This window comes from Ochotona curzoniae, unplaced genomic scaffold (assembly GCF_017591425.1).
Source record: "Ochotona curzoniae isolate NIBS_2020 unplaced genomic scaffold, NIBS_Ocur_1.0 contig_2457, whole genome shotgun sequence".
Taxonomy (NCBI): domain Eukaryota; kingdom Metazoa; phylum Chordata; class Mammalia; order Lagomorpha; family Ochotonidae; genus Ochotona; species Ochotona curzoniae.
The window spans coordinates 11,081-71,578 of record NW_024465464.1 but is presented as its reverse complement, the minus strand read 5'-3'; the positions used below and the strand labels follow the sequence as shown (position 1 = coordinate 71,578).

Here is a 60,498-nt window from a genome sequence, read left to right as displayed (position 1 = left end):
GGGTCCCAAGACCTTGGCTGGTCCTCTATTGCCTTCCAAGGCCATAAGTAGGGAGCTGGAAGGGAAGTGGAGCAGCTGGGATACAAACTGGGATCCTGATGTGTATAAGGCAAGGACTCTAGCCACTAGGTTACCGCACTGGGCCCCAATCACATGTACTTAAATTTCTTTTTTTCTTTTTAGTGTTGTTCACAAAGTTGAGAGTGATACATGCTCACATGGGTCTCTGATTAGGGCGGGGAGGGTCAGGTTTGAAGGAAGATAGGTGAGACAAATATTCCAGTTTTTTTTTTTTTTTTCTGTTGCGTTCATAGAGGAAGAAGGAGAGGGGGCTGCTTGCTGTTAAACTACACCCACACTTGGGGATGGGAGATAGTCATTTGATGAGACATTTGATGATGCCTTAGAGGTCCTGATGTGGGGCGGAAGGTGTTGCTAGAGTGGTTTTGACAGTTCTAAGAAGTTGGTGTGAGATAATCTTTCCCAGGTCTACTGGTTGACAGAGTCCACCTTAGTACGTCCACAGACCCAGGAACATGCTGCAAAGCTTGGCCAGGAGAATAGTCCAACCCACTCTTCTCTCCATCTCTGACAAGCTAGTTGACCTTCCCTGCTGGCTCACATGAGCTGTCATGTTCCCTGTATGCATCTGGACATGCTGGCCACTGCACAGGCATCAGCAGCGGAGGAGGCGCAGCCCTGATACATGCGCTTCAAGGCTGGACTGCACATCTTGCAGTTTTCCCTATGGATGGGGTGTGATTCCAGGAGTCCAGCTGCGGTATCCTCCAAGGAATCCTGCCTGGGGTGACCTCGGCCTTGACTAGCGTGTGCCAGCCAGTGCAGGGTCAGGTGTGGTCTGTCTGCACGTACTGGTGGAGGCAGCTACATGGTCAGTTCCAGCCCAGCCTGACGTCCCACGCAAACTGACAGATGCTGCAGCCCACCACAGACCTGGTCCTCAGGTATACTAGGTGGTGTCATGGCCTAGTCGGAGTGACCCCCAACAACTCCCACCAGGCCTGTGTCCGCCTCCGCTGTAGCTTAGTTCAGCCTAGCCATCTGGCTAGGACATGCCCATTGATCCTTGCAGCTTAGCTCAGCCGCAACTGCCTCCAGGCCTGGCCCTCAAGTATGATGACAAATGCCTCCTCTTTGTCCAGGCTAGCTCACCCCAAGCCCTGGTTCTCAGGCTCACCAGTGACACTGTTCCCCTGTCAGGCATGCTCCCAGCCCTGGATCTTGCCCTTGCCAGGTGCTGTACTGAAGGCTCGTATGACTTGTACCCAGTCCTGGTACTTGCCAGTTGGTGTAGTAGCCCTCCCTGCCTTCTGCCCTCCCCCGCCAGCCCTCATGTGAATTGGCAGGTATTGAGGTCCATACCCTGTCACATGCCCTTATGCCGTAAGTGCTGTGGACTGGCCTTTTCTGGCCTGCCCCCAAACTTGGCTCACATACATAAAAACGGATGCTGCAGCTCAGCCTGGTCTAACCTGCTTCCAGTCCTAACTCTTGCACTCATCAGCTGGAGTAATAGCCTAGCAGGGGAGTTCCCAAAGTCTCACTACCATGCCCATTTTCAGCAACAGATCTCATGTTTGCCAGTGGGTACTGCTGCCCAGACGAACATGACCATCCCCAGTCCTGGCTTTCACGGATAGGCACTAAGCCTAGCCCAGGCTGGCCCACCTGCCCCCCCACCGCCCAGACCTGGCTCTCATGTGACTCAGTGGCTTGTTGCACAACCATTCTGACTCTCCAAAGGTTCCAGCAGGTACTGGGGCTTATCCCAGTCTGACCTGGGGTTTATTCCAGTCTGACCTGACCCACATGCATGTAGATGGGTGCTGCAGCCTTGCCTAGCCTGGTCCACTCTCAGTCCTGACTCACAGTCGAACTCGCCAGTGGGAAAGTCCCTGGAGTTCTCCTGTCAGTCCTGTTCCCAGCCCCAGGTCCTGTGCATGCTGGCAGGTGCTTCACTCCAGCCTGGCATGGCCCACTTGTGGTGTCTTGGCTCTCGCTGGTGGGTGTTGCAGCTAGCCCAGTTGGGCATGGTCCACACCCTGTCCTGGCTATTATGCATGCCGTTATTGCTGCAGCCTGGCACACCCTGACCTGTCTCCAGACCTGTCCCACACAAATACTGACAAGTGTCGCTGCCTTGCCTGGTCTGACCCACCCCAGCCCTGGCTTTTGTGCTCCCCAGAGGAAGCTGCAGCCAAGTAGGGGAGTTCCCCAGGCTCTCAGCCCCGGATCTCATGCCTGCTGGTGGGTACCATGACCCTGCTTGGTTGGCATGGTCTACCTTCAGACCCAGCCTTTGCATGTGCCAGTGGGTACTCTACCCTGGACCTATCTAGCCTACCCCCGGCACCAGCTCCCACGAGTGTCTGGTGGGTTCCTGTCAGGTGAGTTCTGTGGTCAAGCCTGGCTCAACCCTCCACCCATCCCAGCTCCTGAGGAAACTGTTGGATGTTGCGATCCCACAGAGGTGAACCCAGAATTGCTTTATAGAATCTGCCCCAGATTCAGTTCCCTTGCTCTGATACCCATGGTTGGGTACTGCGACCTAGCCTAGCCAGTCGTGCCCCGAGCCCAGCTTGTACGAGTGCCAATGAGTGTCAGCTAATACTATGTATCCCAGTCCTGTAACTCAGCCTGGCATGGTCCCAGTTGTCCCCTTCTAAACCACTCCATTTTAGCTCCCTCATCTACCGGTGAGTCCAATGACCCATCTGGAGAAGACCCCAGAAGTCTTTCCTTCCTTGTTAAACATACCCTCAGTTGTTCCCACTCCAACACATCTCCAGACCCACTTCCCCGGGTGATCTGCAGCTCTCTGACCTAAGTCCTGGCCACAAGTTCCCTACCTTCCCCACTTAGCTTGGAAAACAAAAAAAGAGCAGAGATTAATAAGTAACCAGACTGATACACTGGCATGGTAAACACAGAGTTGGATTGACCAGGCCCAGAGTGCCTGCTGGCTGCTCTTCTCCCAGCAGTGTGATCTTGCTTAGATGCAAGGCAACCTAGGCATTTTGATACAGTTGGCAAACAACCTGCACTTTGAAACTGTATAAATATCCTCATCAAACTTCCAATTTACTCAATTATTGACTCCTACAACGTTTGTTTTATTTGGTGGGTTCTAATGCATGCACCTTTATTTTCTTGGTGGTGTTTCACTTGTTCCGGATGGTGTCATTTCCGCATTCTTTGAACATCTCCTCACTTTGTGGCAGAACATGATGTTCTGGGCTCCTCTAGAACATTTTCTGCCCTAACCCTCAAAACAGTTACTTTTCTAAGTAGCTCTGATTCTTTTCATTAGAAAATGATAATTAGAAACAAAGCTCTGGGTGCTAGATATGCTCAGTAAAGAAATAGACCGTGTATGCACACGTATTTCTGTATTTATTTCTTTACCTATGGGTGCTTACACACTAAAAATCATGGTCCCTATTGATCATTAATTCTAGCTCCATGCTAGCATTTCTTCTTTATTTGTAGCTCCTTTCTTTAGAAATTTCATATTTGGTCCCAGTTAATCAGAGATATTTAGTGATTATGCTTGAATTGAACACTGTGTGCAAACCTGTTTGTATCTGAAGCTACTTTTGTTACGCATGCAGAACCAGGATTCTGTGTCTTTGGGGATGTTACATTCACCGGAGTTCTGAGTTCTCTCTGTGTAATAGCTGTTAAGCATCGCTTCGCTTAAGAACAATCGTATTGAATGTTACTGCAGAAATCTTACATGCTCTTAAGTTGTCTCTATGTTTGGAGTTTATGACATTTGACCGAGAGCCTATAACATTCTCTAACCCATTGCACTAAACATGCTTATTTTCCACTAGTTTCCCATAGTGAACAAGGCAAACTGAATTTGTCTAAACTAACTCTCCTGACCAATCTCTTGTCTTGACCAGCATCCTGCTGTACATGGGTGTTTCCGGGCTTCAGCACCACATATTGAGCCACACTGCTAAGCAGGAGTCATTCAAAACCACACATGCCCTGACATCAGGCCAGATGGCACCTGTTCCACGTGTGGACTGAGACCTCACCCTGCTTAGGATCCAACACCTCGCATTGGGCCACTGTGAGACTCTATTACATTAATGCCTACTTGGCTGGGCCCACCTAGTGGCTTTGGCAATGAATTGCTCAAGAGGGTGAGGCAAGGAAAGGCAGAGAAGAAGAGCCATACTAAAGTGTAACTGATCCTAACGTTATCTAGTCCACTGTCCAGTTCCAGGGCTGGCCCTTCTATCCTTTACTGGGGCAGCAGTCCCAACTAGTTAGGTCCATTGGACTACCAAGACTTCAGTAGAATTGATCAGTAGAGTTAGAAATAATTGCAAGAAATCATTGGAAGTGAACACAATTTGCCTCCTAGATCTCCAGAGACTTGAACTACTTTAAGAACACTCTTAGATTTTGCCTCTTTCTCTCAACATATCTTTCACATTATTTTTAAAGTTTCTGTTGATTGGCACTGTTTAGCACATCTGTAGGCAGTTATGAAACAGACTCACCAGCAGGCATACTCAGAATCCACTCTGCTTAGTACTGTCAACACATACAAATACTGTGTTATGTATTAATTCAACCAAAGTTCCAGAAAGAATGTAACATGCCTTGCCCTTGTCTGCCTCCTGACCTCATAGAGGCAAGAGGATTATACATATGGCAATATGATCATTCTAAAAATTTCCTAGAATACGTATTAAAAGATGCTTATTGTGGTACAAAAACTTTGGAAATTCATGCATGGTTTTCCATAAAATGCATTTCTATGAGTTTTATTTATTTTTATTCTAAAGGTAGATTTTCCAGAGAGAAGGAGAGATGCAGAGAGCTCTTCCATGCCCTGGGGTTCATTTTCCAAATGGTCACAATGGCTAGAGCTGAGTTATTCTGAAGCTGGGATTTAGGAACGTTCTTTAAATTTTAGTTTGGATGTTTACACAGTTGAGAAGGATGCATGCCCATGTAGAACACTGATTAGGGTGGGAGAGGTCAAGGAATAAGGGAAAGTGGATGAGACCACTGTTTCCAATTTTCTTTTTCTTCTTCCTGTATCTGGGCTGAGAAGGGGAGAAGCTGCACCCAGCACCCTGGGATGGGAGATGGCCGCCTGATGTCATCCCGGGGTCCCTGGTGTGGGGCATGCTTTGAGGGTACTACTCAAGTGCTGTTGACGTCACTGCTCCAAGGATGAGGAAAGCCAAGGCCTGTTGGCTGACATAACCCACCTTAGTCTCCATTCGCCCACGTATTTGCTGTTGAGGCTTGACTTAGAGGGCTGTCCAGTGTGTTCTGCCCTCTATCCTCTGCTATGGTACTAGATGTCCTCTGCAGATCCCAATGAACTGTGACATCCCCATGTGTGTCTGAGCATGCTGTCCACTGCACAGACATTAGCAACTGAGGAGGCCCAGTTCTGATACATGTACTCCACAGTCAAACCACAGATCCTGTGATTTTTTCCCCTGTGTTTGCAGCTTTGAGTCCGGGGGTCCAATTAGTAGGGTCTCCAAAGAAACCTCACTGAAGTGACCCCAGATCTGACACCTGTGTGTGCGAGCCAGAATGGGCCTGGAAAAATATAGAAAAGGACCCAAGAACTTGCGCCATTGATGGTTGCAGTTGCTGAGTCAGTTCTGTCCCCTGCCCCATCTCCCACACAAACCAATGGATACTGTGGTCCAGCCTAAACCTGCCCACCACACAATGAGCCCTCACATATATCAGTGGGAACTGCAGCCCAGTCGGAGTGATTCCCAATAACCTCCACCAGGCCCATCCCTAGTCATGGTTCCTGCACATGCCAATATGTGCAGCAGACTGATTCGTTCTGTCTCATATTCCATTTGGCTTTTGTACACCCAATGGGTGCTGTATCCTTGCTCATCCCATCTGACCCCACTACCCAGCTCACACTCATCCTGGCAGTGCTACCATCTGTCTAGCCAGGTCTGTCCCCAGCTTTGGTTCTCATGCTCACTGGGGGTTGCAGCCCATCAGAGAAGTGTCCACGGTCTCCCTAGTAGGCCCATTCCCAGCCCCAGATCTTGCACTTTCCAGGTGGTTCTGTGGTCTAACTTGACAGGACTTGCCCTCATTCCCAGCACTTGCCAGCTGATGCTGGTGCAAAGCTTGAACAGCCTGCATGTAACTCTGGCGCATGCGTGCACCAATGGATATGCTCACTTAGCCCAGCCTGGCTCTCCCACTAACCCACTCACATGCATGCAGACAGGTGTTGGAGCCCTGCCCAGCCTGGTCTGCTCCAGGTCCCAGTTCTAACGCTCACCAGCAGGAGCGATGGCCCAGCAGGGGAGTCCCTACTGCTCCCCTACTCAAGTCTTTCCTGTAGTTTGTTGGTACCACCCACCTCAGCTTGACACTCACCATCAGGTGCCCCTAGGCCTGGCTCTCTTGTGCACTGGCTAGTGTCATAGCCCAGCCTAACACTCACTGCCAGGTAGATCCTCAACCCTAACTTTAACATGTGCCAGTGATTGGTGATCAGGGGTGGTTGATGTTGGCTAGCCCAGCTCAGGTCTTTCATGTGGGTGGGTACTTCAGTCTGATCCAGAAAGGTCCTCTAGCTTCCCCCTTCCAACTGCTCAATGCCCCTCGCGTGCCTGCTAGTACAGTGGCCTTGGCAGTGGAAGTCTTCCAGAAGGCATTCCTCACTTGTAACATGCTCCCTCATTGCTGCTCCCTCCCATGCATCCCATACTCCCTTTCCTGGTCAATCCACAGCCCCTATGCCCATGCGCACATGGATTACCCAGCCTTGTCTTCTGGTGGGGCGATGTGCTGGCCTGAAGCCACCCGCCACCTGGGATCCTACATCCAGTCCTCTGACACGTGTGCTGGCCTGAGACCCTGCCCTTCCATCCAGCTGGGACTCAAGCATATATGTTAACAAGTGCCCAAAGCCCAGGCCACCAGCACGCCAGCCTGGAGCCCAAACACTTCATCTCCTTCCCACCAGCCTGGGACTCACAGATGCAGGGGAGTTCCCAGGCCAGCTCTGTGCCGCCAGGCCCCAGTGTGAGCCCCCAGAGGCTGCCTAGGTGCCCAGGGGAAGGAGGTGCCTAGGTGCGCAGTGGAAGGTGATCCAGGAGCTTCTTTCCAGCCTCCCACATGGGAGCAGGGGTCCAAGGCTTTGGGCCATCCTGCACTGCTTTCTCAGGTCATAAGCAGGAAGCTGGATCAGAAGTGCAGCAGCCAGAACATGAACAGGTGCCCGTATGGGATGCTGTTGCTTCAGGAGGAGGCTTAACGTGCTACACCACCACACTGGCATCTCCATGAGTTTTTTAAGCCTGCTGGTATATATTTCTACGGTCATACTCCAACATACACACAACTAGAAATATTACCAACGCACATGAAATATACAAATATAAATATATAAAAAAATATATATTTCATGGGTGTTGGTAATATATAATATTATATATAATTATATATAATGTGATTATATTATAATATATAAGTATATATAATACATAACATATGTAATTTATACTATATGTATATTCTTTGGTTTACCCTCCAGACATGGAGGCTGAATCAGGTTAAATGCCGGGAGATTGGAATTCCACTGGGTTTCCTGTGCGTGGCAGTAAGTCCAAGTTCTTGGGCCACTTGCTATATTTTTTCCAGGCCCAGCAGGTAGTTGGACAGGAAGTAGGACAGCAGGACTCAAAGAATCTGTCACAGGATGTTGTCATGGCAAGTTGCTACCTTGCAATGCTGGCCTCCTATTTGTGTGTCTTTTTGTCGTTATTTTAAAACAGATTTGTGTAGTTATTGAAAGGTGGAGTTAGAGAAACAGAGAGAGAAAGAAGCTTCATCTGCTGTGTCACTCTACAAATGGCTAGAGAGAGACACAGAGAGAGAAGAAGGGGCGGGAGGCATTTTTCATTTGCTGATTCATTCTAAAAGTGGCTGCAGTGGCAGGCCTGGGCCAGGCTGAAGCCAGGAGCCAGGAGCCAGGAGCCAGGAGCCAGGAGCCAGGAGCCAGCTTCCTCTGTGTCTCTCACACAGGTGCAAGGGTTTAAGTACTTGCATCATCTTCTGCTTTCTTAGGAGCATTAGCGGAGAGCTGGATTCAAAGTGCAGTAGCTGGGACTAGTCCATGCTCCTGTGGGATGCCAGTGTCACCATCTCGCTCTTCCACCGTCTTGGCTCCTATGTTACTCTGAACAGAATGAATGCACACCTTGCTGCAGATGCTCCTGGCACCTCAGTCAAGTCCTGGCTGCTTTGGGTTTTAGAGGCTTTTCATTCTCACATGTGCTCAGTGCAGACTGGGTAGACTACTTTGTCCTTTGAAACGTTTAAAGAAACATTTCATTTGTTTTATTTGAAAAGGAGGCTTATGGTGACAGGAGGGTAGAAGAGTGAGAGATCTCTCTGCTAGCTCACTCGCCAAATGGCCAAAAAGGTCAGGGTTTAGCCGAGCTCATGCCAGGAGCCTGGAAGTTCCATGGTGTCTACGGGTTGCAAGGACCTAAGTGCCCGGTTTGTCCTTTGCTGCCTTCCAGGCAAAAGACAATGGAATTGGAGCAGATGGGACTTGAACCGGCACACATCTAGAGATGTGCTGAGAAGTTTGTACTCTTCCGTGTGCAAGCTGGAGCACTGCCCAACTACTGACATCTGGGCGGCCCCTGGGGACAGAGGTGATGATAACAGTGGCTAAGAGGAAAGTTCTGGAGCCCGCAGGGGGTGCCATGTTCACTGGAGCTACCGGTCACAGCCTGACCCCGGGGGTCATTTGGGGAATGGATCTCTGATGGATGCTCTCTCTCTCTCTCTCTCTCTCACTCTCTTTTTAAAATATATGCACACATTCTTTTTTAAATTTTATCCTACCACTCCTCTGGGATTTCCCTTCCCTTTCCCCAAGTTCTCTGTCCCTACTCATTTCCTCTATATTATTACAATGGTGTAGTCCTTCGCAATCAGCCACAGGCCCGTGCTTCTGCTGTTTAAGTGTATCCTGACATTGTGGGTCCAAGACAGTGGCAGAGAGTCCAGCATCCTATTATCAGGATGCAGTTAACAGCTTCGTTGGGAGTCTATCTTTAATCTGGAAGCAGAGATGCATCCTGCCGTGTAGCCTCACATCTGGATATGGTAGTCTCCATATGGCAACACAGTTACCATACAGTCCCTTAAATGAAAGCCGCAGTACAAACTCAACAGCAGAAAGAAAAACAGAAAATTAACAACCTGAAGTTAAATCACATGTACAATTTATTTATTTATTTATTCATTAAGACAAACGATGCCGGAATCAGGTCCCCTTTAGAATCTTGGCTTTACCACTTCCAATATTGTCATCTCGGGCAGCTCCTTTTATTTTTCTGTTTCATTAATTTTGGGTTCAGAAACGGGGGCTGCATCCAGAGGCTGCAGTATAGATAAAATTAAGTTTCGACTTGAACAGAGAGCAAATGTCAGGAGGAGGTCTGACCTCACCACCAGGGACTTCTGAGAAGTCACCGGTTCATTTTCTTTCCCCCTCTGGTTCCCTAGGACAATCCTGCCGCATTCGATTTAAGCCAGTTTGCTATCCGCGGTCTGCACAAAGAAAAAACGTACTCTGCCTCATCTCGGGGGAGATCTCCGGTGGCTGTGAGAGGCATCCTAAGCGTTAGCGACCACAGCAGGCGCGTTCTTCTCGCCTTGATTCCGCCCAGGCGTTGGTGAGGGCGTGTCACGCGCTCCCCGCCCCGGCTCGCTGAGTTTCACTTTCCATCCGGTGGGAAACGAAAGCCTGGCGGTGGCTGCGCGCCCGGCGCGCGAGCTGCGCGGCTCCTCCTTCCTCGGCTGAGCTCTCCCGCAGAGCTGGCCACGGCGGCGCAGGCATCATAAGGAGCGCTGGACGCTGGACCTTTGAGGCAAAATCGGGCTGATTTGATGAGTTTTCTTCTGGAAAGACGCTAGCAGTACGGCTGCCTGCTGGGTAAGTGAGGGGCTTGGACTCAGCAAATGATGATAGTGAGTGGTTATCACAGCATTCATATATTGGATCAATGGCTTTGCTGTGCCTTCCTTTAAAAAAAGAGTTAAAAAGTATTGCAAGCCTGTAAAAATATTTAAACATCGTAAAAAAAAAACATTGTAAAGTAGTAACAGACGTTTTTCTCAATCTGATATCATTTTTGTGTGTGTAACTTGTCAAGAAGTTTCTACAATGCACACCTGTAAAACTGATTTATAATTCGCGTTTTTTCCACTTAATAGTATATTTGGAACATCTTTTAATGAAAGACAGGGATTGATCAATGGTATTTCTTAAAGCTGATAAACAATGTGTGTTTAAATGAGGCCAGGACACAGTGTTAACTGGTGTAGGTAATGCAACGATGAATATTTCTTTATATGCATTTTCTCACAAAGGTATGGATATATGTGACAAGTTCCTCAAAGTAGCAATTCTGGGTTAATAGGTGCATGCATTGACACGGTTTTATGATTTTGTCAAAGGAAGGAACAAGAGTATTTTAGTTTTAAGCCCTGTTACATGTTCCTCCCCTTTTCCTAGGAAGAGAGCCAAATGGAGCTTTAAATGTAAAATACCGTTCTAAGACCTATGAAATTCCATGTTCAGTGTACTTGAACATTAATGCAGGGTCTTTAATTTCATATTTCACAACGCTCGGGTGGATTACTTTGAAATTGTTCCAGAAAATCAAGCAAGCAACTATTTTAAAACATATTTTTACTCTTTTTTTTTTAAATTGTTTTTTGATACAATTTAGTTGGCACTGGGCTCTCCCTTGCCCCTCTCGCAAATTCTCTCCCTTTATTTTAAAACATTTAAAAATGTTTCTGGCCTGGCGCAGTAGCCTAGTGGCTAAAGTCCTTGCCTTACATGTGCCAGGATCCCATATGGGTGCCGGTTCTAATCCCGCGGCCCCACTTCCCATCCAGCTCCCTGCCTGTGGCCTGGGAAAGCAGTCGAGGACGTCCCAAAGCCTTGGGACCCTGTGCCTGCGTGGGAGACCTGGAGGAAGCTCCGGGTTCCTGGCTTTGGATTGGGGCTCAGCACCAGCTGTTGTGGCCACTTGGGGAGTGAATCAGCAGATGGAAGAGCTTCCTCTCTTCTCCTCCTCCTCTGTGTTTATCTGACTTTCCAATAAAAATAAATCATTAAAAAAAATCAAACGCATTTCTTAAGAAGCTTTCTTGTTGGTGTTACATTGCGCAGTGAGGTGAGTGTTGAGTGTCTGGGTGTCCTGTGTTTGCATAATGCAATTACAAAGGAGCGTAGCATCAGTGTGCCGCTCCGTCTTAAATATTTACTTATTTTTATTTAAAGCAGATTTACAGAGAGAAGGAGAGACAGAGAAAGATCTTCCATCTGCTGGTTCACTCCCCAAGTGGCTGCAATGGTCAGAGCTCAATTTATCCCAAGCCTCAGGAGCCAGGAATCTCCTCTGGGCCTCCTATGTGGGTGCAGGGGTCCAAGGCTCTGGGCCGTCCTTGACTGTTTTCTCCCAAGCCACAAGCAGAGTGCTGGAAGGGAAGTGGAGCAGCTGGGACACGAACTGGCGTCCATAAGGGCTCCTGGCATTTGCAGGCAAAGGATTAGTCAGTTGAACCATGACACTGACTGCCTAGCTCCAACTTGATTTAGGAAACAATCTGAGAATGAAAACAGAAGGCTTTTTTTCTGGCTTCTCTTATTCATGGCTACAGGTGATTAGCACAGTCTCGGTACTTGTGCACGGTGATGGGCTTACGGAGGACGTGTTTCCGTGTAAGCATAGCCTCAGGAGGTGAATTCCACTCCTTCCAGGAGGCCGTCTGTGGATGGACTCAAGGACTTTGCCCAAGGACTCACTATTTTGGATTTCATCTGTTGCGTCCAGCATATTACTATAATTGCTCAAAGAGTGCCAATGTGTGAACAAGTCATTAAAAATGAAATCTAAATCTGTTACTGCCATGGTAAAGTGAATATGGAAGCCAGTGAGGCTACTTTAAATTATTCTTATGATTCCCCCTACATGTACATTTTTTTGCTCTCAGGGCATTTGAAGTTGAAATCAGTTCTTCTTCCGCCAGTCTAGCTGTGAGTTGAAGAGGCAGAGACTACGGCGGGTGTTCCGTGTCCCATCCTGGCTTTTTTGTTCTCTTTCTGCATGAGTCTGTGGCTGTTGTGGTGGTGAGATTATGCTAGCTATTGCTGTCATGCACATCTGCCTCTCACTAAAAAAGGAGTTTGTTTATTTGAAAGGCCGAGTTACAGAGAGAGAGAGAGGGAGAGAGGAAGAGAAAAGGAGAAAGGAGAGAATCTTTCATCATTTGTTTCCCACATGGCCCAAGTGGTTGGGCTGGACCAGGAACCAGGAAATCCATCCTGATCTCCCACATGGGAAGCAGGGCCGTATGTTCAAGGGTCATTTTTTTCTGCTTCTTGCCCGGGCCCAGTAGCAGGAGCTGGATCAGAAGAGCAGCTGGGTCTCCAACCATCACTGCAGGTAGCAGCTTAACCCACTGAGCCAGCTAATTGAACCATAGAATGAATTGATTTCAACTCTAGGTACCCCACTATGCTGCTGAACATTTTAAGCTATTCTTACTCAGCTGCCCCCGTAGCTGTTCATGGATTCTCTTCATCCCGCTTCCTCTGTCACCCATCTTAGACCCCGGCAAGTCCTGTTCTCTCCTTTTAATCATAAAACTTTGAAGAAGGTAAGGATTTAAGTTAGTGTAATACTTTGCATACATGTAGTTTTTTTTTTTTAATGGGTTGAGTTTGGCCATTCACCCTCTATGCCCCTTTCTCTGGGGGATGTCTGTTTCATCTGTGCCATCCTTTAGCATCCTCTGCACTGCCTCTGCTTTTCTCTTTTCTTCCTTGGACCTTTAAGTTTCACTTTCCTGCCCCCCCCCCCTTGCTCCACCTACTTGTCTCCCTGTGTGATCAGCCCTCCAAGCTTGCTGCATTTTTTCCCCTTGTTGCCTCTTTAGGACCAGTCCCGCGGGCCCGTGTCAAGGATATACCCACTGGGTTTTGGGCTGTCTTTGGTCTTGGCAGGATCATGTCTGGGAAATGTGGCTGGCTCGTCTTTGCCTGGTTCATCCATTTTCCCTCGGAGATAGTCTCCAATACTGACTTGCGGCTGACGGAAATCACTGTACTTTCAGCTTCCTCTCTCCTGGCTTGGCCTCATAAGCGAACCAGCTATTTATAACTGTTTTCTTAAATAATAAAACATCGACCCATAAATTGTACATTTTTATAGGATACAGTGTGATATGCAGTGTCTGTGTGTCAAATGTGGTGATCAGATCAGGCTAATTGGCGTATCATCTCAGTCATTGTTTCCTCCTGCTGGGAACATTGAAATCTTCTCAACTTAGTTTGAGGTGTACAATTATTGGTTTCTGCAGAGATCCCGTATGCTGTCATTCGAAATTGTTCTTCGTGGTCAGCCGCCCCCGTACCTGGAACCTGGTTCTGTTCTTTCCCCTGCCTCTCTCGTCCTTCTTGGCTCTGGTAACCGCCATTACGTCTACTTCCTTGAGATAAGCTTCTCTCTCTCTCTCTCTTTTAGCTTCCGCTTATAAACGCAAACCTGCAGTAGTTTTCTGTGACTTATTTCGCTTAGTAAATGTCCTCTGAGCTCACGCATGTGGCTGTAGTTGACGAATGTGAGTATTCAAGGCTGAATAGGATCCTCTTGTGACGATGTGGCTCACTTGATCGATCCATTCTGCTATTGATTCTGCGCGTTGGTTATTGGCCACCGTAACTATTGGAGTACGACTGTCTCCTCCGCATCCTGGTTTCCTTTGGAAAGCTTCCCAGCCGTGTGATTTTGAAGACTCTCCGTACGGTTTTTCTTAATGGTCATTCTAATTTACATTTGCACCAGGAATTTCCTTTTCTCTGCATCCTCCCCACCGTTCTTAGTTTTGCCTTTTTTTTTCTTTCTTTTTTTTTTAATTAAAGCATGAATTGTATAATCCAGCTTGCGTTTACTTGCCGTGATCGGTTCTGTCCCGTAAAACAGAGCTGACATTCTCACCAATCCCACAGCAAATAATCACAGGAAATGATTAAAGGAATGTTCTAAATTTTTGTATGTTGCTGAAAAATTCTTTCTAGGGTCCATAAAACATTGATTTGTTTTTATGTTTTCACTTTTTTTGTGCTTTAAGTCAGTAAGTAATCTGGGACTAACATTGCACTTGCTAGATCTAGCGTTTGCTTTGACACATAAGGCTAAAAATTTCCCTTTTAAAAAACTGTATTTTGCAAATTTTCAATAATATTTAAGTCTTTTGATGTTTAAATCTCTTTTATGTTTTTGATAATATCCATTCTTTAAAAAATTTTAAGGCTCCTTTGTAAGCTGAGGATATCACATACACATGGGACATGGGACCTCTGAGATCGTATTCAAGAAGATCTTCGCTCAGAAAAAAAATTCTGTGCTCAGGAATTTCCCCTTTTTTTCTGGCTAGCGTCCTAGTTTGGGTCATATATTTAATCCCTTTTGAATTGGCTTGGTGCATGGTAAGAGATAAGGGGAAGAGAACCTGCTTTTTATCTATATAAATACAACTATATAATTTTCCCAGAACTGCTCAGGAAAGTGTGCTTTTTCCAATGCGTGGTCTTTGTGATTTTGTCCCAGATTCCTTGGTGGTCAACTTGTAGGTTCATTTCTGTGTTATTCCGTTGCACTGCTATTTGTGATTCTTCATGGCAGTCCCTGCTGTTTTGTTGCAGTTTGTGGAGTGCGTGGTGGGAGGACACGTCCAGCTCTTTCTCAGGATTGGTTTGGCTTTTCCGACTGTTTTGTGATTCTCTAAGAGTATTTTGTCTCTTTCTCTGAAGAACACCATATATGTATTTTGATAGGCATTGCACTAACATAAAAAAATCTCTTTGGACAACCGTGCCATTTTCATATTCATTCTTCCAATCCGTGAACGTGAGGCATCTTTTCCAGTTTTGGTGTTTAGATGTTTCACAGCTTTCAGTGTAGAGCTCTTCTACCTCCTTGGTTTTAATGAGTCACGAGTATTTGGCACATGGGGTTTCTGTTTTAATTAATTTTAGCTAGTCCATTATTGAGATACCTAATCTGTAGAGTCGTTCAAGGGTGCAAAGAGCATATATTATTTAGAATTAGCCTAGTTGGGCACAGCGTGGGTGATCTCAGCCAGGAGCCCATCAAACAGGACATCTTTCCATCATCCTGTTTGAGCTGGAGTTTGTTAGCTTTGACGTGCACAGTGAATACGATGTGTGGTCTCCTGTCTCGGGTCCAGGGCACTCGGTGATGGCCTGGTGGTTAAGCCTGTTTCTCCCGGGGCATCTTTGAGCGGCTCGGGAGCTGTAGTTGCTGGTGCTGCCAGAAGGTGGGGCGAGTGAGTAGAGAGCATTGTTCTGTGACTGGGTGAACCTTTCTGCGGCGGTCTTGGCTTTCAAACTTTTGCTTTGGCTTCAGCTTTGGGGAGGGAAAGGGCTTTGTTCTTTGTGTTCAATGACATCCTGGTGGAAAGATGCATTGAATGCATTTCTTTGCATTGAATGTTTCCCCGCATCCATTGAGGTAATCATATAGCTTTTGTCTTTTATTCTATTGATACTTATTATGCATATTGACTTGTCTGTGCTGAACTGCTCTTTTATTCATGAAAAATTTTGTATCTAGATTTATCCTAGATGTCAGTCTGTATTTTCTGTTTTTTGTTGTGTGTGTTTTGACCCCCTAGAATGAGATTGGTAAAATTGTCTCCCTTTCAATTTTCTGGAATAATTTTAGAAAAAGTGTTTTTTTTTTAAACATTTTCTTTTTAATATAGTTAACATAGTTGAGAGGAATTCACCCCACATGGGCCTCTGGTTAAGGTGGGGAGGGTCAGGTGTGGAGGAAGGTGGGTGGGACAAACGATGCAGTTATTGCCTTCTTCTGCCCTGTATCCACAGGGGAGGAGGGGAAGAAGGCCTCTCGTTGTGAAACCACATCAGCACCCAGGGACTGGGGGTGGACCTTGATGTGGGGAAGAATATTCAGAAGGTGTTACTTGTGCTTTTGATAGTTCTGAGAAGTTGTTGGTTTCATGCTCCAGGGTTGAGAAAAAAAAAAAATCTAAGATTTACTGGTTAACAAAGCCCACCTTAGTACATCCATAGACTTAGGAACGTGCTGGAGAGTTCGGTCAGGAGAATTGTTCAACCTGTTTTGCTTTCCATCCTGTGATGAAGCAACATGGACTTAAAGAACTTCATGTAACTTTGTAAATAACTTCATCACTCCCTAATTTTGTAATGAGAAGGCTGGGTTCCTCTTCCCTTCTCGTTTGTGCATGTATCCTCACAGTGAATGTAATTCTTCCGGATGTGTTCATGACGGCTGTTAGGATCATTATATTTTTTTGGTACAAGTCTCTCTTAAGCATTTCTTGTAAGGCTGATCTGGTTTTGGTGAACTTCCACAATGTTTGCTTGTCAGAGAAAGTTTTATTTATCCTTTATTTCTGATAAATCAGAAATGAATACAGTGGAGCAAGTGGAGAGTCTCCAAAATAGAATGAAGGAGGCAGAAGAAAGAATCTCAGAATTGGAAGATATTTCCTGTCACTAGGGGAAAACAAAAAGCTGGAAGCAGAGCTGGGTCAAGCTAAAAAAAGTATTCAAGAATTGAAAGACACTATTGAAAGGCCAAATGTAAGAGTTACGGCACTCCCAGAAGGTGCAGAAAGAGAAACTGGGATTGAGGCTCTTGTGACTTGTAAGAGCTTCTCACATAGTCAATCGAAACTCAGCGTTGGGGCAGATCTTGGAGTGGTTCATGGTGTTAGTTTTGCAGTCATTGCTTACACAGAGTGTGTTCTGTGCAGTGAGAGGACTGATGTGTGGTGGCCTATACCTATGTTAGAACATCTCTGATATTAACAATAAAATAACCATAAACCCTTCTCTTCCCAAATGGAGCATTATTAGCAATGATAATTTCTCTGTCTTATCGCTCTGCCTTTCTGTCACAGTATTTGTTGCCTGAAACTTGAGATTTCCAGAATCTGTCTCAAAAGCTTTATCATATGCACACATATTGATGCGTAAGAAATACAATGTTCAAAAAAAGAGAAATATAACGTTCCATTTTTAAAGTTAGAATATGTATCACTGTAGCTTTTTCATAGATTCAAAGAAATGTATGGGGTCAAGATCGTGTAGGTTTTGTGCAGTGCTTGGGTCCATGTTCCTGTCTCCAACGCAAGAAAAGGATTCCGTATGAGATAGAGGCAAAGGACAGCAAACAAAGCACGATTTATTGACATGCAAAGTGTGGACTTGCTCAGGGGAGCTGCACTCACGGAGATTTGGATTGTCGCGTTATATAACCCGAAAGCAAAAGGGAGATGGTATCTGAGACAACTCTTAAGGAAAGAATCAAAAGAAACAGAGTGGGGAAGGGCTTGGGTATTGGCCATTTCCTTGTCCTTTTGTAGAAATGTTGGAAGTGTCATGGCATCCGGTGCACAATGGAAGTGGGAATGTTAGCCATGTAATGACATTATGAGCTGTAGATGGGCATGGGCACGTAGCTGGGAGCCATGTTGGTTATTTTAGCTGACATCTATTCTAAGTGGCACTTCAGGGCAGGGCAGGGATTTTGGTGGTGGTGGCAATGCGGCGGTGTGGGCGAGGCTGCAAGGAGCTGGCCGGACCTCATCTTCTCCTGGCCTACATTGTGTCTACATTGTGTCTGCAGTTCAGCATGCTGTGACGTATGCTCTCTGTGACACAGACACGTTCATTGCTGAATGAAATGACAGCCGTTTATGACTTTGCAGTTAGAAACATTGTTGTCTAGGTTGCCAGGGACACAATTATATGAATTTCTTTTGGAATTTTTGTATTGAAGTTGAGTGTTTAATTTTAGGATGCAAATTTATTTTCTTTTTTAATGTTTTAATTTAATTTTTAAATTTTATGATGCAATTTTATAGGCCCTGGAATTTCCCTTCCCCTCCCTGGATTGCCCCCTCCCCACTGATTTCCCCCATATTTTTATGATAGTATGCTTCTTCATAAACTGTCATAAATCCATCATTCTGCTATCTAAGTGTATCCTGACATCGCAGATACAGACAATGGCAGACAGTCCAGCATCCTATTGTCAAGATATATTTAATAGTTTCATTGGGAGTCCATCTTTAGTTTGGACACAGAGATGCATACTGCATTGTATCTTCACATCTGGATATGATAGTCTCTGTTATATCATTGCTATATATTCCCTTAAATGAATAGCCATAAAACAAAATCAACAACAAGAATAAAGTTAAACATTTTAAGGCACCATGAAGTTAAATAACATGCTACTGAATGACCAATGTGTCAATTAAGAAATGAAAAAGAAAACAAAAAGCCTTCTTGGAGAAAACGAGGCTACTGTATGTATGACCTGTGAGTCAGTGAAGCATTTAGTAAGAGAAAAGAAACTATTTTGAAGAAATGAAAATGAAAACATAAGTATCCAAAACTGAGTTGTAGCAAAAACAGTATGGAAAGGGCTATGATGGTTGTCTTATATCCGAGATTCTACTGTTTTTACCTGCCTTCCCTACTAGCATGTTAAAGTTCTGCTGGTCTGTATCTCTTCTAAAAGTTGGTTTCATCAAAAAAATTTTTTTTTTTTTGCAAATTTAAGCAGATTCTTAGTTGTCATAAAAGTGTACATCTATATGGTACAGCATGACATTTTAATATCTGTATATCATGTATAATGATCAAATTATATCAGATAGCAGCTTTTGACTGGAATTCTTGCTTGTTCCAAAATGAATAATGTAAAATTATATTTCATTATCATCTTGGTCTAAGTTTCTATGACTTTTGGTGACCAGTTACTCTTTTTAAGAATTTGTAATTCTGAAGCATGTATGTTTTATTTTATTTTGGGATTGAATCTGTGTATCTGAATCTTATATCCTCTGTACTCATTTCCCACAGCCTGCTCAGGAAATAGCTGCTGTGTTTCAAGACACCCCGTATCTTAAACAAGACCCTCTTTAAGAAGCTGAATTCTAGATTCACCACTTCTGTGCAATTGTCTCTTGTTAGTATCAGTGGGCTTAGGGTGCTTTGGACGGACGCTGATGGTCTCCCCATGCCCTACTAGCCAAAACATAAACTGGTGCAAGGCATTTCTCGATGTGTAGCAAGAACTTAAATCTTTGATCACTTTGGCTGGCAGTGTGTTTTCTAAGAATCTCTCGTAGGCTCATAAGAATCCTAGCTAAATCAAAAGTGATTTAGTGTCTAATAGCCAGGTAAGCTATAGGACCACTGGGCAGTTTGCATGGGGAAAAGGAAACTCATCAAGAAATCTTACATATATGCCTCTGCGCCAAGTGAAGGGAGGCAAAGAGAGCAGAGCGTGGTTTGTGTTCTCCAGTTAGAATTGCGAACAGGATTGAAGAAACCTTCAAAGAGGCATACCAGTGGAATCGGGGCAGGGAGGTGGGAAGGCATGATGTGACACTGACCCAGGTCTCTGGCTCACTTACACATAGAAATTGACAAGAGGACAATGGTTCAACTCAGACATGGTTTATTGGGGGGCCTGCGCCTGAACACAGAGCTGATAGCATGGAAAGAAGAGGTTCCATCGAGTGGCTCTCTGTGGGAGCAGCCCAGGGGTTTTATTAGCTGGAGGAGGTGTGACCATGCCTCTCTGTGCTTTCTCCTCAGTACTTGAGTTTGCACCTGGCCCAGAGCTGTTTGTACATTCAGGTGCGTCTTTTGCACACAACAAGCTCAGCATTGTTGTGTTGCTCGCTGTTGCCTCTGAAATAATATCATATCTTGGTTGATATGTTACAGGTGGGGGCAGTCCCTGATGGGATAGAAGGGGTCTTTTGTGGTTAGTCTGGGTGATCTTTTCTCTTGATTGCTTTGGAGTTGGAGACAGCTACACGTCAGGTTGAAAGAGACTTGATTTTGTGGATCCCATTTCTATCCTGTCTCAGATGCGTCTCCTAGTGTCAAACTGAGTTCCCAGTTAGAGAGATGGCGACACCTTCGCATAATGAGTGCTGTGTCTGACTACGCCCTTTAGCTACCCAGAGGACATTTTAGAGTGGTGAGCGGGAGCGTTAACACATGACATTTGTTCCAGACAGAGAGGAGATAGCTCCTGGGATTCCACAACATGTCTGGGGGAGAATTAGCAGGATGTGTAGGTCTGGGTGGTCAGGAAGAAGTAAAGGAACAGAAGAACTTGAGTGCTGCAGGTAACATGGCCTCATTTGTAGCTGCGATGTTGTCATGGCTACACTTCTTTGGTTTGCATACAGAGACTGCGGTGCTGTCAATCACCAACACCCCCTCTCAGCCTGGGGAGTGGGCTTCTGTGCAGAGAGGGGCAGCTGCATGGCAAACCACACACCTGCAAATGGAGAAACAACTGCTCGGATTAGAGTGAGTCAGTGATGGAAGCAGTGTTCTACAGTATGTACAGGCTTTCCTGAGGACTCAGGGAATATTTTCCAAATGAGGAGACTTCTTATTGGGACTTGAATGTCTGTTAGGAGTGTCAAGGGACTTCAAAGGTGTGGGCATCAGGGAGTTTGCCTTTGAGCTGCCATTCAATGGTGGAATTGGTGGCCAGAGGCAACTGCCCTGGGATGAGAGAAGGGAGTCAGGAAACACCCAGCTTTCAGGCTGGTTTCCTTGGTGAATGCTGTGCCTCTTATCAGTGTAGACACTCTTGGGAGACGGAGAATTCTGTGTCATGAGCTGGCAGATGTCTCTGAAGAGCAGTGAAATGTGCGCAGCCAAGAGTAGGTGATGTCTGGGCGTGCTGCTGTCACCAGGTCCTTGAGCTTTAGAATCCATTTCCCCCTCTGGATGTCGCTGGCGGCCCCAAGTATCTGCCAATCCAGGATAATCAGCTTCAAGAAGGAGTTTCTCTAAAGAAAACCTCATTTACTCATGACAAAAACAGAGGTAGAGAAATGTGGTCCCCAAAGAATCTGACTCTCTGAGAAGCAGTTTGCCAGGGCAAGGCTTGGGGTCATCCAGGACTTGGGGGCAGAGCAGGAGCAGTGGGAGGAATGCTGTATGCAGGGACCATCCAGGATCTACAGGGAGGGGTAGGAGAGCCCTCACTGCCCAAGCAGCAGGTGCCTTGCTACACTGCTGTCTTAGAATCCAGATGCACATTTGTTTCTGGAGCTTTGCCTGTGTTGACCAGTGTCCTGGCCTTTTGTGAGTACAGGTCTGCAATAAGCTTTCCTGGACCATTCTCTGATGATTCAACTCTTTCAGAATCTCTTGCCAGGTCAGTGCCTCGTTTACGCTGTCTGCTTTTAGATGTAGCTCTTTGGAATCACATTTTTTCCTCTCTCCTCTCATCTTTGCTCACCTGCTGTGTGTTCCCACAGAGATTCCCTTGTGCCCAGCTCACAGGAGCTCTCCCGAGTGTGGAGCCATCAGCCCTGAAGACCAGGCGGACAGCCTCAGCCTGGGAGTGCTGGAGTGATCCCTGATGGGCACAGTGTTTGTGCTCCTGAGGACGATTTGCCAGTCTGTCCTGACTGAGTCTCTACAGTTCCAAGCAGAGTGTGTGGAGAAGGAGGAGGAGGAGGACAACATGAAGAGGAAGAAAGACGGGCTAAGAGAACGTCTTGGCGCCTGGGGCTACCATCATGGTGATTACATTCTTGCCATTTTTGTTTTCTATTTTGATTTTATAGAAATGCTTTGTTCACTCATGGTACTCTACAGCTGAAGCATTTACTGATCTGTGCCTCCCTTTATGTGTCTGTAGAATGGGGAAGGTGACAGCGCTGGGCACACACAGTTGTTAGAAAAGCTAAATGGGAATGAAGTCTGGGGCAGGTGGTTGGTCTAGTAGGTGAGATGCCCACGTCCCACACTGGAGTGCCTGGGTGGGAGTCCTGGCTCTGCTCCTGATTTCAGCTTCCTGCCCATGCACATTTTGGGAGGGATCAGGTGATGGAAGGATCAAGCTTTTCCCTAAGGAATTTTGAGTTTTGTCATTCTCCTTTCCTTCTGAAGTGATCACCTGAGGGGTCAGCTGAGCCTAAGCTTGGGTTGGGAAAGCAGAAGTGCATTGCTAGAGTGTCAGAGAAATGTCTTCCTATGTCCTTTTGCTTTCGGTGTGTCTTTAGATGGGGTGGATGCTCCCCAAAGCTGGGGTGGGGACCGATCAGGGCGTCTTCCTTCCCTGGAATCTAATATAAACTCGCTGGGGAGTCGCTCCTGCCTCTGCCCCCATGGCCTTTTGGTTAATCTCCGTAGAGGACAGCTTGAATGGGAGGAAGTTCACAACTCCTTTTTAAATGTTTATTTCTTTAAGCATTTTTAAAATTGATTTGAAAGCTTTAGAGAAGTGAGACAGAGGGGGAGAAAGAATTTTCTGTCCTCTTGTTCGTTTTCCAGTTGATTGCAGTTGGACCAGTTTAAGCCAGTAGCTAGGAATCCAATTCAGGTCTCCCAGTGTGTGGAAGTGAGTCAGCTACTAGAATGATCAGTGATGCCACCAAGGGTGCGCATGCGCAGGAAGCTGCAGTTGGGAGTAGAATTGGGACTTGATAGCGGAACTCCAGTATGGGTGTCCCTAGTGGCGTCTTACCTGCTGTGCCAAATGCCTGCTCTGGTATTTCTGATTCTTTGCCTCCCTAACAACTTCTGACATGGCTCACTCACTTGGCCAGTGAATAATATGCTTTCTTGTGGAGACATTGGTCGCTTGCAATAGATCATGAAAACATTTCCTGATGCTTTGCCAAGGTTCATCCTTGAGACGTGCTCTCCAGTTTATCGGCCAGCCGCCTAGTGAGTTCTTTGCACCTCTGAGATTACTTCACAGAGTGTCATGTCAATTCCAGAAAAAGTATTTTTTGTTAAATTCTTAAGCTGTACCCTGCCTTCAGTATTTTTTTCTCATCCCTTTAAAGGCCTAGTTGGCTTACACAACATTGGACAGACCTGCTGCCTTAACTCCCTGATTCAGGTATTCATAATGAATGTGGAATTCACCAAGATATTGAAGAGGTAAGTCTGTTATTCAGTCTGCTAAACATGTATAGTATTTTAATTATGGAGCATTCGGTTATTCACAATGCATTGGACTTTTAGAAGACTTCTTTAAAAGATACTAGCAAAAAGATCCTTTTCTGCCTCACATAAGAAAGTCTAAAAATATGTAAGTGCCTAGTCCTAACCTCAGATCTATGGTTTCAGTTGACCTGGGGTGGGGCCCAGGTATTTGAACTTTTATATTTCTTAAATTTATTTGTGAAAGAGGTAAGGGCAGGGGACAAGAAGGAAGGGGAAAGGAATCAGAGAGCAGAGAGAGAGAGAGAGAGAGAGAGAGAGAAATCCCATCCACTGGTTCACTCCCTACATGCTCCAGTCCCACAGTTTGGGCCATAACCAGGAGCCAGAAATGTAATTCAGGTCTCTCCTGTGGGTGACAGGAACCCTAATCACTTGGGTCATCATCACATTCCTTCAGGGTCTGCATTAACAGGAAACAAGAGTCCGGAGCCGGAGCTGAGAATTTCGTTGCCAGGCATTGTGTTGTGAGATGTAAGCATTGCAGTGCCCAGGTTAAAGGCCCACAGCTATGATACTTCTAAAAAGGCTCTTTTGGTGATTTTAGAAACGTATCCAGAATTGACAGTTACTGATTTGGTTAAAAGGGAACTAGGTCAGTCTTAGAGAAAATGTCAGTGGGCATCCTCACACATAAACACTCTCTCTCTCTTGCTCTGAGATTTCTTCTTTTTCTCACCATTGACACAGGCCATTGAGAGATGTCTATAGTCCACTGAGTCTATGCTGAAGGACACTGACAGCTGTCGTGTTGCCCGCACTGGGCATGACTCAGTGTTTGGTTTTTATTTGGAGTGTATCAGGTTGGACATGTCACTGCCTGCCTTGGATGTGGACTTAGAACTCTGTCCTTCTCTCTATTGTGCTTTTGAGCTGAGTCATCAGGCATGTTGATGCTGCTCTCTCTCTCTCTCTCTCTCTCTCTGTTCTTTAAAAAAATATATACTTATTTGTATTGGAAAGGCAGATCTACAGAGAGACAGAGAGGAAGATCTTCTGTCTGCTGGTTCACTCCCCAAGAGGCTGCAACAGTCAGAGTTGAGCCAATGTGAAGCCAGGAGCCAGGAGTTTTTCCCAGGTCTCCCAATTGAATGCAAGATCCCAAGGCTTTAGGCCATCCTCCATTGCTTTCCCAGGCCATAGGCAGGGAGCTGGATGGGAAATAGAGCAGCTAGGATGCAAACTGGTGCCCATATGGGATGCTGGCACATGCAAGGTGAGGATTTAGCCACTGGGCCGTTGTGCTGTTGATGCCTCTTTGGAGAGGGACGCTGCACAACCAAGTTCAGCGACATGGTGATTCTCAATATTGGTTTCCCATGCAAAGTTTCTGGGAACTTTAAAAATTGTGTTAAATGGGTCCCACTGCAAGAGTTTAGTTCCTGTTATAGTGATCTGGATATTAAAAACAAAACAAAACAAAATGTTTCCCAAGTGATTCCAATGTACACCCCCATCGAGAACTATGTGGGTAAGAAGGTTCCTGGTTGCTTTTATTTGGCAGGATAAAAGTTCCAAGAGAAGTGGAAGACCAGAAGAGAAATGTCCCTTTTCAATTGCTGTTATTGCTAGAGAAGATGCAGGACAGCCGGCAGAAGGCAGTGAGACCCCTGGAGTTCGTCTCCTGCCTCCAGAAGAACAATGTACCAAGTAAGGCATTCCTTCCTGGCACCTGGCTACTGATCTGAAGGGGACAGAAGCTTGAGATGGGTGGGGAGGAGGGACAGAGAGAGGAAGGGGTGGGGAGAGAGAGACAGAGGTAGAGAGAGAGAGAGAGCGCTCTTCCACAGTTGTCAGGGCTGGGCTGAGCTGAGCCAAGCGCTTCTTCTAGGTCTCCCATGGGGCTGGTGGGGCTCAACACTGAGGCACTTTGATCTTTCACCGCTTCTTCTCCCAGGTCATTAGCAGGGAGCAGGATTGAAGTAGAGCTGCCGGAATGTGAACTGGTATCCACAACGGGATTCTGGTGTCACAGGCAGTGGGCATACTCGCTGTGCCACACCATCAGGCCTCCCCCTGGCCCCCCATAACTCATTGTTTTATTGATTTGTCCACTACTGGACACACAGAGTGCATCTGTGTCTTAGCTGGTGTGAATAGCACTGCCACAAACACGGTGGGGCGTCTCTTGGACGAGGTTCTTCCTTTTCCTTTGACTCTATACCCAGTAGAGGAATTGCAGATCCTACAGTCATTCTGTGTCTAGGTTTCCCGAGGCGATCTGTCCTGTTTTACATCTTTACTAACAGTGTGTGTGAGTGCTCCCTGTCTTTCTCTATGTCCTTTCCAGCATTTAGTATTTTTTGTGTCTTTCAACGATGACACTCTGAATTGAAAAATCAAAACCAATCACTGATTGTGATTTTCATTTATATATTTTCTAGATTTATTTATTTTTTTAAAGATTTATTTTTATTAATTTTTTTATTGGAAAGGCAGATATACAGAGAGGAGACACAGAGAGGAAGATCTTCCGTCCGATGATTCACTCCCCAAGTGAGCGCAATGGCTGATGCCGATCCAAAGCCAGGAGCCTCTTCTGGGTCTCCCGCGCGGGTGCAGGGTCCCAAAGCTTTGGGCCGTCCTGGACTGCTTTCCCGGACCACAGGCAGGGAGCTGGAAGGGAAGAGGGGCTGCCGGGATAGAACCGGCGCCCATATGGGATCCCTGGTGTGCAAGGCGAGGACCTTAACCACTGCGCCACTGCGCTGGGCCCTAGATTTATTTATTTTTTTATTGGAAAGGCAGACATACAGAGAGAAGGAGAGACAGAAAGGTCTTCCATGTGCTAGTTTGCTTGCCAAGTGTCTGCAATAGTTGGAGCTGAGCTGATCCGAAGCCAGGTGCCAGGAACTTCTTTCCGGGTCTCCCATGCTGGTGCAGGGTCCCAAGGCTTTGGGCCGTCCTCGTCTGCTTTCCCAGGCCACAGGCAGGAAACTGGATGGGAAGTGGAGCTGCTGGGATTAGAACCAGTGTCCATGGGATCCCGGCGTGTTCAAGGCGAGGACTTAACCATTACACTGTCACGCCGGGTCCAAGAGTTCAACTTTCCACATGCAGTATATGACGTTAGCTCTCGGCTTGTCATATGTGACCTTTTCTGTGTGTTTGCCAGTGTTCACACTGCTCTTGGGCATCCTGGAGGCCCATTCCACCATTCCAGTTGTATTTCCACTTTCCTTTAGCCCTCCTTAACAGTTGGGAAGATTTGTCTAGATAGAGAAATAGACATCACTGCCCAGAATAGAACATCCGCTGTCGATGCGCAAGGCTGCAGTCTGGAGTTTGGAATATAACCTGTCATGTGGATGGCCAGTACTCAGTTCCCTGAGCCATCACCCTCTCATGTGATGCTCGTGTCCCAAGTGGTACTTGCTTCTATTTATTTATTTTATTTATTTATCTATTTATTTATTAGAAAGGTAGATATACAGAGAGGAGGAGAGATAGAGAGGAACATCTTCCGTCTGTTGATTCACTCCCCAAGCGGTCTCGATGCCCGGAGCTGAGGCAATCTGAATCTCTTCTGGATCTCCCATGCAGGTGTAGGGTCCCAAGGTTTTGGGCCATCCTCCACTGCTTTCACAAGCAGGGAGCTGGATGGGAAGCGAGGCTGCTGGGATTAGAATCAGCACCCATATGGGATCCTGGTGTGTGCAAGGCGAGGACTTTAGCTGCTATGCTACAGTACCAGACTCACCTGTTTCTCTTTAAAAAAAAATTTATTTATTTGAAAGGCAAAGCTATAGGGTGGGTGAGAGGGAGAGAGAGAGAGAGGTCTTTGATCTTATGGTTTACTCCCAAAATGACCACAATAGTGGTACCTGGGCTGCTTGGAAGCCGGGAGCCAGCAGCCAGGAGCTCCTTCCATGTCTTCCACATGGGTGCATGACTCCCATTATTTGGACCATTTTCTGCCCCTTCCCCAAGCACACTTGCAGGGAGCAGGATCAGAAGCAGAGCATCCCTGACTGGAACTGGTGCTCATATAGTCTGAGCTGATCTACCTTCTGCTTCCCAGTGCTGGCTCCTGGCTCTTCAGTTCAAGATGAGTTCTCAAAAATATATATAGTGCTGAGTTTTCATTCATTGACCATCCCATAGGTAGTGCCAACTTGGGCTTTTTGGGAGAGAAGAGGGCCCCCACAGGACAAGGGATCCACGGGCATCGAGGTGCCAGGGCCCAATGGCATGAGAGGCTCTCCAAGGACCTTACTAACTGGGCGATTGTTTTTCTCTCTGGTCAGTGTTTGTTCAGCATGATGCTGTTCAGCTCTACCTCACGATTTGGAACCTCATTAAGGCTCAGATCACGGATGTGGACTTGGTAAGGACCTGGAACTGGGGCACAGCGGGGTTACTGACTGAACTCATCAATTGTGGTTCGTATGTTGCACAGAGAGGAACGAAAATTAATCCACAGAAAATGCCTATTGCCGTTCCCTCACATGGTCACTGTGACTCATTGTCGCTTTTGTGAGTAGGCCCTCTGAATGGCTGTCACTGTGCAGCTCCTAGCTGGTGGCTCCCGTCTCTGTGAGTTGGCCCAGGCTGGCACCTGCTTCTTGCCCGTTGATGTCTCGCCTCGTCTCTCACGCAGGTGCAGCGGCTCCAGGACTTGTATAAGATCCAGATAAAGGAATGCTTGGTCTGCCTCGACTGCACCACGGAGAGTAGCAGAGACAGTAGCTTGCTGACGCTCCCTCTCAGCCTTTTCGACCTGAACTTAAAGCCGCTGGGAACACTGGTGAGAGATTTGTCATGGTGGATCAGTGTTCCCACAGGACTCCGTGTTCTGGTCCCTTTGCTTCTTTCACCTGCCCTGGGCTGTTCAGTGTCACTTTCTATTTCATTTGCCAGGATGTGGCCAAGGGCTACCTTGATTTGGCAAAAAGTATTTTTAACCCTTACTTCTACTTTCCTTTGCTGCTTCCTTAATAGATGCCGCTACTGTTTGGTTCCCCCAAGCAGGGAGCACTTTCTGCGAACTGCAGGTGTCCCGCAGTGGGTCAGACATTAAAGGCGCTGCGTAAGCAATTCAGAACTGTTGAACTACCAAAGCACTTGAGCAGTGCCCTTGGAGCATGCCCCCCATGTTGGGGACCCTGGGATGGGTGGGAGGCTGGGTGGGGCTTCTCCCTTTATCCTCCCCTCTTAGCCCAGATACAGAGAAAAAAAAAAAAAAGAATGTGGGAACGCTGGTCTTATCCACTTTCCTATAACTGTTGTCCCTTTGTGCCCTAATCAACTATGTAAAGGTTATAAAAATAAAATAACACTAATTGAAAAAAAAAGGTGCTGCGGGGCTCAGGAGGCATTGGGAGAGCTTGCTTGTGCCTCCCCCAGCTGGGTGGCAGGCTGGACTCCGAACAGGAAATAGCAGCCTGCTTTGTCTTTGCTTTCCTGCATGTCACAGGAGGACGCCCTGCAGTACTTCTTGCAACCCAAGGAGCTATCAAGCCAAAGCAAGTGCTTCTGTCAGAACTGTGGGAAGAACACCTACAGGAAACAGGTACTCCTTTCCCTAAAATACAGTGTCTCCCAGGTCTCGGGGGGTGATGGGGGGAGGCCCAGGCAGGCTGCACCAGCAGAGGGCACCTTGTGATGCATGATGGAGGGTCAAGGTCAGGCAAGCACCAGGGGTCCTGTGGCTTCTGATTTCCAGAGCTGTAGCTAGGGCTACTCAGATCACACCCCTGACAGGGACTGAGCCGTTTAAGCAGAAAGAGCAGCTCCGTCAGAGTTGGATCAGTTCCCTGGGGAAGACATCAAAGTTCTGCTGGGTTCAGGTGCCCGTGGGAGATGGATAGTGGAGGCCACGTGTTGTGCGTCTCATGGAGGAGTCCATGAGTCAGTGACCCCGAGTCATGTCAGAGAGCTTCATTGCTGCTTAACTTTGTTCTTCCCAGGCTTTGAAACTGACCCATCTGCCCTCAGCTTTGACCATCCACCTCATGCGCTTCTCCGCCAGGAATTCACAGACACAGAAGGTCTGCCACTCCGTCTCTTTCCCCGAGAGCTTGGATTTCACTCAGGTGCTTCTGAGTGAACAAGACCTCAGCGATGACGTCAAGGACCAGGTGAGAAGCTGGCCTCGCTCTGGCCTTGTGTCTCATTAGACGCCATACTTCCTGTTTCCCCAAGCATCCCTCGATGCGTCAGTGCTCAGCTTGGAAGTTCTTCCCCAGGCCACAGGATCCCAGACTAAGCTATGAGTTAAGCGGGTGAACACTAGTTGAAAATACCAGCTCAGTTGCCCAGTTCTGCGTTTTTCTGCCACCCTGTCCGCTAGGAAATCCTGTCCCCTGCTGGCCACGGGCAGGAGAACAACCACAGCCTGGTGGGATTCCTGCAACAATGAGCCACACTCAGCTTCCCTGATTTTGCTTTTACTCATATTCCTTTTATCTTTCTTATTCCTCCCAACAAAAATGTAATGCACAAATTTGCATATATAATGTGCTACTTTAACGTGTGTGTATATTGTGGGGTGACTAGTTCAAGTTAATCAACGTTATCTGTCACCTCACACACTAATTCTTTTGAAAAAATGATTTAAAAATTAGCATGCAATACTTATACATATTTATGGCATACAGAGTAACAACACATATATCTTTTGTGGTGAGAAGATGTAAAATACTTATTTTTTAAACAATTTTCAGGTATGCGATTCGTTGGCATTAACTAAGTTACTGTGCTTGGCTGGGTTCACAGGTGTGCTGTAACCTGGAGCTTCCTTGTCACTTCTCTGGCTCTCCTCTCCTGCTAAGCTTTGTTTCCTGGCACTCATTCAAACCTTGTTCTCCTTGCCACAGCTACTGCTGCTGCAAGCGACAGCCGCGTTGACTTTTATGGTTAGGCAAAATATTGACTGCCACCACCACAGGGGCGGAGCCTCTGCCTCCAAAGTTTCTTCCCTTCATGGGTCCAAACTTTGAAGCTTGATTGTTGTCATTGCCAAAATCATTGTCGCTTCCACGGTCTCTGCAATTGCTCCCGCTGGCACCGCCCAAGCCGCCTCTGCCGTCGTGACAGCTGCCATTCTCTCTATAGCTAGTGCCCTGCTTTCCAAAACCCTCTCCACCACTTTCCCAGTCTCTGCTGCCTCCAGAGCAAGCAGGGCTGCCTGCTCCACAACCACCAGGATTACCAATCCATCGCAACCGTCCCCACTACCACCATAACCACCGCCACCTTGGCTGCCACCAAAGCCGCCACAACCACTCAAGGTTCCTCCTGGACCCAAAATGATCATTGCCACCAAAACTACCGCCACGCCCATCACCAATGTTTCCAGAACCACTTTGACCTCTTGGGGTTGATGAAACAAGCCATCTCCTTGCTTGAACAGGGCCTTTCTTATTTCACAGTTGTGACCATTCACAGCGTGGTATTTCTGCATGGTAGTCTTATCCACGGAATCGTGGTCATCAAAAGTACCACGAGCAAAGCCCCTCTTCTTGCCACTGCTTTCATCAATCATGATCTCGATCATTTTGATTTTCCCATATTGCTTAAAATAACGTGGGAGGTAACGCTCGTCAGTGTCTAGGCAAATTAAAGAAAGGCCCTCGATAAAGGTCTTTTTCACAGGTAGATTGGCACTGGGTCTTGGGGAATCTTCTCTGGAGACAGCCCCCTTTGGTTCCCGCACTCTTCCATCCACTAGCATGGCCTTGCATTCATGGCTGTGTCCACGCCTCCACGGTGGTGTAGGTGACAACCCTTCAGCCACTGGAGTGCTTGGTGTTCAGATCCCATCCCACGCAGTCTGTGAGCGTTCCCCACTGCTTAAAATGGCTCCACGGACTCTCGTGGCTCATTTGGCAGCTCAGCCCTCTGATGGAGAGATTCTGCGGCTGTTTGCGCTCTTCGGGAAGCTCTGACCTAACAGCAGTGTGAAGAGAAGAGAGGGCGATGCTTCCTTTGGTAGTGTCCACAAGCAGAAAGCCAAGAGGTATTTATTTATTTGAAAGAGTTAGAGTTAGAGAGAGAGAGAGAGAGAGAGAATGAGAGAGAGAATCTTCCAATCGCAGATCCCCAAATGGCTGCAATGGATGGAAGCTCTCATCTGCTTTTTTTCCCAAGTGCATGAGTAGCGGGCTGGATCAGAAACAGAGCAGCAGGTACTCAAATCAGCACCCATGCGGAATGCTGACACCATTCCCAGCACCCAGTTTCCAAGCTGCGTTCTTTTGTTTCTCTTACACAGACGTCATGATGATGTTACTCCTCTTCTTTAAACACTCTGTCCCCCCATCCCCATCACTCAAGGAATAAAGTTTGAATTTTTAACTTGGCCTTTGTATTTTGCTTTCTTGTGACTTCTGAGCACCCTCACAGCCTTCTGTGTCTGCAGTATGCTGTGTTCTTTTCCACCACTGAGTCTTTCAGTTTCTGAGTCTACATTAAAAATGATATCCCTTCCTATAACCTGTCTTTTCAGATCAGCCCAACTTTTTCTTGTCTGGGGAGATCCCTCCAGCCCCTCAGCCCTTCCTTGCCTTCTTGTTCTTTCCCTATTCTGGACAAAAATGTACACTTCTCAGATAACCTCTGCAGAATCTGGTACAAAACACACCATTATAATTGTGGTTTAGCCATTGTTTCTCGGTTAGCTAGGAAGGTTCCTGAGGCCAAGGACTGTGCTTTATTGCCTCTGCAGTAGCGATGCCTGGCAGAGAGCAGGCTGTGAATACATGTGTGATGACAAGGAGGATGACAGGTTAATCATTCCATGCCTTCTGCCCTTCCAGGTTGGAGGACAGTATGAACTCTTTGCCGTGATCGCACACATGGGAATGGCAAACTTTGGTCATTACTGTGCCTATATTCGGAACTCTGTGGATGGAGAATGGTTCTGCTTCAATGACTCCAATGTTTGCAGGGTGAGAAACATTGTCTAAATTGCTTCTTTACTTGGATTAGCCTTATGGAACCAATTCTGAGCCCAGGATGGCAAGAATCCTGCAGGTCAAGACTAGCTGCGCTCTCTGGTGCCTTTTCCTCATGAAAGCCCTATTTGGTTGGCAGCTCTGTGCATGGTCCACTTACCTTGTTTTCTACATTTTATGGTACAACAGGCTCGGTGGAAACCTCTGTAAAGCAAGAATAGTTAAAAGTATGTACATCAGAACCGTGGAATAGGGCTGGCATAGCACAGCAGGTCAAGCCACGGCTTGTGACACACCAACCCATGTTAGAGTGCCCGTTGAGTCCTGACCCACTTCTGGTCCAGCTCTATGCTGATGCTTCTGAGAAAGGAGTGGATCACAGCTCATGGGCCTGAGTCCTGCCATCTACATGGAAGAGCAGCCTGTAGTTCCAGGCTCCAGCCTCGCCCAGTCCCAGCTACTGTAAACACTTGGAGAACGAGCCAGCAGATGGAAGATGAAGTTTCTCTCTCTCTCCTTTCTCTCTCTCTCCCATTCTCTCTTTCCCACTCCTTCTCCTTCCTCTCCATCTTTCCTTTTGAATACAGAAATGAAATCTTTTTAAAAAGAACTCTTGGAAAGGGATAACCAAGTGTATTTGTGTGTTTTGCTTATTTGAAAGAGAGAGTTAGATTGAGAGAGCTCCAAATTGCTTGTTTACATCTCGACTGCCCGCCATGGCTGTTTCCAAGTCAATGCTGGGAGCTGGGAATTCGGTCCATGTCTTTGGGCTAGCATTTTGACATACTGGATTAAGTCACCTCTTAGACTGATACACACATCCCATAGTAGAGTGCCTGGTTTAAACCTTGGCAACTCTGCTTCCGACCAGCATCCTGGGATCCAGAGTATGATGGCACAAGTGCTTGGGTTCCTGCCACCATTGTGGGAGAACTTGATAGAGTGCTGGGTTCCTGGCTTTGGTGTGGTCCAGCCCCAGGTGTCATGGGCATTTGGAGGCTGAAGTAGTGGATGGAGTGTCTGTGTCTCTCCATGTCACTCTGACTTAGAATTTTAAAAAAATGCCCTTATGTTGGTGTTAGGGACCCAGTCCCTGGAGCCATCATCAGTGTGTTTATTAGCAAGAAGCTGGAGTCAGGAGCTGGAATTGGGACTCACACCCAGGCACTGCAACACGGGACACAGGCATTTAAAGCAACATAGGCTGAACATCTGTCCCAAACATAACCAAGTTTCCACAAAGCAATGGAGATATTAAAGTGCTTTTGTATATGTGACCTAGATGCTCCAAGCTTGTGAGTTGCTAAGGGTAGGGCAAATTACAGTACCACATATTCAGGGGGATGCTTGACTCAAATCTGTTTATTTACACACTTTAGGTATCCTGGGAAGACGTCCAGTGTACCTTTGGAAATCATAATGACCGTTGGTAAGAGGGGTGTGAGGTGATGGAAACGTTTTGAACTTTACGGGGACGGGGTTCGTGGAACTGGGTGAAACACTGATGATGTCCTAGTGACTGTGGAGCCTCGTCTTTCAAAAATCCGCCTAGAGATCTTCTTTCAGTGTAGATACCAGCAGTGCTACAAGAGAGGGAAGTTACAGGGGTGGGGAAATCTCAGATCCTATGGAATAAATCTCACATCCTATGGAATCGTACCATAAAATTAGAGAGAGAGTTTTAAACACCACTTCCTCCATCCCTCCCCTAATTGGCTATGTAAGCAAAGTGTCGCTCGTGTAGGCATGGTGCTTTCCCACTGGAGGGAGGATATAGACGCACCCCACCCAAGCAGCTCTGCAGAGACATTTTGTGTAGTTCCATTGCTTTTTTTTTTTTTTAAAAAGATTTATTTATTTTTATTGGAAAAGTAGATATACAGAGAGGAGGAGAGACAGAGAGGAAGATCTTCCATCCGATGATTCACTCCCCAAGTGAGTGCAATGGCCGGTGCTGTGCCGATCCGAAGCCAGGAACCAGGAACCTCTTCTAGGTCTCCCACGCAGGTGCAGGGTCCCAAGGCTTTGGGCCATCCTCGACTGCTTTCCCAGGCCACAAGCAGGGAGCTAAAAGGGAAGTGGGGCTGCTGGGATTAGAACCTGTGCCCATATGAGATCCCAGGGCGTGCTCAAGGCGAGGACTTTAGCCGCTAGGCCACTGTGCCGGGCCCTTCCGTTGCCTTTTTTTTTTTAAGATTTATTTTATTTTTTTATTGGAAATGTGGATATATAGAGAGGAGAGACAGAGAGGAAGATCTTCTGTCCAATGATTCACTCCCCAAGTGACTGCAATGGCCAGTGCTGCGTTGAGCCAAAGCCAGGAGCCAGGAACTTCTTCTAGGTCTCCCATGCAGGTGCAGGGTCCCAAGGCTTTGGGCCATCCTTGACTGCTTTCCCAAGCACCTGGAGAGTTTTCCCCATTAAAACTAGGAATTTCTGGCAAAACGGGGAAAACGTGGTGATTGCTGTGGTGGTGATGTGTGTGTGTGTGTGTGTGTGTGTGTGTGAACTAAGATATCATTCCTTGCAGCTGGGAAGAGTGACCTGCCAATCCTACATGAGCAGGGCTGAAAGCGCCATGGTTGCAGCCGGTAGCCCAAGGGGAAGGCGAGCACTACAGGAAGACACCCAGCCTGCAGACAAAAGTGAAGTGGATTTAGAGCCAGCACAAAGGGAACTGGAGCAGGCAGACTCCTGTGGGAGCCTCCCAAAGAAGCAGCAAGTGGCAAAAAGCCATAACGCAAAACACTGACCTCAGCACCTGGCAAGGGAGGTTATTAAAACAGAATGGGATGCCATGGGCTGCCAATCAATCATCCCCAGAGGAGGGCAGCCATGCCATTGGGGGTGAGGCAGCTGAGGGAGGGACCTGGGAAATGAAAGCAGAATCTATTCCACACCCTAAACCCCCTGAGGGATACCAGGAGAGGGGGATGCTGAGAGCTAAGGGGGCAGAGAGTGGATCTGGGCCAGTTACCTAAATCCTGGCAAGTGAGCCACTGTGGAAGCCCAATGTGTTTGCATCAGTGGGCATTAGGGCCCTGCGGCATGGATTCCAACACCCAGAGAAGGAGCAAGGTAGAAAAGGGAGTGAAGGCTACATGGCAAAGACAAGGAGTTCCTGCTGGAGGCAGGGTGCCTGCCAGCAGCAGGAACAGTCCAGAGGTGCACTTGAGCAGTCAGGGGCGTCAACAGAGAAATCAGAGAACTGCCAGTGCTGGTGGGTTGATGTTATACACAGCCCTGGGAGAGGCAAAAGGAACAAGGCGACTGGCCTGTGTGGCTTCATGGTTTATCACCCCATGGACTGTGGGTGGGGCAAGAAAGAGCAGAGCACTGCTTGATGAGGCATGCCGTTCTGTGGCTCTGCATCCACCAGGGAACACGCTTCAGCCCCTCTTCCAGTATTCACAGTACCGGGAGGGTAGTGACCCGCATTGTAACAAGCACCTTGGTGGAAGCCACAGAAGCACAGCAGAAGGCTCTGCCACAAAAAATAAAGGAAAGTCTGATCAGAAATGCAAGGAATTCCTTGCTCTTCTCTCCCACCAAAAAAGGAAAAGGAGTACAATTCCTTGCTTCCGTTTCCAAGAAGTCTCCCTACTCATCTGAAGAATTGGGATAAACCAGACATGACTTCTTTGTATTCAAGACCAAAAGACCAACAGTTACCCAATTACCAATTAGGGCAGAGGAAGAAAAAATGGAGGAGAAACAACCCAGCTTGAAGTTGCATGTGTAACCTCCCTGACTTCAGGTGCTGCTGAAACCATGAGTGACAGAGAGACTAGGCAGACATGGATATGACCTGGGAATGTCCAGGGCTGAGAGAGGCAGCCAGGGTGGCACTGACCACAGAGACCAAGGCTGAAGCCCCCAAGCGACCAACACAAGTGCCAGGATCATCCCAGATCAAGAACAAACAGGAGGGGCCAGCACTGCAAGAAGCCCCAGGCCCCAGCTCTGCAAGGAGCCCCAGGCCACAGCTGTGCCAGGATCCTCAGCCCCCAGCTCTGCAAGGAGCCCCAGGCCACAGCTCTGCAAGGAGCCCCAGCCCATAGCTCTGCAAGGAGCCCCAGGCCCTAGCTCTGCAAGAAGCCCCAGGCCCCAGCTCTGCAAGAAGCCCCAGGCCCCAGCTCTGCAAGAAGCCCCAGGCCATAGCTCTGCAAGGAGCCCCAGGCCCCGTCCTGCAGAACTTACCTGGGCAAGGAGAGCAGGCATAGCTGCCATGGGTTCCAGGAGGAGGAAGAAAAGGTCCCCGTTGGCGGAGGAATACTGCATGGTGCTGACGCGGAGTGATTGGCCGCACGGTCACTTCCTGTTAGGAGCTGCGGCCGCGCACCCTCAGTTGGCGAAGAAGCAGAGGAGGAAGAGGACACTTCGCTGGACTCTCCGTGGGGAACAGTTCGCCTGCGGGAAGACGCGCTGCGGGCCCCGTGAGTGGACATGACGGGGCTCATGGACTCCAGCTAGCCCTCGTCTCACCCGCTGTCCACCTGCACGCCGCCAGGGGAGGGCCTCGCGGTGGGCGCCATGGTGGACGTGGGGCTGGCTGTGCAAGAGGTGGAGTTGGTGCCACCCCCAGAGTGCCTGGTCTTTGGGCCTCGCTGGGAGGAGTCCACAACCCAAAAGAACATCTACAAGGTAAGATCCCCGTAGGGTACAGGGTTCCGGGAAGGGGAGGCGGCAGCTTGGCCCTAGCATGTGTCCAGGAGTGCAGGTGGTACCTTGTCCTTGGGTGTGGGTCCAGCTGGGGAGGCGATGGCTTGTCCTTGGGTGCGGGTCCAGCTGGGGAGGCGGCGGCTTGGTATTCAGCAGGCCTGCACAGGGGGAGGTGGGGGAAGAGGGGAGGTGTCCACTTGCCTTTGTGCAGCGTTTACGAGGGGGGCCGCGGCTTAGCCCTGAGTGTGGGTTCCTGAAAGCCAGGCGGTGGCTTGATCTTCAACGAGGGGCTGGAAGGTTAGGCAGCGGCTTAGCCATCAGCACTGGGTCCATCCCGGTGGGGATGTGGCGGTTTGCTTTCTGTGCATGGTCCAGGAAGGCGGGTCTCGGTTTGGCCCTGGGTGCGGGGTCCTTGAGGGCTGGCCTCGGCTTGGCCCTCCGCGTGGGGTCCGGGAAGGCCTCCAGTAGCGTGGTCATTGGTGCGGGGCCCTTGAGGGCAGGTGGTGTCTTGATCCTCGGCTGTGTCTGTGAGCGCAGGCCTCGTCTTGGGCCTCCACTGGTGTCGTTAAGGGCAGCTGCCAGCTTGCCATGTTCTTGAGGTCCCAAAGGTAAGCAGTAGCTTGGCCATGGCGTGAGTGCAAGAGGGGAGGTCCGCTTGCCTTCGTGCAGGGTTTAGGAGGGCAGGCGGTGTCTTGTCCCAAGGTGCAGGGTCCAGGAGGGCAGGCGGTGTCTTGTCCCAAGGTGCAGGGTCCAGGAGGGCAGGCGGTGTCTTGAGCCTTTGTGCATTGTTTGGGAGGGCTGGTGACATCTTGGTCATGGACGTGGTCCATGAAAGGCATGATGTGGCTTGGCCCTAGGCACGGGTTCCAGGAGCGCAGGTTGTGGCTTGGTCCTCTGTTTGGGATGGAGAAACGCAGGTGGTGGCTTTGCCCTTGGTGTGGGTGCCACGAGGGCAGGCAGTGTCTTAGTCCTTTGTGTTGTCTGGGAGGGCTGGAGTCCTTGGTGCAGGGACGAGAGGGAAGGCTGAGGCCTGGCACTCAGTGTGGTCTCTGGGTATAGTGGGCACAGGTGCCTGGGGTTCATGCTGTCTTGCAAGGTCTGTTCCACTTCTGTCCTCGGGGCTGGTGGTCTTCCTGCCTGCCTGCCTGCCTTCCTTTTCCGTCTTTACTTTCTTCCGTCCTTGGTTGTTCTCGTAATGCTGGTACGTGTTGGTGGGGTACAGGGTGGTGTTTGTATGCAGGGCGAGCTGGAGGACGCCCTGGCCTGTCCCCCCAGACCAGGCTTCGGTGGGAGGCTGAGCTGCAGCTTTTCCCCTCAGGATGCTGTCTGCACTCACTGCTGCCATCTGAAGAATTCTTCCCTGGGACGAGAAAAGGAGCCCCAGTTTTGAAGTTTTATCTATGTATCTATATGTTTATTATAGTTTAGGAAGTGTTATTCAAGTATTATTCAAGTCAGATATACAGCGGGAAGGAGAGACAGAGAAAGATCCTCTGTCTGCTGGTTCACTCCCCAAGTGGCTAAAACGGCCGGAACAGAGACATTCTGAAGCCAGGAGGGAGCTTCTTAAAGATCTCCCACATGGGTGCAGGGTCCCAAGGGTGTGGGCCATCTTTGACTGCTTGCCCAGGCCACAGGCAGGGAGCTGGATGGGATGTGGAGCAGCTGGGACATGAACCCAGTGCTCATATAGAATCCTGGTGTATGCAAGTCTAGCACTTTAGCAACTATGCTATTGCACTGGCTCCAAAAATAAAGAAATCCTTCTTTTTTTTTTTTAGATTTATTTATTTTTATTGTAAAGTCAAATATGCACAGAGGAGAAGAGAGAAATATTTTCTGTCCGATGATTCACTCCCCAAGTGAATTGGAAAGCATGGTACTGCGCGATCTGAAGTCAGGAGCCAGGATCCTTGAGACTCTTCCAGGTCTGCCACGTGGGTGCAAGATCCCAAGGCTTTGGGCCGTTCTCAACTGCTTTCCCAGGCCACAGTCAGGGAGCTGGGTGGGAAGCGGGGCTGCCAGGACATGAAAATGCACCCCTGTGGCATGACAGCTTGTTCAAGGTGAGGACGTTAGCCACTGTGCTGGGCCCAGTAAATAAATCTTAACAACAGCAAAGAAGGTTTAATTTTTAAATTGTTTTTAATTTAGTTTTTGATTTTGTTGTTTGCCTGTAAATATTACAGATGTCACTGTTGTCATTTATTTGTTGAAATCTAAAATCCCAGCCCACAGAGTAGTTTATGTATTTAACAGAGAATGCTTGCCTCTACTTAAATAGTAATTTTTACTTTTTAAAAACTCAGATTGTTGGCAGCAAAGGAGGTTTGGAAATGTTCATAAAAGAAAAGAAGTGGTCTAAAGTGGAGAGGCACTGGGAAATCTGCCAGGAAAGGAACTGGGTCTCTTTTGAAGTCGCACTATGAAAGAATTCTCTGCCCATATGAGCTGTTCCAGTCTGGTGTCAGTATTATGGTGAGTTGCAACATTTTTCTTAGAAGTGGATAAATTGGGCCTGGTGTGGTAGCCTGTTAGCCAAAATCCCCACTTTGCATGTGCCAGGATCCCATTTGGGCTGTGGTTTTTATCCTGGCTGCTCCACTTCCTTTCCAACTCCGTGCCTGTGGCCTGGGAAAGCATTGGAGGACGGCCCAAAGCCTTGGGACCCTGCTCCCACGGGAGACCAGGAAGGAACTCCTGCTTTCTGGCAGCTCAGCTGTGGCTGTTGTGGCCACTTGAGGGGTGGCGTAATGGATGAAAAAAAATCTTTCTCTCTGTAAATCTGTCTTTCCAATAAAAATAAAACTTTTGGGGGAGAATATTTAAAAGAATTTTTTTTTATTGGAAAGGCAAGTTTAGAGAGACAGAAAAAGATCTTATATCTACTGGTTCACTCCCCAAGTGGCTGCAATGGCCAGAGCTGAGGCAGTCTGAAGCCAGGAGCTGGGAGCAGCTTCTGGGACTCGCAGGTGAGTGTAGGGTCCCAAGGCTTTGGGCCATCCTTGACTGCTTTCCCAGGCCACAAGCAGGGAGCTGGATGGGAAGCTGGAGCAGCTAGGGCCTGAATGGTGCCCATATGGGATCCCGGAGCATGCCAGTTGAGGATTTAACCACTAGACTACTGTGCTGGGCCCCACTTCATTTGTTTTTATTGGTGAAAATACTCCATTGGGTTTATGTACCTTTTGACTTGTTTACTAGTTGAACAGTGGATTGTTGCAGCTTTTGGCCGTTAGGAATAATAATATGCCTGTTTATGTATAACGCTTCGGTTGGACATATGTGTTCATTTCTCTTAATAAAGAGTGAAATTGCTAGGTGTTGTATTATTTATTAAAAAAAAAAACTGTCAATGTTTTTCAAAGCGGTTAAACCTTTTTACGTTTCCCCCAGTAATGTAGAGCTTCTGTTTTTTTCCATGTCCTGGCAAACACGTGTTGTCTCTTGTTTTGGTTCTGGCCATTTTATTAGGTGTGTACTGGTATTTCCTTGTAGTTCTCATTTGCATTTTCCTAAAGGCTACTGATGATTTGCATGGTTTTCTGTTCCTGTTAGCCCTTTGTGTATCTTCCTCAGTGGAGTGTTTGTTGGGATGGCTTTGTATACTCGTAAGAGTTTGTTATACTAAATGCAAGTCCTTAGTCAGACACACGATTTACAAAAACTTTATTCTCGTCTGTAATTGATGGTTTCATTTTTCTGATAGTATCTGCTTTTAGAATGGTTTGCAGATTCCTGTTTTCCTTTGATGGATTTGAGTTTGAGTTTTAGTATCATTTAGGAAATATTTTCCTTATCCGTGGCTGTAGTCATTTTTTTCTCCATGTGTAAGTTCTGTGGTTTTGGCTTTTGTTACAGATCATTTCCTTTTGAGTTCACTTATTCCCTTCTTTTCATTTTATTTGAAAGAGAGGAGGAGAGAAAGCTTCCATGTGCTGGTTCACTCCCAGCCAGGGTAAAGCCAGGAACTCAATCCAGATTTCTCTTGTGGGTGGGAGGGATTCAGGTACTTACATAGTCAGCTGTTGTCTGCCAGCGGAAAGCTGAGTTAGGAATGGCGCTGGGACTTGAACTCAGGCACTGGTGTGTGGGATGTGGGTCTCACAAGTGGGGTTGTAACTATTGGCTTTTTTTTATTGTTATTAACATTGTATTATGTGATACAGTTTTATAGGCACTGGGGATTCCCCCCACCCCTCCCACAACCTTCCCCCCATAGTGGATTCCTCCACTTTGCTGCATAACTGAGTTCAAGCTCAGTTGAGATTCCTTCATTGCAAGCATATACCTAGCATAAAGTCCAGCATCTTATTGTCCAGATAAGTTCAGTGGCTTCTTGGGGAGACCTTCTCTGGTCTGAAGGTAGAGCTAACAGAGTAAAGTTGCGGTCAGTTAAAAGCCCCAACAAAACATCAGCATCAATATACAATGTTATGGAATTAATTGACATAGTATCGAGTAAACAATATGTTAAAAATAATGCAAGCCCAGTTCTTCAAAACATCTGGGTTGAGACAGTATCAATGACAGGTTCAAAAAATAACAAACAACCAAACAAAAATTACAGGTTAAATCAAAGCAAACGTGTGGTATCTAACCTTTTGGGATTCGCTCATTTCCCTTAGCATTATAGTTTCCAGTTGTGCCCATTTAGCCACAAAGAACTGCATTTTGTTTTTTTTAATAGCTGAGTAGTATTCCATGGAGTAGATGAACCAAAGCTTTCTTATCCAATCTTCTGTTGATGGGCATTTCGGTTGCTTCCATGTTTTTGCAATTACTGATTGCAATGGTCTTCTCCTATCCCAAATCCTAAATCAGCCCATGGTTTCATACATTGCTCTGTGGTTTTGATTGCCTACAGCCAATTGCATTAAAATATTGCATGGAAAATTTTAGTATGAAGCGGTTCGGAAGTTTTTAGTTGTGTGGTATTCTGAATAGTGTGATAAAATCTTACTTGTGTGGCCCTCCGTCCTGTCTGGAATGGGATTTATGCTTTTGCACTTGTTTAATATCCATCTTAATTATCGGACTGGCTCTCATGGCATTCCAATGCTGGTATAACCAGATATGCTTTTCCTCTTTTTTTTTTTTTTTTTTAGTTTTTATTTTTATAGGAAAGGCAGAGTAGTAGAGACACAGAGGAATGTCTTTTGTTCTGGGTTCACTTCCTAAGTGGCCACGATGATTACAGCTGAACTAATGCAAGGCTCAGAGGCAGGAGCCTCTTCTGGGTCTCCCACATGGGTGCAGGTCCCAAGGCTTTGTCAGGTCGCAAACAGGGAGCTGGATGGGAAGTGAAGCAAATGGGACACAAACTGGTGCCCACATGGGCTCCTGACACATGCAGAGTGAGGATTTAGCCACTGAACCATCACATCCGACCCTCAAAATACAACAGTAGTGATGTTGGCCATTTGAATATGCTCAAGAGAAGTCATAAAGTGTTTCCTCTCATAGGAAAAGTGAAATTGGCTGTATTCACCTAACTCTTAGCATAGTATGTTATTGTGATTATTCCATTTCATTGTAATCTCATACTGTACCTAATGTATAAATCAAACTTTTGCAGAAAAAAACTGTCTTCTACTTCAAACCTCCATTGGTGGTCTTGGAATACCTACTGTCTGTATTGTGGTCCTACTGTATGTTTTTGTGCAAATCTCAGTAGCACACTACTTTGAGGACTGTAGCTTTCTATTTTTTTTTTTTATTGAGTACTGTAGCTTTAAAGAAATTATGGTATCTGGTAGTAGAAATTCTTTTTTTTTTTTTCAAATTTCCCAGGCATTTATGTTTCCATGTGAAGTTTAGAATGATGTTTGAATTTCTACCAAATAACAAACTCTGAAATTTTGATAGGGATTGCCTTTTGTCTGTAGATGAATTAGTAGTGGAATTGTCATGTGGTTTCCTAAAGTTTTAGGTGGTTTATTGGGAATGTGTTGTTCTCCAACTTTGTCAAACCTGATATTTTCAGGAAACTTTGTTTGCTCTGGTCTTTTAGGGTGTGCGGATGCCTAATTGAGATCTTAAGGAAAAAGTGGAACCTGGCGTTCTTCTCACTGATACCCAAACTTGCCCAGAAGCAGGTGCCAGGATGAATCATTGGCCGGAGAGAACAAGACACCTCAAATCTCAGGTATCAATGCCCATAAGCCATTCTCCCCGAGGGTTTTGGCTTCATTGACTGTTGGAGAAGAGTTGACTGGTAATGGGAGGCCATTCGTGTAGTGTTTGAAACTTTAAGCGGTAATATCTTTTCTTTGAGATGAGTTGGAGAAGAAATTGTGAAAATCCTTCTAATCTGATTGAGAAGGCTATATGAATTCTGAAGTGGGCTGAGTGGGAGAACCTGGGAAACCCTCCTAGTGGGTGGTAACTCTCACTGATGATCACATGGTCCAGGCCTAGGGGTCGGGCAAGCTGGCAAAGTAGCTCCAACTGTTGGCTAATGTGTGGATTGGTTATGGAAAGGGATGGACTGGGCAGGGCCGAGCAAGCCTTTGCTCACCAGCAAGAACAGAAGTCAGGCAGGAGCACAGGTCACGCCAAGCTGCCAAGCTAGACTCTTACATCAACTCATTTATGTGATCCAGGGATGCCAGGCTACAGCATCTAAGGCAAAGGCCAAGACAGGTGAGAGGCTATGCCAAGCAGGGTCAGAGCAACAGCTTACATGAGCGCAATCTATGACTGGGAACAGGCCTGGTTGGGAAGCTAAGAGAACAACCAGGCTGGGTTGAGGCTCCCATGGGTGTGTGCCAGAGCCAGAGTGGGTGCTGTGTTCTGGTCTGGATATGGCTGCAGTGTCCCTTGGCCCACGTGTGGACTGGGGCTTGCTGCACTGAGCCAGGCTACAGTCGAGCACCAACTGATGCTCTGAAGGACCAGAGTAGGAGTAGAATGGACTAGGCTAGGTCTCTGCCCCTACTGAGCCATGTGTGAGTTGTGTCTGAGTGAGGACAAGCCTTGGCTGGGCTAAAACATCCAACAGTAAGAACCAGGATGGGGTGAAGACCAGTCAAGAAAGGCCACAGTTCATGCTAGGACAGGAGGTGGACTAAGCAGGGCTGGCCCATGGACCCACTGGTGTGTGCGAGATCTGGCACTGGGAGAGCTTCTGATGGAGGAGCCTAGGAAACTCCTCTGTCAGAACAGAGTTCCTGCAAGTGAGGGCAAGAACTGTGATAGGCAGCAGCCCAGAGCAGGCAGGGAAAGGTACCCACCGGCATACATTAGAGGCAGACAAGACTGAACCAGTTCACATCACCCACTGGTGAATTGGAGCACTGGAATAGAGTGTGGGTGGGACTGGGTTCAGTTGCAACACATACCAGTATGCACCAGGGCTAGGACTGGGTACCAGCTGGACTGGGCTAGGCTGCAAACCCTGTCAGTGGGAACTGGAATTGGGGTGGGCCAGGCTGGGCCAGGCTACAACACCTACTGCCAAATGCCGAGGTGAGGCAGGCCATGCCATACTGAGCCGTAGCATTCAATTAGCACACATGAGAAATGGGGGACAGGGGACAAAGCTGGTAGGGAGAATGTGGAATGCTACTCTGCTGGACCACCGCTCCCACTGGAGAGCATGATCAGACCAGGCAGGGCTGCCAAATCTGCCGGCCTCATGTGAGCTAGATGAGGGAAAAGCCAGGCTGGGCTGACTGTTCCTACTGGTGCAAGCATAAACCAGAGTTGGTGAGTGTTGTTTGGGCTCTGTTGCAGCGTCAGCTGGCAGAGGCTGGCACTGGGGGCTAATTGTGTCAAGTCAGACTGCAAAACTCCTGGAGAGTGCATGATCTGGGAGTGGGTGTGGGCCCAGTAGGAAAGTAGTTGGTGTTTCCCTCTCTGGGATGCTGCTCCGATGGTGATCATGAGAACCAGGGCTGGGGCAGACATGGCTAGACAGAGTGGTACCCACTGGCACTTGTGTGGCCTGGATAGTGGGGCTAGTTGGGTTTAACTGGGCTTCAATGTCCATTGACATGCATGAGACCTGAATGGGATGTGTCATAGCCTGGACCTGGACCAGTCTGCTGTGCATACTGGCAGGCACAGGAACCAGTGGATGGGGCAGGACTGGTGGGGTTATTGTGAGTCACTCTGACTAGGTTGCAGCTCCCACTGGTTTGCGTGAGGCCTGAATGTGCGATGGGCAGGATTAGACTGTGCTCCAACACCAATTGGTTTGTGTAGAAGACAGGACCTGAGTCAGAATTGACCCAGCAATTGCAACTATTGTGCTGGACCCGTATTGGTAAGCACACACAAGAATCAGGTCTTTAATCACCTCAGATGAAGCTTCTAGGGAATACCCCCAAGTGAATCGCTGGACACAAAAGCCCAACCATGGAGAGAATTGCGAGTTGCAAGGTCTAATCGTGGAGTGTATGTATCAGAGCTGGGCCTCCTCAGTGGCTTAGATGGAGCAGTGGACAGCATATCCAGGTGCACATGTAGGGCTTGGGGGTTATTGGAGCCTGCACAGGAATCTGGCACCATAGCAAAGGACAGAGGACAGAAGAAACTGATCAACTACCCCAGCCAAATATTGGCAGTGAGTTTCTGGGAAAGTGAGACTTTAAGGTGGACAATATCAAATGGTGGATCCTGAGAGATTTTTATCATGCCTGGAGTGGTGAGATTGGCAGTATTTCAGAACTGTTGAACTACCAAATCCTTTTGAGTAGGATCCTTGGAGCATGCCGTACGTTGGGGACCCTGGGTGGTGTGAGATGGCTGTCCTCCATCTTAGGATGCAGAGGTGTTTGGAAGGCTGGGTGTGGCTTCTCCCCTTATCTTTGTCCTTTCCCCAGATACAGGAAGGAAAAAGAGAATGTGGGAATGGTGATGTCACACAACGGCCTGCGGCCCTTGACCCTTATCTGCCTAATCAACTATGTAAAAATCGTCAAAAAATAATAAATATATTTTGTAAAGATGTATTTATTTTTATTACAAAGTCAGATATACAGAGAGGAGGAGAGACAGAGAGGAAGATCTTCTGTCTGATGATTCAGTCCCCAAGTGAGCGCAACGGCCGGTGCTGTGCTGCTCCGAAGCCAGAAGCCAGGAACCTCTTCTAGGTCTCCCACATGGGGGCAGGATCCCAAAGCTTTGGGCCGTCCTTGACTGCTTTCCCAGGTCACAAGCAGGGAGCTGGATGGGAAGTGGAGCTGCTGGGATTAGAACCAGCGCCCATATGGGATCCTGGTGCATTCAAGGTGAGGACTTTAGCCACTGGGCCACACTGCCAGGCCCTAGATATTTTTTAACAAAGAAATTGACCTTTATCTTTTGGGAGAATGTGTTGTCTGGGGCTACAGGCCTTTCCTCAGTTGGGACCATAACATACCAAAATGTGTTGTGGAAAACCATAAAACAGTGGGCAGTGCTGGAGCTTCAGTCAGGTTTCCACATGTGTTCTCAGGGACCAATCATTTGGTCCATCTTCTGCTCCTTTTCCCAGAGCATTAGAAGTGAGTTGGAGCCAAAATGGACTAGCTGGGACACCAGTCGGTGTCTCTATGGGGTGCTGGAGTTTCACAGGTGGTGGTGGCTGTACTCTATGCCCCAGTGCTGACACTAGGATTTCCCCCTTTACACAATGAGTGTGTTTCCATGATGGCTGAATAAGGTAAAGGCATGCTTATCTAGGCTAGGGATGGAAGAGGAAGAGGGTAGAATGAGAAAGAGATAAAGGAGGTGCCATCTTGCGGAAGCATTACAGGGAATCCAGTGGTGACTACACTGAGGAAGAGATGAAGACATCATGGAGTACCGGAGATGCTGTGGCTGCGTGGGAGCCGGCAGGTTTACTACCAGTGACTGGCATGCTCCAGCACAAAGCTGGGACAGGCTATGGCGACTGGAGTAGCAGCAGATAGTGGCTTACCCAGAAACCCACAGGAACCAAAGGGCTCAGGTCCAGATGGGAGCTGAAATAGAGGCATGAGGTTCCATGGATCACAGCAGGGGTGGAGCACACACCTCCCCCTGCCATTTCCTTACCCCTAAGGAGTACCCAGATCTACAGGAGGAAGGCACCATTTTGGAAGAGATTCAAATGAACCAGGAACCCTCCACATGGGGATGCCAGGACACCTGCAAGTGGTGGTGAGCTCAGCACACTCTTGGCTTTAATGTCAGCCCAACTCTCTGTAGGTGTTCACTTAAGTCTATGTGACGAATTTTTCTGGTTCTATCGTGAAAATAGTGTTTTCTGTTCCCCACTGACTTAGACACTTTTTCGATGGCTGGTCAGGGAGCCATGCCCTCACAGGGATTGAGAAGCCTACCCTCAGAGCTGAGGAATAAGCAGCCAAGTCCAAAACCTCAAAGGAAGCTGGTGCAGAAAACACCTTGTTCTTCGTAGCCAGAAGAGACTTGTGGCGCTGAGTGCTGTCTGAGCCCCCCGTGACTGTGGGAATCCTGCATACAAAAACTGTGGGAATTGTATGACTGCATGAAAAATGTTAGTGCATAGCTGGGTCTCAGGACACAAACACAACCGCATAGCTCTCTTGTATGATACTTCTGGAAAGGGGGTGGATTACAGGTACCGTGACATAACCTCTGGTGTCAATCACCTTGAGAGAGTGGAGACGAGGAGGTTGTGTTGATATTCAGGAGCATTGCTTCCCCTGTGCAGACAAAAAGGTAGTCCACCACGCTCAAACCGGGTGTCACTGGCCTCTCACCCCACATCTGAGCAAGGACCTGAGTACACTGCCCACTCCTGGAACATACCTTTATATCTCCACTAAAGGAACTCCAGCAAGCCACAGAAGCACAGGTTCGAAGGAAAAAACCACCAGAGGACAAAAACTACATGTTCTTGTTGAAACGCCTAGCAATTAACAAGATATAGAAGTAGTATAAATGAGGAAGACACTATAATTGCCCCGGAAAGAAACAGAAGCATTGCTGTAAACATTTTAAATGCGATCCTAAGCATCTCAAAAACAACGAGAAGCAAATGAAAAACTGAGAACATCTCTATATGACCTGAATCAAAACTTTTCCCTTAAGGCATGAACTTTGAAGACAGATCTAAGTGGAATGCAAGAAATTAAAAATTCAATATTCCAAACAAAAAATCCACTGAAAATTCTTAACAAAAGATTTGAAAAAACAGAAGGAAAACTCTGAGCTAGAAAATCCATCTTTTGACAACTCTCATTTAAAAAAAAGGGGGGGGGCGGGAAGAAATAAGAGAAATCAAAAATAGTGCTCAAGACCTATGGGGTACTTTCAAATGGCCTAACATGCATGCATTAGGAGTTCTTGAAGGTGTGGAAAGAATGAGTTTGAAAACCTCTTTAGCAAAATAATAATGAACGCTTTCCCTACTATGAAGAATGAAATGGGTATTCAAGTCGAGTAATCATATAGAACTCTGATAGATTATAGTCATCTTTCTCCAGTAAAACAAAGACTCTAAAATGTGCAGAAAGGAAGACGTGTTACTTTCAGAGGATTTCCAACCAAGCTTTCAGTTGAATTCTCATCAGAAACCTTACAGTCTAAGAGAAATGGAGAGGCATAATTGATGAACTGAAAGAAAGAAATTGCCAACCCAGAACATTATACCAGCAAAGCTGTCACTTATAGAGGAAGTCCAAAGAAAGAACTTCCAAAACAAACAGAAATGAAGAGAATTTTCACCACCCTATAAACCCTACAAATAATGCCTCGGTACGGATGTGGACTGGGTTTGGCGTATGCAATACTGGGCTGGATTCCAGCACCTATCGGAGCTGGTGAGAAACAGGATGGATGTAGGATGGGTTAGATCTCCGTCCTTGTTGAGCTATGTGTAATCTATGTCTGGGTTCGGACCAGGCTAGGCTGGGCTGCAGCACCCAACAGTAAGAACCAGAATGAGTGAGGGCCATTCAGGAAAGGCCACTGTTCTATGAGGACAGGAGGTGCAATAAGTAGGGCTGGCCCATGGACCCAGTGGTGTTTGTAAGTTGTGGTATTAGGAGAGGTTTTGATGGAGAAGATTGGGGAACTCTCCTGTTGGGTCACAGTCCCTGCAGGGGAGTGCAAGAAGCAAGAAAGGGAATAGCCCAGACCAGGTTACAGTGCCCATGGGCTTACCTTTGGACCAGTTCATATTAGCCACTGGCAAATCCGAGAGCCAGAGTGAGGTGTGGGTCATGCTGGGTTGGGCTGCAATACCAGCCAGTTCACACTAAGGCTGGGATTGGGGGCTGGCTGGTCTGGCTAGGCTGTAGTCCCCACCAGTGTGAGCTGGAAGTGGGGGTGGACAAGGCCAGGCCAGGCTGTAGCACTCACTGGCAAATGCCGAGGTGAGGCAGGCAATACATAACAGACTAGGCCACAGTACTCAACCAGCACATGAGACCTGGGGGAGAGTAGGTGAACTGATGGGGGACTGCAGGGAGATCCCCTGGATGGACCACTATTCCCACTGGTGAGCATGAGAGCTGGGATTGAGGGCAGACCAGGCCAGACAGGGTTACAATACCTTTTGGCCTGAACGTAAACTGGATCAGAGACAAGCCAGGCTGGGCACACTATACCTACTGGTGCAAGCACAAACCAGATGGGACGAGGATTTATTGGGCTTTGCCACAATATCAGTGAGCAGATCCTGGCATGGAAGGACATGTCTGTGAAGTTAAACTGCAGTACCACCTGGAGAATGCGAGATCTGGGAGTAGGGAAACAGTGGGCACCTTCCTCTTGGCTTGCCATGCAGAGTGGTAAGAATGAAAACCAGGACTGGGACAGGCATGGCTAGACAGAGTAGCATCCAGCAGCACAGTTGTGGGCTGGAGAGTGGGGTGGGTTGGATTAAACTGGGCTTCAACACCCATTGACTCATATGAGAACTGATTGGGCTGTGGGACTGACAGGACCAGTTGGTTGTACATACTGGTAAGCATGGGAACCAGGGAAAGAGGCAGGTCTGGTGGGGCTTTTGTGGGTTGCTCAGACTAGGCACCAACTCCCACTGGTTTGCGTGGGGACTGAGTGTGTGGTGGGCAGGATCAGGCTGGACTGCAATACCCGTTAGTTTGCGTAGAAGACTGGACTTGAGGCAGACCTGACCCAGCAATTGCAACTTACAGTGTGCACAAAGTCCAGTTTGGGCATGATGGGGTCACTCTTACTTCTGATTTCCGGAATCCATTTTCATGTGTGGTAAATGGTGAGAGGGAAACAGAGGCAGACAGCTTAGCAAAATACAAATATATCCGAGATGACAGGAGCCTTGGGATTTTACTGTGGTGCCTGAAAATGCGACGGAAACCTGCCTAGATTTCAAACTTTTTGGCTTTGCAGCATATCCAACTGTTGCTTTCAAGTCTCTCCTTAGGTCCTCAAGGCAATAGCAGACTTTGTTCTGAGAGACCCAAGCAGCGGTAGAGCTATAGGCTTCAATGTCAAACTACGCTGGCAGTTTCCATGACTCCTGCAGGGGTCAAGTTCATGCCTGCATCTGCTGTGGATGTAAGACATGCATAGGGGCCATGGAACTGCGTGGTGAACAATGGCCCTCATAGATTGAGGCATCAGCAGGAAGACACACCTGCTCTCTTTTTCTCCCTTCCCACTCCAAAGCAGCAGTGCCAGCATACCTGGGGATTCCAGGCTCTCCACTGTGACACTGTTAGAGCCTTTCCCCATGGTACCCAACAATGTCCACAGTGCATTTTCCCATAGAGTTCACTCTACAGGAGGCTTGTTCACTTCCACTGTTATCACACTGGAGGTGGCAGATCAGACATTTCCCCCATTGTCCCAGTATAGCCTGGGTTTTTGGATTGACCTATTTGGATTTCGGAAGTCCCCATGTGCCAGTTAACTTTGCTTTGTATCTCCTAGAACGTTCCCAAATCCTGACCACCTTCGGAAGGACTTTGTGCCATTTGCTCAGTGCCCCCAATGCCACCACTCTATACTGCTACACCCGTCTCGTTTCTCTATGGAACCAAGTGATTTAAAGCTTGCTTTTATTACTCTATAGTGGAGGAATTTCCACAATGCTTTCCGTGTTGGAAGCAATTTCTTAGGTGGCACTGCTTTCAGCCTAACACTTAATGTCAACACACCAATTTGGCAAGTGAAGCAAACTGGTGCATGGATTTAAAAGCCAATGTTGGACTGCTCTACTGTGGTAGCATGCAAAGCCCACCTAAGCTGGAACACCCTCTCCGCTTCCCTGAGCATGCCTCACTCCAGGATCACTCATACTGTGTCTGTGATAACAGTAAGTCTGCAGCTCCATTAGGATGGGTCCCTAAAACAGAACCCAGGGGCAGTTTGGTAAAATGACATGGACAGCATGTCAACAGGGCCAGGCCCCAGCACAGACCTTTCCAGCACGATGTAATTGATGTAAAGGTGAGAAAGGAAATTGAGGACAACACGCACTTTGACACAGCTGACCCTGAGCCTCCTCTGGAGGAATTAGGCTGCCACATCTACAGCAGCAATCCCCCTTTTTGAAGTTCACGGGGCCAGTCAGTGCATCAAGTTTAAATAAGTCGGTTAACAAGAGGCCAGAGACAGCAAAGGGAGGCTTGTGCCATCAGCAGTGGTGTGGAGACCCCCTGCATGTTCTCAACTTTGAGGAATGAAAATCCCTGTGAGCTTTCAGTGACACTATGTAGATTAAAGGGAGAGTGGTTGCATGCAGCTTGTGTATTGTTGTGTAGTGTGACTATGGGGCAATGCAGACATTAACCATTCCCCGCTATTTTACACTTCCAGCAAATCCTCTCTAGTCAGTCAAAGGAACAATGCCTTGTGGGCATGCTGCTCCCCTGGCATCGTGGGAAGGGGAGACTTGTGCCCTCACAGGTATACTCACAGTAGCCTAGCCTGTTTGACAGTTGTCCTGGTCCTGAGGCGAACAGTGTAAGCAGCAGAGGGGAAGGAAGACAACTCCACGTGCAAATGAAATTAACAGCCATCTGACAGTTTAATTCGCCTGTCCATTCACATCGGCTACAAGGCGCATTGTTAAGTGTTGGACTGACTCCTATGTGTGAGCAAAAACAGCGACTCCCAGGCTATTATTTTTTTAAACACCTATCCTTTACCACCCAGTGCTGTAGCATGCATGCATGGTGAGTCCTTTTCCAGGGCACTGAATCTATGTATATAAAGGTTGCCAAAACCAAGGCATGATGGCTCTGTTGCTTTTTTACAATGTTGAGATCTTGCTAATGTATTGTGTGCACATAACAGACAAATCCGACGTCACCATGGGCCTACTGGTGGTTTAGTGAGGCCCACCAAGCCTGCTTCCATCCCAGGAGAGGGCATTCCAGAACTGGCAGAGGAGGCCACCCCTAGGAAAGAAAGAGAGCAGCAGAAGCCTTTTGGCAAAGTCCTGAGAAAAGCTTGTGGAAGACCACCAATATATTAAAGGTGGATACTGTGTTGCCCAACGAGGGAGGCTGCCACCCCAGGGGAGACTGCAATGGAATTCCTGCCCTGGCCTTTTTAGGTATTTGGGGAATGAGCCAATCAATGGGTGCAAGCTCTGTCCCTTCCTTTCAGAATTTTTTAAAAAGCTCTTCAAAGCTTTAAAAATAAAATACAGACACAAAGGATTGCTTCACTCCCCAAGTTTCCACAAGAGCAGGACCTGGCCAGAGAACTCTCCTGTGGCCTTCTCATGTGGGTAGCAGGGGCCTGGGCACATTGAGACTGAATTACAAGTAGAGAAGATGTCACAACTAGTAGCTTAGCAGGTTGGTCCTAGCCCTTTGTTTCTTTGAGTTACTGCATAAAGATGACATGCGGGCTGTGGCCTGTCTGCCTTCACGTCCTTCCTTGCCTCCCTGGCAACAAAGGGAGGGAACTTGGCCAGCACTTTGTAAGCCCCTAAGGCGCAGTCCCTGTGCAAGGGGGACATCCTGTGACTCTTACCACAGGTGGTGATGGCTCAGATTCTCCTTAGTGATGTCACTAGGAATTGCAGACAGCAGGTAGCCTTCCTCAACGATCTGAAACAAAGAGCAGCCACGTAAGAGCACTTGTGAGTGGCAGAGCAGGAGCAAGCTTTTGGCAATGATGGTACCTTCTTTTAAAAATTATTATTATATCTTGATAATCTTTACATGGTTGATTAGGGCACAAAGGGCCGAGGGCTACAGGAAATTGGGTAAGACCACTGTTTCTGCATTTTTTTTCCCTGCATCTAGAGTAAGGAGAAAAATAAAGGCAGGAGCCCCATCCAGCCTCCCACCCCATGCCAAGGTGCCCAATGTGGGCGCTGCTCCAAGGGCACTGCTCAAGCAGTCTTGATAGTTCAACAGTTCTGAATTGCTGCAAATCTTGCCATTCCAAGCACGATGAAATCACTCCAGAATCCACTGGCTGAAATAGTCCACCTTAGTGTCTCCATTTGCCCAATTTTCACTGCCAACACATGGCTGGGGTATTTGATTGATTTGTTCTGTCCTCCATGCTTTGTTGTAGTACCAGGTGTCCTCTGCAGGTTCCGATGGACTGCCATATCTTTCATGTGCACCTGGATATGCTGTCCACTGCTCCATCTGAGCCTCTGAGGAGGCTGAGCCTTGACGCTTGCACTGCATGGTCAGACCATGGGACCTGCACTTCTCTTCATGGTTGGCATTCTGAGATCAGCAATTCAGTTGGAGTGATCCCCAGAGATACTTTTTCTGAGATGATATCTGACTTGTGTATTCATGGCAATACAGGGTCTGGCACAGTCTGTCACCCCAATCAGCTTATACATTTGCTGGTGGTTGCAATTACTGGGTAAGTTCTGTTTCCAGCTCTGTATTCCATGCAAAGTAATGGATATTGCAGTCCAGCCTGATTCTGCCCATTATACACTCAACCTTCACACAAATCAGTGGGAGCTTCAGCCTAGTCGGAGCAACCCACAATAACCCGCACCGTGCTCTCCCCCTGCCCTGGTTCCTGTGCTTGCCAGTATGTGCAGCGGGCTTGTCCAAGCTGACCCACATCCCATTCAGACCTCACACATGTCAGTGGGCATTGAAGCCAAGTTCAATCCAACCAGCCCCACTATCTAGCCCACACACATGTGCTGGCAGGTGCCACTCTCTGCTTAGCCATGCCTGCCCCAGTCCTGCTTTTCATGCTGTCAAATGGGAGTGATAACCAAGAGGGAGGTGCCCACTATTTCCCAACTGGGCCACTCTCACTCCAGGATCATACACTCTCCAAGTGGAGTTTGACTTGACAGAATCAGTCCCTGTGCCAGCCTCTGCCAGCTGCTACTGCAGCAAAGCCCAACCAACCCTCACCCTCTCAGATTTATGCTTGCCAGTCAGCCCAGCCTGGTTTTCCCTGATCTAGCCCACATGAGAACCACAGGTGTTGTAGCCCTGCCTGGTCTGGTCTGCCCACATCCCAACTCATGCTCTCCAGTGGGAGTGATGGTCCAGCAAGGGAGCCCTCCACATTCCTCCTACCATTTTGTCTCCTCCCCCACTGTTTCTCACATGTGCTAGTTGGGTGCTGTGACCTAGTCTGACATGGCCTGCCTCACCTTAGCATTTGCATTGGGTACTGTAGCCTGGCACGGCCTGACCCACCCCAATTCTAGCTCCTGTTGGTGGGGCTTGCAGCGTAGCCCAGCCCAGCAGGCACCCAGTCCCAGTCATAAAGTGTATTGGTATATGTTGCAACTGAACCTAGTCCAACCCACACTCTGTTCTGGTGCTTGGATTCGCCAGTGGGTGATGTGAACTGATTCAGGCTTGTCTGCCCCCGACTGATTCCAAATGTATGCCAGTGAATACCTTTCTCTGGCTTGGTCTGCGTTGCTCCCTATTGTGGTTCTTGCACTCAGCTGCAGGGACTCTGTCCTGACAGAGGAGTTTCCCAAGCTCCTCCATCAGAACCTCTTCCAATGGCCTTTTTCGACTGGCTCTCAACCCATTCTGGTTCTTACTGTTGGATGTTTCAGCCAAGCCAAAGCTCATTTATACCCAGACACAGCTCATACATGGTTCAGTAGGGGCAGAGACCTAGTCTAGTCCATCCTATATCTACCCTGGTCCTCCAGAGCACCAGTTATTTAGTGCTTGAGGTTAGGCTGGCTCAGCATGCCCAGTCCCAGTCCACACTTGTGCCAAGGGACACTGTAGCCATATCCAGACCAGAACACAGCCCCCACTCTGGCTCTGGCACACACCAATGGGAGCCTCAACCCAGCCTGGGTGTCCTCTTAGCTTCCCAACCAGGCCTGTTCCCAGCCATAGATTGTGTACATGCTAGTGGTTGCTCTGACCCAGCTTGGCATAACCCCTCACTTGTCTAGGCCTTTGCCTTCAATGCTGTAGCCTGGCATCCCTGGCTCTTGCAAAATCTAGCTCAGCATGACCTGTGCTCCAGCCTGACTTCTGTTGTTGCTGGTGAGGAAAGGTTTGCTCAGCCCTGCCCAGTCCATAACGCCCACTTCCATAACCAAACCACACATTAGCCAGTCATTGGAGCTACTTTGCCCAGCTTGCCCAAACCCCAGGCCTGGATCATGTAATCATCAGTGAGAGTTATGACCCATTAGAGGAGCTTCCCCAAGTTCCTCCACTTGACCCACTCCCAGTCCCAGATCTCATACATGCCTGCAGGTATTAGTCAGTGCGCAGCATAGACTGCCCTTCCATCTTGGCCTTGTATGAGCTGGTGAACGTTGCAGCCTGCTCCATCTCACACCCGGTTTTAGGATGCACATTCGGTGTTGCTGCCTTGACCTGTCCAGACCTTTTTTGGTCCCTTTACCCATCAGTGATGGCAGGTTGCATGGTCACACCTAACGCAGCCCATAACACCCCAACTCTTGAGCTAAGCAGTGGGACTTGTATTTCCAAAGGGTTGGGCCCACACATCCCCCACAGAATCTACTCCCAGACTTGGTTATGTCATGTGCTGGTTAGTGTCATGGTCCTGCCTAATGTGACCCATCCCTGATCCAACATTCTGACAGATACTAGGATATAGCCGTGCTAGACAGGCCCACAGCCTTAGCTTTTACATGGACTGGCTTATGGTGGTCAGCATTGTTTGGTGATAACAAATACACAGCACTCACAAGTAGGCTGGTGTATCAACCTGACCCATACAGATATTTCAGTCTTTACCCTACCATGTGTCAGTACCCTCGCTTAGAAGGTACCTTTTCAATGATGCCTGCGTCAGCTCCTTGTAGCTTCAACCAGTCTAACAGACTCATTTGTGTCCTCTGACCTTGAGAGAGCCCAGGATCCTTGGCAGGAGCTGTGATAAAGTGAAAATGTTTGTGCATTAGTGTGTGAAATCCAATGCTTCCAAAGTAAGTAGGTAGATACAATAAGACCAGAAGGCAAAGATGATGGGAAATGATGAACTGACCCAGCCTTGCACTACTAGGGACTACACAAGTGCTCTTACTATGTGCAGCTTCACTATCCATTCAGAGTGCTTCTGCCTTGTTGAAAATGCTTTTTCTCTAAAGCTTGAATAGCTCTGGAAGGCAACTCAAATAACGAGATAGATTTCACATGAAGAAGATTATATTAGAGCTACTCGATTCTGTATGGCAAAGAAGTAGCTGTAACTTCAGACCAGACTCAGGTAGAATTGAGTCAGTGAAGTGCTGCCTTTAGGTACACAGGGCTATGAAGTGAGGACACACACACTTCCCTTCACCCGAAACTGTTGTTAAGCCTCCTTTGGGTAAGCCAACCCTTCCAAGTGCCTCAGAGCAGCCCTGGCTGCTTCCCATTACAATGACAAGCTCTGGATAGACATGACCAGTTGTTTCTTCAAGGCTGCCCAGAATCTTAATCTGAGTATAAGATTCTGGCCAGAACTTAACTATGCTCACATGATGGTCTCCGATGGGATGGGACTCACCATGCGTGCTGAGCTGCAGCTGATATAGCTCTTGAGTTTTTTGCTCCAGAGTTTGCTGGAGGAAGCTCTGGTAGTCTCTTTCTCTCTGAATTAGGTGTTCCAAAAGTCTGGTTGGAAGGAAAAGAGGGAGAAAACACGCCATTTTCCAAGCAGCCTACAGCTTGAACTCACCAATGGTGCAACCTAGAGTGGTATTAGCAGGCCTAAGTGTGGGCTCCAGGTTAGAGGACAGAGCGTGGCCTGACTGCAGGACACCTGCCCCGTCAGGTTTCCTTCTGAGGTGCAGAGCATGCTTTTATCATGGCCTTGAATTTGTGCCTCCCCAGAGCACTGCTAAGGTGATGGTATTAAAAGAGGGAGGGGCAGGAAGTCATGTTCCCTTGGAGAAGATCCCGATGTTTTCCAGGAAGGACCTGGTGAGATGCTGGCAAGATCCAAAGAGAAGATCCTCGCCAGAGAACTGGATTTCCCAGGCTCTGTAGCTGGGCCAGAGACAGTTCTGCCCTTGGCTGGCTGCCCCAGCAAAGGCCCTTTGCTACTTACAGCGGCCTCGGTGGATTCCAACAGTTTGGAGCTGTTGAGTGCTCAGAACTAACCCAGAAAGCCGAGAGGAGTGTGCACAGTGGGCCCCCTGAACTGTCAAGTCTGTGGAGCTAGGCCAAGGGGCCTCCCGCAGGACAATGCACGGCCCGAACGCCTTCCAGCACCTCTGGCTCAGAGTAGTGATGCCATCCCTCAGAGCCACACAGTTGGGCTCCCTGAGCCAGGAAAGGCAGGGCTGTGGCACAGGCTGATGCTCCTCAGGTCAGCTCAGGCTGCCACGTGGCCTTTGTTCCCAGTGGCGGGTTCTTTAATGCATGGTGGAGAAAGGAGTGCGCAGAAGTAAGCTTTCAGTGGTTGAGGTTCTCCAAGTAGTCACTACCCTGGTGAGCACCCCGGGGGTCACTGGGTGGGGAGAGGCTGCAAAAACCCTCCCTTACCAAGCCTGTAGCCTGTCCCATGCTACCTCTTTCCTCACTGGCAGGGGAGTTGGTTCCAGCTTGCACCTGTACCCACGTGGAAGAAAAAGCTTTTGGTTCTGCCACAGGGCCAGACGGGTTACCTTCAGGCACGCCACTCTGCCTCAGAGCCACAGCTGCAGTGTTGGGCGCCATAAGGCTGTATGGGAACATGTTTGTCAGCTATGTGCATAAACACACTGGCTACTGCTCAACTGCTTACCACCAGAGGCTACAGACCCTCCTCAACAGAAATGAATGACTGTGCATGAGACAAAACTTCAAGGTCCATAGTTCCATCTCCTGTGTAATCCTGACACCTCTCCCCTGTTACACAGCCACCAGCGACTGAGAGCGAGGCCCACCTGTTTGCTGTGGCTGCGGGCTGCAGGTGCTGTGTCTGCTTTGTTCATGAACATCTACTGAACACCTGCTATGTTCCATGGATGGGAGCAAGAATCAGGTAAGTGTGTAGAATCATGGCAGTGCCAGGGTTCCCCACTGGCTGGGACTATACCCCACTAATTTCTGCCAGGGGGGGAGGGTAGTGTGAGACCCATCTGTCAACCAACTTGTTAACTAAGGGGTGAACAGCTGCCAGCCACTTCTGAAGGGACAGGGAAGCAAGTCAGAGTGCTTGTGCCCTTGCACAGGGCTGAGTGCCAAATAAGCCTAACCCTGTGGCAGGTCCCTGGGCACTCTGGAGCCCTTCTCTTCTAGGCTGGGGCAGCTGAAGCCATGGATACCCCCTTGCCCAGTTCCTTAGGTTCACTTCCCCGCTCACAGACCAAAGAGCCACAAAAGCCTCACTTGGCGATCTCCTCTGGGACGTGGTTGAACTGGACACTCGGATGCAGCTGGCCCACCGGGGCAGATGTGGCACCATGGCCTCCAACAGCAGCGTTGGTCAGATCAGCCTGAGGACCACCACCTGGCAGCCTGTCCATCTCCTTCACGTTCTGGTCTGATCCCGCAGAGGCAGATCAAGAGCAGCTTTGGAATTCTATGAAGTCACTGAGGAAACCACGGGTTACTAGAGTGACACCATAATAAGCCAGGGAGGGGACTGGACCCCACCCCCAGCCCACAGCTTGCAGGGCCTGGCAGGGGAGCCAGCACATGCCCCTGTGCAGTACAAACGTCACCTTCCCAGCTGACAGCCAGCATGACACATGGGTGTGAAGAAAGCTAGGTAGCTAGGTATACCAAGATGCAGCCAGACCTCAGATCAGGTTTGGGACAGATTCCTACAAAAGGTGCCTCTGGGGAGCACAGGCCTCAGGCTCCTGGGGTCAGCCAAGCAAGGAGCAGCTGAGCCCTGGCTGGGAGGCAGTGTATACTCAGAACAGCCAGCTGTGCCAACAGGAGCACTCCTACTAGGTCAGCAGAGCCATCTCGGGTTCCTCTGACCTCTAGGCTGTAGCATCCAACAGCTTCTCCACCTAGCACCTGGCAGAGGGCACGGAGCCATTCCAAGGAGGACCCTTGGCCTAGACAGTCATTCTCTCCTAGGTCACGATCCTAGTCTGTGGGCACTCAGCTGCCTCCAGTCTCGAGGACACGTGACACTGAGCTTTCTGAGTAGCCCTTGAATCACGCTGAGCATAGAGCCACAGTCAGAAAGAAAAAGCAGCACCATCGAAACCTGGCACCTTCTGCTCTCCCCGAGCCCAGAGCTGACTCTGACACCAGCAGGACCCTACCTGGCATGAGAGTGGTGATGGCAGCCCACACCACCTGGTACATGATCTTGTCCATTGCTAATTTCCAGTGGGGCCCCTTTAAGTGGTTCTTCAACATTTTATCAACCTAGAGTAGAATCAAATAAAAATCACAAAACTGCATTTCTGGTCTTAGAGTGTATCTCAGAGCTAATGGGCTCTGGCTGCCTCCAGTCTGCTTCCCCTGCGTCTGCATTTCTGCCTGATCTATTCTGAGACGAACCCAAAGGCATGCTGGGGACTCAAAACCTCCAGTGGGAGAGCAGTGCTGAGCTGCTCAGGTCCCATGTTGATTCCCATTTCTGCTCTGCGGGGCCCAGTGCACACGTGCCTTTCCTTGTGAGTTACTGAGTAGGAGGAACTGCTGCCTTGGGGCTCAGGCTTGGACACAGAAGAAGCTTATGGCACCCTAGGAGAAGACAGGACCTGCATCCTATGATGTCACATGTGTGCTAGGGTCAGGTGCCAGCACTTACTGTACTCTGGAAGCCAAACAGGACCCAGTGAATCTGGTTGCTGGAGAGGCTGTCAAAGTTGAGGTCCATCTTGAGCTTTGAGATTGTTGCCACCATTATCCCGTGCTCCAGCAAGTGGGTGAAGTCCTGCAGGATCCTGATGATGTCTTTGATGTGGTCGATGGAGAGGTGCAGCTCTATCGAGTACACACAAACACAGTGTCCACGGAGTGACTCAAAGGCCCAGAACATTGGGAATGTACTGCCTCCTAAAACATCTCTCTCTCTAAAATAGTGGCCTAGCAGGTAAAGTCCTCATCTTGAACATGCCGGGATCCCATATGGATGCTGGCTCTAATCCCAGCAGCCCCACTTCCCATCCAGCCCCCTGCTTGTTGCCTGGGAAAGCAGTCAAGGACGGCTCAAAACCTTGGGATCCTGGGACCCACGTGGGAGGTGCAGAAGAAGCTCCAGGTTTCGGATTGGCTCAGCTCCGGCCATTGTGATCACTTGGGGAGTGAATCGGCTGACGGAAGATCTTCCTCTCTGTCTCATCTCTGTATGTCTGACTTTGCAATAAAGATAAATAAATCTTTTTTAAAAAATAAAAAGGGCAGAAGGCTCAGTTCACCAGGAAAGGGTCTGAGAGTCAATGCAAATGGTTCCATCCATACTGTTCTCTCTGCGGCTGAGGGCACATCTGGTGTTTTCTAGAGA

The 60,498-nt window shown here is 48.1% G+C and overlaps 2 protein-coding genes and 1 pseudogene across 2 annotated transcripts; 1 reads left to right on the top strand and 2 right to left on the bottom strand.

The window, feature by feature from the left end:
- Positions 1–9,910: 9,910 nt before the first annotated feature.
- USP18 (ubiquitin specific peptidase 18) lies at positions 9,911–33,698 on the top strand. The gene is made up of 10 exons (XM_040974551.1): positions 9,911–9,997; positions 21,459–21,723; positions 22,996–23,092; positions 24,660–24,805; positions 27,403–27,482; positions 27,756–27,902; positions 28,572–28,667; positions 29,065–29,235; positions 31,915–32,046; positions 33,432–33,698. Exons 2-10 carry the CDS (start codon positions 21,561–21,563, stop codon positions 33,483–33,485), a joined length of 1,086 nt encoding a protein of 361 aa, XP_040830485.1. The 5' UTR covers positions 9,911–9,997; positions 21,459–21,560; the 3' UTR covers positions 33,486–33,698.
- On the bottom strand, positions 30,014–31,377 carry LOC121152483 (annotated as a pseudogene).
- Positions 33,699–51,923: 18,225 nt separating the features above from the next.
- On the bottom strand, positions 51,924–58,573 carry LOC121152487 (mitogen-activated protein kinase kinase kinase 15-like). Its single transcript, XM_040974567.1, has 5 exons — positions 58,416–58,573; positions 56,608–56,714; positions 55,889–55,989; positions 52,642–52,718; positions 51,924–52,058 (listed from the first exon to the last, which is right to left on the bottom strand). Exons 1-5 carry the CDS (start codon positions 58,550–58,552, stop codon positions 51,989–51,991), a joined length of 492 nt encoding a protein of 163 aa, XP_040830501.1. The 5' UTR covers positions 58,553–58,573; the 3' UTR covers positions 51,924–51,988.
- Positions 58,574–60,498: the final 1,925 nt, after the last annotated feature.

Bases quoted from the DNA above. Each gene is read 5' to 3' on its own strand.
- USP18 (XM_040974551.1), top strand. From the start codon at position 21,561: ATGGGCACAGTGTTTGTGCTCCTGAGGACGATTTGCCAGTCTGTCCTG. The intron at 23,093-24,659 runs GTAAGTCTGTTA...TTTATTTGGCAG, and splicing joins TTCACCAAGATATTGAAGAG to GATAAAAGTTCCAAGAGAAG. The intron at 27,483-27,755 runs GTAAGGACCTGG...TCTCTCACGCAG, and splicing joins AGATCACGGATGTGGACTTG to GTGCAGCGGCTCCAGGACTT.
- LOC121152487 (XM_040974567.1), bottom strand. From the start codon at position 58,552: ATGGACAGGCTGCCAGGTGGTGGTCCTCAGGCTGATCTGACCAACGCT. The intron at 55,990-56,607 runs GTGAGTCCCATC...ACTTTATCACAG, and splicing joins GCTGCAGCTCAGCACGCATG to CTCCTGCCAAGGATCCTGGG. The intron at 52,059-52,641 runs GTAAGAGTCACA...TTTCTTTCCTAG, and splicing joins CTGAGCCATCACCACCTGTG to GGGTGGCCTCCTCTGCCAGT.